At 53.7% G+C, this 68521-nt stretch overlaps 3 protein-coding genes across 6 annotated transcripts; all 3 read left to right on the top strand.

The window, feature by feature from the left end:
* Positions 1-14451: 14451 nt before the first annotated feature.
* On the top strand, positions 14452-35917 carry LOC111157949 (integrin subunit alpha 5). 2 transcript variants are annotated; one of them, XM_022519698.1, is made up of 30 exons: positions 14452-14735; positions 20946-21076; positions 22624-22736; positions 22854-22974; positions 23176-23237; positions 23326-23371; positions 23627-23752; positions 23976-24020; positions 24150-24193; positions 26585-26641; positions 26834-26886; positions 27187-27395; positions 27679-27870; positions 28132-28177; positions 28355-28456; positions 28641-28696; positions 28831-28985; positions 29301-29438; positions 29571-29638; positions 30242-30392; positions 30476-30568; positions 30715-30794; positions 30899-30979; positions 31085-31190; positions 31404-31556; positions 32309-32395; positions 32475-32588; positions 33153-33254; positions 34054-34176; positions 34827-35917. In XM_022519698.1, exons 1-30 carry the CDS (start codon positions 14506-14508, stop codon positions 34908-34910), a joined length of 3168 nt encoding a protein of 1055 aa, XP_022375406.1. In that variant the 5' UTR covers positions 14452-14505; the 3' UTR covers positions 34911-35917. The 2 variants fall into 2 exon arrangements, with proteins under 2 accessions (XP_022375406.1, XP_022375407.1); XM_022519699.1 differs by lacking the exons at positions 14452-14735; positions 20946-21076 and adding an exon at positions 21162-21522.
* A 3928-nt stretch (positions 35918-39845) lies between these two features.
* Positions 39846-60361, top strand: LOC111157974 (zinc finger protein 385A). Of its 2 annotated transcripts, XM_022519744.1 has the most exons (8): positions 39846-39903; positions 46500-46636; positions 53801-53911; positions 55740-55902; positions 57794-58036; positions 58393-58562; positions 58764-58859; positions 59023-60361. In XM_022519744.1, the coding sequence occupies exons 1-8, from the start codon at positions 39894-39896 to the stop codon at positions 59251-59253; spliced, it is 1161 nt and encodes a 386-aa protein (XP_022375452.1). In that variant the 5' UTR covers positions 39846-39893; the 3' UTR covers positions 59254-60361. The 2 variants fall into 2 exon arrangements, with proteins under 2 accessions (XP_022375452.1, XP_022375453.1); XM_022519745.1 differs by lacking the exon at positions 57794-58036 and having other exon boundaries at positions 39862-39903.
* A 3395-nt stretch (positions 60362-63756) lies between these two features.
* LOC111158007 (G protein-coupled receptor 84) lies at positions 63757-65752 on the top strand. Of its 2 annotated transcripts, none has more exons than XM_022519782.1 (2): positions 63757-63830; positions 64346-65737. In XM_022519782.1, the coding sequence occupies exon 2, from the start codon at positions 64354-64356 to the stop codon at positions 65572-65574; it is 1221 nt and encodes a 406-aa protein (XP_022375490.1). In that variant the 5' UTR covers positions 63757-63830; positions 64346-64353; the 3' UTR covers positions 65575-65737. The 2 variants fall into 2 exon arrangements, with proteins under 2 accessions (XP_022375490.1, XP_022375488.1); XM_022519780.1 differs by having other exon boundaries at positions 63768-63846; positions 64346-65752.
* The last annotated feature ends 2769 nt before the right edge of the window (positions 65753-68521 follow it).

Genomic DNA, 68521 nt, shown 5'->3' with positions numbered 1-68521 from the left:
AACTCTATCTCCCTCCCCCTTGTGGGACTCAAACTCACACCTCTGAGATCAAAGTCACATGCTCTACCTAGCCAAGGGCCCGGACCATTGCTTTTTTTAAAAAGGCTTAATTTAGGGGCGCCTGGGTGGCTCAGTCATTAACATCTGCCTTCCGCTCGGGTCATGATCTCAGGGTCCTGGGATCCAGCCCTGCATTGGGCTCCCTGCTCCGAGGGAAGCCTGCTTCTCCCTCTCCCACTCCCCCTGCTTGTGTTCCCTCTCTCGCTGTGTGTCTCTCTGTCATAAATAAATAAATCTTTTAAAAAAATAAAAGGCTTAATTTATTCAAATACTATTTACTGATCTAAACAACGTGCTAGGCAATGGAAAAACTGAAGTTAAGGAGACCCTGATCTCACAGAACTGAGTGTAGTGGGGGAGATAAACAAGAAAATAAGTGCAGTGACTAGAAACCTGAGGAACTGGGTGGGGTATTAAGGAAAGCTTCTTGGAAGAAGTAACATCTGTGCTGAGAACTGACCAATAAAATACATTCCACTTCATTCAAAGAGCTTATCAGACTTTGAAAAGATTTCAGATTCATCAGCTGGATTGAATGAGGTTTTACTATTTGCAGTCAAGCACTGTGGCAGGTAATTGTGCAAACACTATATTCATTTAATTCTCCCAACAAATCAAGGAAGGTATGAGCTCTGCTTTACAGATGAAAGTACTGGGACCCAGGGACGTCAAGAAACTTGCCAAGGTCACATATCTGTTAAGTGAAGGAGGCAGCATCCAAACCCAGATCATCTTTCCAGTATAACATATGCCTTTCTTGTGCAGATTAGAAGCACGTTAACAAAAAGCAAACATTAGCATTAAAAATTCTATGGAATATGCTTTCGTAAGATATTTACAGTTGCTTCTATCATATATACATCCAAATGTCTTCACTTGCTAAACTGCACAAGGGCTTTAGAAATACCCTGCATGATTAAGTGCTAGATTGTGTAGTCCGGACTGTGAGTGCAAGGACTCAGAAGAGTGGGGTGTTACTGAGAGTTAGAATAAGCTGGGGAAACATGCGCTGGCCTTGACGAATGATACAGAGCCCAGTGCATCCCAGACCCTAAAATCACAGGAGATAACTAAAGATAAATTGGGCTCACAGTGAAACAATACTGAAGCATTGAGCCTCCGGTGACTGACAGAGGTTTTACTAGGAAGAGGCTTTTTCTGCTCCTCATTGGTGGGGGAGGAAGGAGGCTTTAATGTCAATTTATGCCTCATTTAAGAGGCCCTGGGAACTGTGGCCCCACCCCCTCCCCTTTACTAGGAAAAAATACATTCCAGGGGCACCTGGGTGGCTCAGTCCATTGAGCGTCTGCTGTCGGCTCAGGTCACCAACCCAGGGTCCTGGGATCAAGCCCCATGGCAGGCTCTCTGCTCAGCAAGGAGTCTGCTTCTCCCTCTCCCTCTGCCTGCTGCTCCCCCTGCTTGCTCGCTCTCTCTCTCTCTCTCTCTCTGACAAATACATGAATAAAAAGTCTTAAAAAAAAAAAATGTTGCATGCTCTGCTGACTGAGCCAGCTATGCACCCCATAGTCATTCCCCCAGCTGTATGTTATACCATAGAAGGGTAATGGCAAACTCCTCTACACGGAAGAGAACACCAGGCCTGGATGGGATGGTCCCAGGCTGGACAAGGTTATTTATGCCCCCAAATCCCTGATCTATCCACAACAGTCACCTGGAAAAGAGCTGACAGAAAGGAAAAGGCCCTTCCTCCCATGGAACTCTGCCTCTCCTATCCCCCCACAAATGAGCACTGAGTGGGAAGCTGACCAAAGGAAGAGGTAGGAGGTGCTGTTGGGGTCAGACAGAACCCAGCAACCCGGCCCCCAGCCAGCGGAAAACGCCATTGTCTGAGTTGCTCTCTCAACTTCCTGCCCTCAAACATCTACCTCGCCCAAGAGGCCTACTCCATGTGGTGCCTCCTGCGCCACCTCCTGGTTAGCAGGCACGGCATACCAAGCGGACAGGAGACCCCTGGGTCCTCCGTGAGAGGGAAGAGCAGCCAGACCTGTCCCCTGTGGGGAAGGGCCAAAGAGACAAGAAGCACAGGTCTTTGGATCGCTATAGGAGGATGTTTCCAGATCTTAAGATCCAGGATACTCTTATCTCTCGCACCCCCTACTTCTTTGTCCTAGTGGAGGTCACAGGAAGATCTGGAGTGTTCTGACAAAAGTGAGCAACAGCGGATGGGAAAAGAGAGGGGATGTGTCTACGTAGGTGTCTGTGCCTTGAGGCAGGTCACCGTGGTTTGGTAGTGGGAGAGGAGAAAACTTCAGAAGACTGAATGTGACTGTGGGTGTGTCTTGAGTCGCAGGAGGGATCTACAACCCAGTTCTGTCAAAGTACCCAGGCTCCCTGCCCTACCAGCCCTCACCCTACGCCCATTTCAAGACTCTGATGAGACCAAATGCTCATTGCCAGCTGATTCCCATTCCCAACCACCGACTCCCAGCTTCTTGGTCCCTCCCCCATCCCCACACTCACTCCTCCGCTGGCAGGATCTCTGGGCTTTTGGCTGGGAACCCAGCTCAAAGCGGAAACGGGCAGCTGGGAGGTGTGATTTATGTCTCTGACTTCACCCCAGGCTGGAGCCCAACACAAGGACCCTCCCCTCAAAGTGCCCTTTCGGCAAATTTCCTCCTCCTCCTCCTCTTCCTCAGAAATCTCAGACTCTTCTAACTGGTCAGAGGCCATCTAGGGGAAACACTCCATCTCTGCTATCATCCCCCCTCCCCACCACCACTACCACTCATACCGCCACCTCCTGCTGACTGGGGATGGAAGAATCTATTAACTTTACAATCACCCACAGGAGGCAAGATTCCCCTATCAAGCCAAACAATAGGGAATTCCCTCCGTATATCTAATGTCCTTCTGTCCTGCTCTTGAGCCAGTACCTGGTGAAACAAAGGGCAGCTACTTCACTCCGAATTCAGCCTCTGGCGTCTCAAGCTCCTTTGGCAGATTTAAAGAACTTCTCCAACTCTCTGATTGTTTCTCTCTCTAAAGACTTCTCAGAAACAAATCCAAGGTATCAGGGTGCCATTTTCTCATTTCTAACCAGTAACATGTCAGGCAACATCGTGCATAACTCTATCTCCTGTCTGTCAAGGGCTGGAAAGCGCACTCCGCCTTTCTTCAGTTTAAGCCAATCCTGAAATCCAGAGTGGAAAAGATCTTCACAGGAGGTGATAATTCCCATAACTCCTTCCAGAGTGTCCCACCTTTACCAATTAGTAAAGTCCTATTAGAAATCTCTTTTCGCCTTTTCCTGCTTTTTCAGAGTCCTCGTCAGTCAAATGGTTTTGTTAACTTTAGAGGGTTATTGGGAAGATGAAATAGGGAAAGGGATTTGGAAGATATAAAGGGCTGCCTTTTCAGATTATTTTGAGGTCAAATGAGATAATGCAGACTTAAGGCTTAGATCTGTACCTGGTACTTGGTAACTTAGCTGATTTTCCCCATGATAACCTCAAAAATTGGAGAGGGACCTGAAAGTTTGCCCTTCCTAGACATTTAGAGCTCGTAGTGTCATTACAGCCTCCTTGGATGGGAAGCTCAGATTCCTAGGTTTTAATTTCTGAAAGTACATGATCGAATGAATGAGTGAGTCTGTCCTCCATTCACTCTTCTGGGATCTGGCCTTGCCTGGCCAGGCTTCCTTCCCACCACCCCCTGCAGAGCCTCTCCCTCAGAGCCCTGAGCTCATCCTAGTTACCAAGTGTTTGTTTAGTCCTGTCCCCCTCGGCCCCCCCCACACACAAGGACTCCAGCCCCCATGCTGGTTTTCCCCAGTGAGTTCTTTTCTTTCCCCCACTGATTCTTACATAGGAATCTGAATGTGTTGGAGATGGAAACTCAGGGGCCATCTCATTCAATTCCTTCGGTTCAGGAAAGACAAAACTGACAACCAGAGAAGGTCAGAGTCGTACTGGAGGCAGAACTACCAAGTCAAATACCTGCATCCATCCCAGGGGGTCCCTGTCTGCTGTCAGGGATAGGAGAATTCTCAGCCTCCTCTTCTTTTCTCCACCTCAGTAGGTAGAATAAATCACTATTTTTAAACGCCTGGAACACAAGCAAAGGCTGGAAAAGGGCTCACGAAAGCCCCTCCACACAGACCCTGGGTTTTTTTTTCCTTTATTCCTCTATCTTACCCCCAGTTCTTATTTCGGCCCCTTTTGGCATCCCCACCCCACCCCCAACCCTCCAGTCACACTTGTTTGGCTTCTGTGCTAACCTGCCTATCATTTGCGTGTCCCTCAACAAATACATTTTCTGTTTTTTGTTTTTTTAAAAAACGGACCAGTGGCTCTCTGGATGTGTTTAGTCTGAATCCATGCAAATACCCAAGGCTCCACAACGGGTCATATCTGACTGGCAGCTCCTGAGGGCTGGAGCTCCCTGGCCATTCCTTCTGCCCCTGCCAGTGAGGCTCAAGTATACTCCAGACAAAGCCAGTGGGTTGGTTTCTCCTAAAGTAAGCCAGATTGCTTGGGTTTAAATCCCGGCTCTTCCACAGACACTGGAACAAGTGACTTAAACTCTCTGTGCCTCAGTTCCCTCATCTTAACAGAGAGATCTGCGGTAGCTCTCTCATACGGCGGCATCAAGGAAATGAGTTCATACACCTAAAGCTCTCAGAACACATAGTGTGTATTATAATATGTATAATCGTAGATACTGTGTAGTATGTATAATAATACCATAGGCCATTATTATAGGAAAAGACAGGGACTCAAGAAAGCTCTGTCTCTACCCTCACTCCCATATATAGTGGGTCATGAGGTCTGGGATGCCATTACCCTTCTCCAAACCTGTTCCTCTGGCCCCTAAGCAGTCATTACCCTTCCCTAGCCCCCTTCTCTCCCCTGGGGCCCAAACCTGGATGTGGGGGAGGGAAGGAGGAAAGGAGGGAAAAACATGGCCATTTTAGGGCAGAGGAGCTGTTAGAGGGGAGAGGGAGTGGGGGCAGCAAGGGAGTAGACCCAGAGTTGGGAGGCTCCTTATTGGGAAAGGCCCCTGTCTGATTCTGGAAGACAGAGGCCAGGCCTGGGCACTCGGCCAAGTCCAAAGAGCAGGCCCCAGGCCCTGTCCTGGCCCCGAAGCCAACACCGGTGAAGAGAAGACTAGATGGTCATTTGCTTTGGGCCCTTCTCCACATGGTTACAGCACACAGTCCCCTACCCCAGTCCTACCCCTTTCTGCCTAAACCCCCGTGGCCGTTACAGTGATCAGAGCCAGGAGGAGGACCCCCCCCTGCACAAGTGTGTTGGGGAGGGGGCGGGGCTCCTGCTTTGGCTGTCTCTAGGACCCTGCCCACCACCTGCAATCCCCACTACCTCCATTCCTTGTCCAACACTGTGAGCTCCTCCTACAGGAACTCAGCCAGTTCTGGGGAGACCACTGCCAGTGAGGGGGGGGCCCAAGGGTGAGTAACGGTTCCCGTGGGGATCGGGGTGCCCATGACTAATCAATGAGAGAGTGAGAGAGGAAACTTACATTCCTTGACTTGTAGGGCAGTGGATGGAGGTGGGAGGTGGGGCAGGGCAGACTGAGGCAAGGACAGCCAAGTAGGGACACAGAGAAGGAAGCGCGGCTGCAGTGGGGGTGGGGTGTCTCATCAGCCCTGCTCTCTCCACATCTCAGGCTGCAGGAGGGGCAGGCCTTAGGTAACCAAATACCTGGGTCCCTGCTCTGTTCAGAGGCTCCCCATCTTCTGGCCAATGAGGCCCTCCCACAGTTCATTCAAGTGGGGCTACTGATCTTGAACGTGTTGAGAGGGACAGACTGGCATCTCATTTGCATTCCTTAGCCCCTATTCCATTCATCTAGGGGTCCCCATTCCCCGAAGACTCAGCTTGGAAAACCTCCCCTGTTCCAGGCTGAGGGCATACGAGAGGAAGCGAGCTGGGAGCCAAGGTGCCCTGGAAAGGAAGGAAGCCAGTCTGCCGCCACAAAGGAGTCAGGAAAAAGAGGGAACAAACAGCCAAGTGCTTCCTGCCCACTCTCTTTCCTACCTCCCCACCTAACACTCCCCACCAGCCTCCTCCAGACGGTCCCCACATCTCAGGGCGTGGGGGAGAGGGAAGAAAGGGATAGGGAGACCCACGCTGGATATCACCTACAGCTTCCAGCTGAGAAGGCTTCCTGGCAGGGGGCCCAGGGCTACTCTCACAGCACCCCCTGCTTCCCCTGCCTAGTGATCACCTCCACCTCAGCCAGTCCCTGAAGACCCTCGCCCCAGTTTTCTCCACTTGGGGAAGAAAGTGACCCATTCCTCTTTCTGTTTTATGGTTTGCTTTCTCTGGCCCTCCAGAGAGGTTGAAAGAGAAGGCCATGAGCTAGAGAAGAGATGGGATGGTGGGGAAAGCAGGCAGCCCTCATCACTCAGGCCACTAGCTCACCGCCCCCCTCAACCCTGCACTGGCAAGAGATCATGCCCCAGGGGCGCCTGGGTGGCTCAGTCAGTTAAGTGGCTGCCTTCCCCTCAGATCATGATTCCAGGGTCCTAGGATCGAGCCCTACATCAGGCTCCCTGCTCAGCAGAGAGCCTGCTTCTCTCTCTCTCCCTCTGCCTCCTGCCCTGCATACTTGTGCTCTCTCTGTCAAATAAAGAAATAAATAAATTAAGTCTTTAAAGAGATCACGCCCCAGCTGTGGCCTGTTGACCACTCAGGACACAGATAACCCCACCTGTGCACATGTGCACACCGACACAAGCCTGTTCAGGTGTTCAGACCACACACACACACGTCTTCACCTCAGATCAACATTCACCGCACACAGGATCTTCTCCCCGCCCAACCGGCACAAACAGTGAACATCCGTGCAGGGATACAAAAACCTGGATCAACTTGGGCCCAAAATCTATCCCACCTTTGACTCTTCCCCAGGCCTCTTTCTCCTCTTCTTTGGCCCCAGGGCTTTCCCTACAGAGCACAGCAGGGGAGGGGTGAAGGCACCTGAGGGTGCTCCTTCCCCAAGCCTGCCGGTTGTGAAACTCAGCTCTGTCTGGGTTTCTGGAACCCAGCCCCCATCCCTGAGGTGATCACATGGAAAATGTCCAGCTGTGGTTGCTTGGAGAGATGAGCTCAGCCCGTCTGAGTGGGGCTGGGGGCCTGGACTCAGCGTCAGACTTTCCATCTCGGACCTTACCCCTCCTCCTACCCCCAAATACCACCCCAGGGATTCAGGAGCAGGAAGGGGGCCAAAGGGACTTCTGACACAAACATCTCAGGCCGAGACGGGTTTGGCATAGGAGTGGGGACACTGAGTGGAGAGCAGGCCAGAGCTGGAAGCACCTCCAGGTCTGCTTCACCCCTGCCCACCCACTTCAGGGAAAGAAACCCAGAGAAGAGGGACACGGGAGACACAGCGTGATGAGTGTGGAGGAAGTTGACTTCAGAAATCAGTACCCAAGAGGTGGAGGTGAGGAGGACAGGGAACCAGCGAAAGAATTGTCACTTCAAGGACCCCAAAATGGCGAGGGACAGAGAAAGCTGGGTCCTAAGTGGGAAGCAGGCAGGGCGCAGACCAGAATGCCTACAGGCTCCCACCCACTCCAAAGCACCTCTTGGTGACCAGCAGAGTTCCCGACCCAGCCAGAAGAAAGGATGGTCCCCCAATTCTAGCATCTTCCACTCACCATGCCTCCACACACCTCCCTCCACATCCTCCCTCTTCCCCCTACTTCTTTTCTTCCTTTCCCCTTCCTTTCCCCTTCCCTCCTTTCATCCATCTTTCCAGGACCCTCCCTCCTGCTGCCTCCACCCCTTCCCTTTCATCCTCTGGGCTCTACCTCTGCCTTATCTCTCTTTCTGTAGCCTCTCCCTGTCCACCCCTTTGCTCCTTTCTATCCCCGTCATAGCCCGATTCCCCCTCCTCCTTCTTCTCCCACATTATCTCCCACCCACCCCCACCCCCTCCTCCCACCGACCCAGCATGGCCCACTGAACTTCATATATAGTTAGCATTCAAAATGTGTACTGACTTGGGCCAACCACCCTTCCTATGTGTCTTGCATGGTTCTCAGCATTTTCAAGTAGACAGAGCTCTACTGCTTAAAAGTCTGGAGCTGTGGAAGGTTTTGAGCTGCGAAGTAGCATCTTCAAGAGCCTTGGTTTAAGGAGATTAATTTGCCTGCAGTGAGTAGAGCAAATTGCAGGGGGGGATGAGCCCCTCTTTTCTCCTTTTCCCTCTCCCTCTCCAGCTGTTTCCTTCTGACTCTTCCTCATCTTCACAGGCTCCCCACATGACCACAATGTCTCCCTCTCTCCCTTCCATGAATCTTCCCTCCTTTCTTCAGCTTCCCTTCCCTGCACCCCCAACCACACAAGCTCCTTCCACCACCACCCCCCTTCATGGCACATCTGTAAGCCATCGGCTTATGGAGGGCGGTAGGGTTGTGATCTCTTCCCAGCCAGCTGTGGGGGTGTGGCCAGCCACAGCAGGCTGGGTGTGAGGGTGTGAGGATGTGAGGGTGTGGTCTGAAGGGAGGACTGATCTCCCCAAGGTGAAAGCTTAGAGCTCCATCCCACCTTTCCCTCCCCCAGCCACTCAGTGATCTACCAAACCCCATTTCCCTTCTTCCCAGGTCAATCTCTATCACACATCCTTCTATCTTAGGGACCTGAGGGCCTTAGCCCTACCCCCACCCCATAGTTCTGTCCTCTGGGACCCCCTAGGCAAGCCTAGATAGAGATGGAGACAGGGAGGTCTCCGTCCCCAGCCTCTGAGCAGCTGGATAAGCTATTAAAAGGGATCTGAGCCAACAGGTCGGGGAACAGGGACCACCTCCCCTTGGCTCTCCCCTGGAACTTTGAAGTCCAATCAAGGGTTGAGGCCAGAGGTGAGAAGGGGCAGAGGCTCAAAGGGCAAAGCCCATTCAACCTTTGCTGCAGGTAAGGCAGGAAGCCCCCATATATATTTGCACTCATAAATTGTATACAACACTTCGTTCTATTATATTATTATCTCAACTCAGGAAGCCACAACCTTGGAGTCCAGAGGTTGTTTAAGAATCTTTCAAGGTTTGGTTCCCCATCGAGCTGTAGCTGCAGGAGAAACGGAGAGGGCTGTAGTCCCCAGGAGTGCTCTATATCACTGAACCCCTTAGTCTCGGCCCCACAGACTGTCCATTCTACCCTTAGGGGCTGGCTGCTGGCCATACCTGGACCCCTTGTTGGGGTCACTGTACACCCCACTTACCCCCAAATTCAGGACCCCAATGGTTAGATCTCCTAAGGGGAAGGGCAAGGCGACAGACCTATCTTAGCCCTTGTACATGATCCCTGGAAAACAAATGTGCTCATTACAAGGTGATGATGGACAGGGAGGAATTTGCAGCCAAGGAAGGAGTGTGTGTTTGTTTGGGGGTGGAGACGTGAGGAGTGCAAAAGGTCCAGAGACTCATGGGTAGGACTTCTGTACTTTCCTGAGAAGCAAGCAGGAAGGACATGCAGTCCCCCATCCCCAATCTCTCACCAGGGCAAATTTATTATTTTGTTAAGGACAAATGGCATACCTATGCTATACACACAGGCACACAGACATACACGCACACACGCCTGCAGACACACACACAAACCCTGATTCCTTCCAGATCAAAGAAGTTGTCATCTCTGTATAGCCAGAAGGAGCTAAAGCTAATGAAACCGTCTGTCTGGGTTTGGGTGTAATTCCTGCTCCCAGCCCCTTCCGTTGCCCTAACTTCCCGTCTGGGATTGGTAATCCTTCCCAGGAGAGGGCTAGAAATGGCAGGCAAACTTATGGGGGTGGGAGGGAATGCCTGGCTCATCTTCAGCCCCTCACAGCCCCAGTCGGATGTGTATTGGGAATCCTGGTGTTCCAGGTCCCTCCCTGATGGGCTCCAGATGTGCTTACATCTGGGAAGGCCATCCCAGGAAACTGATGCTCCCGCCCACAGCTCCCACCCCGGATGGATCTCTTCTCCAGCCTCCAGGTTTTGGAGCACAGAAGCTTCAGGCACTCCTTTCCTCTCCAGAGGTAGGTACAGGGCAGCAAGGGGGAGAAAAAGGATGGAAAGTAATGGGGGTGGGGTGGGTGAGCGAATAAAATGAGGTCAACATTTAGAACACCCCAGAGAATCATATTTCCCTTTTAACTTCCTATCTGGGGTTGTTATATTTTGCTGTAGGATTCTGTTCCAGAGAAAAAGAACAGAAAAACTGAAGAGGGTTTGGAAGCAAAGACTCTAGCTGTAATGGAGGAAATTCCTTCTCATTGATTTGCTTGTTTTGCACCCCTGGGTCTTTTTTTTTTTTTAACCCCAGTGTCTCCTTAGCCCTGCCCCTCTCCCATCAGTGTCCTTCCCCTAATTCCTGTCCTTTTGTCGCTCCCCAACCTGGCCAGCTTGGGAAATTTCCCAGTTTGGTTCCTACAGAGATATCTAGTCATAGTCTCAATCCCTAGGTTCTGAGCCCCGGAGCACCCAGAGAACTTGGGCATCCTGCCTTCCAGGACTGGTCTTGTCACCCCAGCAAATGTCATCCACCCCTCCTGTGCTCTGAGCAAAGTGGGGGTGGAAGGGAGAGAGTAGTCTGGGTTTACTTTAGGTCTAGGACATGGGGGAGGGGGTTCTCCCCACCAGACAGGGAGTGGGGGTGGGGGGTGGTGACTCACAGATGATGGAGCCATCAGTTCCTCTAGGCTGAGACCTGAGTCAGGGCAGTGACAAAACCCAGTGGTTCCCATGGCTTGCTCCTGGACTTTCCAATTACCCTCTCTTAGACACACATGCTGAGAGCAATGTCTCACTGTTAGCCAGCTCTGGACCCAGACTCCGGGGATAACTGGGCTCCTACTCTACTTCCAGAGATCCCCCTGCAGCTCCATAAGTTTCCTAAGTATCCCTTCTTTCTTCCCTCTCTGAAAATGACTCCCACTTGCCACCCCACCATAGGGCAGAAGGAGTGGGAACCCCTCCCCCCGGCCAAAGCCAGGAGCCACAGACCACCTAACCCCTCGGGCCCCTTTGTCCAGCAAACTCTTCCCCATCTTACTTGTATGAAGTGACACTGAGAACATGGTATTTGCACAGTCCCCCCCAAGAGTAAGTGAGAGCCGCCAGCCCAGGGTTTCCAGCTGTCCCAGGTCTCTCTAGGCTACAAGGGGTGAGGGAAACGGGATCTGTCTCAGCACACCTACAACCCACTTCTGTGTGCTACCACATGCCAGTGAGGAAGTTTTGTTTCATGAAGACCTCACTCAGCCCAAACCACCCAACCAGGCTTCTTACAGACCTGACAAGCCTTGAGTCTATTCCTTGAAATCAGGACATCCAGCCTCAGTGTTCTTAGAATTTCCAGGCATTTGAGAATTGGAAAGAAAACAACCGGGTCTCACTCCAGAGAAATCACATGCATACACACAAAAACTTCCACCCAGTTTCAGAGCACTAATGGATTGGGCACGCAGTGTTTCCCCCAACTCCAGCCTGGGGACAGTGGACCTAAGTTAAAGATCCCCGCTCTAGAACCTTCCCCCTAAAGAAACCCAGCCCAGTTTAGAGGGCTAAACCGACAGTACAGTGGAAAAGTAATGACTTTGGAATCAGTTGGGATTGAATCTGGATTCTACCTTGGCCCCTTTCTTTCTGTCAATCTTGGCATTGTCACTTCACTCCGTGGGCCTCTGATTCTCGACAGTAAAATGACGATCCTGATACATTCAATGCGGGACGGCTGGGAAGATTAAATTGGATAAAGGTAGGTTAAAGGTCAAGCGCAGGACCAGACACACAGCACATGCAAAATAAACCACCAATACTCCGCATCCCACCCTAGTGAAACTAAGCATGGCCTCTGGCTTTAGAATGTGCACCTCTATCCTGACCATCTCTGGAAATTTCTTCCTCTTTTTTTAAGGCTCCAGCCTTCAGGACAGGCAGGCTGGTGACAGCAGGAGCCTGGTGAGTGTCCTGCCCTTGCCCTTCACTCCTTCTGCCCCTCCATCAAGCAGACTGTGATTAATAATAGCCAATCATCACAACAAATCATTCCTACTGAGCCATGAAGGGACAGAGGGCACCAGAGAGGTCAGATCTGAGAGACAAAACAGAGACACTTGGAGACATACAGGCTGGACCAGAGACAAGCTGAGAGATACACAGAAGAGAGAAAGCTGAGAGGAGATGGAGTATTTAGAGATCAGCTGGCTAAGAAGAAAGGGCATTGGGTTTAGAGAGTCAAAACACTTGAGTTCTAGAGTCACCACTGACTGGCTAGCCGCGTGTGACCTTGGATAAGTCACTTCAGCTGTCTACACCCATTTCCTCTTCTGAAAGAGAGGGTTGGGCTGATAACCTCTAGGTTAACCTCCTCCTGGCTGACCTTTTTAGGCCAGCTTCCAGACCTGGAGGGCTGTGCCAAAGCAGCTCCAAGTAGGAGGGAACCCCAAGCCAGGCCTGACCCAGAAGCAGAGGAAAGCAGAGCTGGGCAAAGGCAGCCGTGGTGAAAGGAAAGGCAGGAGGTGTTGGGGCCACTGGGAGAGGACTTATAAGGGCAGAGAGAGCCAAGAGAGGAGGGATATTGGGGAGAGTAGAAAAGCCAGCCAGAGAATGACTAAGGGGCTCCCGGTATAAACAGGAGCCGGGAATGGACAGGGAGGGGGCCCGTTTGAGTTGGCCAAGGCTGGGGGTGTGGAGTGAGGAGGAGGACTGGGGCAGGACACTATGTCCCCTGTCCCCCACCAAGGCTCCTGGGAGGAGCTGAGTCACACACCTCCCTCCCTCTGCCCCCCCCCCCCCCCCCCCCCAGCCCCCCAATCCTGGGAAAATCTAAAGTGTTTGTGCCTGGGCTGAAAGAAAACGAGAGAGCTGGTTCGTACACTCGTGCTTTGCCGGGCTATACAGTGGTCAAGCCACAGGCCCTCTGCCCCCAAAAGGGGTTCTCAGCCCTTGGCTTGAGCAGTATCCCCTAGAGGTTACCTTTGCGGCAGGGGCGCACTTAGATTCTGACCCAGAGATTACTTGGTTTCCTCCCCTAAGAAAGCCTCAGGACCTACAGATGTGAGAGTGGGATGGGCGCCCACGTCACCCCACAGTCTGACCAGCTGACCTCTCCCTTGGGCCACAGCTGGCTCTGGAGAGGGGCTTTTAAAAAAACAGCTGGATGATTTGGGACAGGAAGTAGATTAGCAGAATGAGGAGGAGACTGTGTGGAAAGAAAAAGCACTGATTTGGGGCACTTCATTCTGAGACCCCCGGCAGAGTGGGGCAGGGGCCTGGGGAAGAGAAGGGGCAGGGTTTGATTTGCGGGATTATTATTCTGGAAGGGGAGAAGTCCTGGAGGAAAAAGGCCGGAAGGGGGCAGGGAAAGAAAGGTTAGGAGAGAATCTAGGCCCCTTGGTCCCCCTCCCCCAGACTAAGATAAAGACTAGAATCCTGAAAGGTGATCTCATCCCACAGAAGCAGGGCTGGCGGAAGGGGTGGGCTGGGGGTCACTGCCTTCCCCTGCTGAAGAGTCCTTTCCTCTACATCCACAGGGGATCAGGGGATAGTGGGATCCTGGGCTCCAGCTCCCAGAACCTAAAGTTTGGGCCCCTCTGCAAGACACCACCACCAGTCCCACCACCCTAGCCGACTTTACAATTCTTCAAGTTTGTAGGAATCAAGCCAATTTGATCAAGAAGACACTGAGGGTCCCAAGTATCTCCCCCTCCCAAGCACTCCTAGGCTCTTAGAGGTCAACTGCAAGATTCTAGGGAGGGTCTCAACAGAGGTTTCCATACCCTTCCACCAAGAAAGGGGTGACCTGGAGCAGAATTCACCTGGTGACCACCCAGGGGCAGGTCCTCCATCAGATCAGGCTGCCTGGGAGTGCCCCATACCTCAACTCCTGAGTCCCAAATCCAGCTGGCCAGATCCCAAGCACCCAGTGGCCGCAGAAGGCAAGGGGGAATCCCAGTTGGCTAGATGCCAGGGGTGTCTCCTATCTCTTTAGACCCCAAAGTCTCCTTTCTGAAGGAATGAGGGAGACCCCCACACACATATACGGGCTGCGTCCTCCCTCCAGAGGTGATTCCTTTCCTCATTAGGAAATTCTCCGCTCCCTTTTTCCGACTCCTTTTCCGAGCGTTTACGTTGTACATCTGGAAAGGAGGGGGAGGAAGGAGGGGAAAGCAGAGAGGAGGAGGGGGAAGAGCCCAAACCCGCCCAGTCTGACCCAGTCCAGACAACCAGCCTCCAGCTGGGGCTAGGGAGAGGGGAGTGGAGAGGTGCGGCCCCCCCACGCCCCTTCGGGGTGGGGGGCGCAGGCTCAGCGTTCCAAGGACCCAGGAATGCCCCCCCACCCGCCCCCCCGGCAGGCGGGGCGAGGGCTCAGCCGGGAGTTTGGCAAACTCCTCCCCGCGTTGAGTCATTCGCCTCTGGGAGGTTTAGGAAGCGGCTCCGGGTCGGTGGCCCCAGGACAGGGAAGAGCGGGCGCTATGGGGAGCCGTGCACCAGGGTTCCCTCTCCACGCCGGGCAGCTGCGCTGGGGGCCCCGGCGCCGACCCCCACTGCTGCTGCTGTTGCTGCCGCCGCTGCTGCTGCTGCTGCAGCCACCACCCAGGGTCGGGGGCTTCAATTTAGACGCGGAGGCCCCAGCAGTGCTCACTGGGCCCCCAGGCTCCTTCTTCGGCTTCTCGGTGGAGTTTTACCGGCCGGGAACAGACGGGTGAGTGAGGAGGGCTGGCGGCGGGATGGGGGGTGGGGGGTGGGGGGTGGAGGGCTGGAGACTGGGGGCGCGGCTGGAGTATAGAGGGGACCAAGGCTGGAGTTTGAGAGGCGGAGTTTGGAAGGACTAGGGCTGGAGTTGGGGGCCCACGCTAGAGTTGGGGGCCCACGCGGGAGTAGGGAGGGGACAGTGGCCGGCGCGGAGCTGGGCGCCTAGGTTTTGAGATCAGTGGGGAGACCTTTGTGGGGTGGGGAGAGGACACGAAGCTGGAAGCTGTTGAGGTCTGGGCACGGGTCTTGGGGCCAAGGGAAAGGAGGACGCGCGAACCAAGAGCAGCGGGTCTCTGGCTGAGATCTGTGAGCTGCCGGGACCCAGGCGGATGCTGGCGGAGAGGGGGCGCGGAGCCGGGAAGGGCTTTTTGGAGCCCTGGGGGACCTCGGGACCCCTGAGGGCCATTGTGCGGAGGGAAGACAGGCTAAAGCAGAATGAGCTGTGTGTAGCAAGAGGGGAGTCGGGAAGTGAGGGGGTCCGGAGGTTAAATGGGGACCAGCCTCATCCTCCCCTCCCCCGCTCCGCTCAGACTGGGAAAGACCCGGGAGGGGGATGGCGGCTCCCTCCCCTTTCTCCTCGGGCTTCTACTCCGCCTTCCACCTCCAATCTCCGTTCGGACGAGGGGACCCGGGAACTTGGGGAGAGTCCCGGGACCCTGGCCCTGGGGGCGCCGGCGCTGGGGCGGGCTTGGCCAAGGGCGGGTGCTCGGATGTGTCGGGAGGGGTGTGTGTGCGCGCGTGAAGGGGGGTGGGCGGTTTCCCTCTTCCTCTAGCTCTTGGGAGGAAGAGAAATGCCGATTTCCTGTAGCTTGTCGGCTGGAGCTGAGCTAAGACCGGACTCCAGGGCTGGGGTCGGAAGCTGAGGAGACATGGGCTCGCTGGGCCCAAGGGCGTCATAACATAGGACATCAAGGACTGGGGAAGTCTCAAAGGAGGGTCCTCACTCCCAGCTCAGCAGGGTGACAAGCAGACTGGACCCTGAGTGCCTGGATAATGGGGAGCCCACAGACTTGGGAAAGCTGGAGTTAGAGCTGAGGCAACATTGGAACAAGGGTGTTTGTTTAAATGTGGGGGGTTGGGAAGCAAGAGGAGAAGGTAGCTGCTCCTGGGCCAAGGCAGGGAGTCCCAGCTGCCAGATTCCGGATCCTCCACAGTAACTGGGAAATCCTCCTTCTCTTCTGTCTCTGGGCTCTGAGCTTTCCACGGGTCCTGACTACCACCACCACCCCAACCGCTAGTGTCTCCAGGTTTGATAGGACCTCTGTCAGGGGTGAGCTAGTTTTATACACGATACAGTTAACTTAGCTCTATTCATTTTCTTTAGTTTTTGGAGAAAAGGAGTTAATCTAGCTAATTCGGGGGGGGGCAAATTTCTCCTTTGTCTGGAATGGGAAAAAAGAAAGATAGTTAGGCCCCAGCTGTTGGTTCTGCGCTATTCAAGGTCCCCACCCAACCCCCACCCCACCCCCCTGGCCTCCTGCCCAAACCCCATTGCATCACCCTGGCCTGGAGCCTCTGCCAGGCCTGGCCTCCCCTAGGCCCCCTCAAACTGCTTACCACAACCCTAATGGAGTAGAGAAGAGGGAGGCAGGGAGGTTATGGGATCTTGCCCCCATCAGGGTAAATCCAGTGGTCTGGCTCCTAACCTTCCTCATTAGGCCACCCCCACCCCACCCCCACCTAGCAAAGTGTCATCTCCGTTTTAAAAGTCTCCTTTAAAACATCTGGGCTCTCACACCCTCCCGTTCCCTAGGTGTCTGACCCCTGGGCTAATCCTACAGTCCCTAAAGCTGTCCTCTAAACCAGGACCCAGCAGCCTCTCATCCCTTCTCCTCCCCCTCTGCTCATCTCTCCTCCCCAGAGAACCCAGGTGTCCAGCTTGCACTCCTCCCCTCTCATTTTCTCTTACAATACACCCTTAGAGTAGGACTCTGAACATTCCACCTCCCCAGTGACCTCCCTCCCACCGCAGCTGGGCCTTCAACCCCCTCCTGCCCACAGGGGACAGACACGCTTCCCAGACATGGGGCCATCACTGAAGAGGGCAGGCCTCAGTGTTCTTGTCACTGCAGTGGCTTTCACAGGGACACTGAGACAGCCTCAGAGGGCAGGGTGAGCTCAAGAGAGGTTACGTGGTAAGAAAGGGGCAAACTTTGAGTCAGACAGCGCTGGGGGTGCATCCTGGCCCCAACACTTGCTCTTTGTGTGACCCGGAGAGAGTTAGTTTTGCTTTGTGTTTCATGAAAATCAGACACCTAATGATTGAGGCTGCTCTGAGGACTGAGACAAGAGATAGAAAAAGCACGTGGTCCATAGAGGGGCACCAGACATGGGAGGCATGATTTTTCTAGGGTAGCTGTTTTCTATTTCTGGTTTTCTCCTCTCTGGATAGCACCTGGTTCTTTGTCTAACTTTTCCCCCATTTCTTACTTGCTTCTAGTATTTGTTTATAGTAGTGATAGTAATAATGGTCCTTCACATTCCTTAGCACTGTCCTATCAATTTTTCCATTGGATTGTTAACAAGAATCCTTGCATTAGATATAGGAAACACTATTGTGCTGTTTTATATACATATAAACGGAAACTTCAGGAATCATAGAAATTGGCTTAGGGACCATTCAAGGGCAACCCATCATTTTAGGTGGGGAGGGAATCCAGAGCTTGGAGAGAACGGACTTGGCCCAGGTCACAAGCTGGAAAGGCGCCCAGACTTCTTAGCCCAGCTCCCTCTTCTCTTCTGGTACCAGCACTGCCACAAGGAGAGGCAACTCTTCCTTACCAGCCAGTCCAGCATATCTCTTGGGAATTTGGGATCTAGAAGTCCTCCTCTGGCCTGGCCCTTTTGGTTGTGGGACCTGCCGGAGCTGGGCCCTGGCCACTCGCTACTCCCCACCCCCTGCCTTGCCAGGCCAACAGAGTCAAACAGTAACCATGTATTGAACAGGAACTTGGTTAATCAGAAGCCTGGCTGGGGAGATAGTAGAGGGGAGAGAAGGGGATTGATTTGTTGGCAACAGGGTAGACGAGAATGCTGGCCTAGGAAGTTGGATTCCTAGCTTCTGGTCCTCTTGTCAGGAAGGATTCTGATTGGCCTTGCACATCTTACTTAACCTCTCTGGGACTTAGTTTTCCCATCTGTAAAATGAGAACATGGGACTAGGTCAGCAATTTAATTAAAGCTTTTTCTTTATTTCCTTTATTTCTGTTTAAACACAAACAGTATCTTACCAGGGGACTCTATATAAAACAGAGAAAAGAGGTTGCTCTCTAAAAGAAGGTGGGAGGACTGTCAGGACCAAACTAGCCTCCCCAGACTCCATGTGGCCGGCGTGAGGCACCTATGGGACAGTCTTCAAACCAGTGGTTGCTATCTGTGGCTCCTCACAGCTGTGGTAGCCTGTGTCTCCACAAGCCAACTGTCGAATTTTGGGGAGCTGAGGCTTCAGAAGAAATCATGGCAATTATTTCTTCCGTGAACTCTACATTTTAGCAGAGTTTATCTGCCACAGTGCATTTAGTAAGGCATAATTAATTCCCTTTTCCCTGTTTTTTATCAACTAGAAGTTAGAACAAGCAGACAGCTCTAGCTGCCAGTCAGAGCTTCTGACCAATACGTGATAACCAGCTTCCCCAAATGTTGATAGAATTTTGGCCAAAAGCAAATACGCTTGCGGTTTTTATTAGTCCAGCCACCTTATCAGGTGAATGCATGATTTCCACTAGGCTTTCTGAAATATTGAAAATAGCCCAAGGACCCTTCTTTGTTACCTTCATGGACCCCTAAGAGGGTGCAACTGCTGCAGGATTTAGGAAGCAAGAACTAGGAGTGGGGCCTCCAGGATTAGCTATGTGACAGGGCTGCCCTGATACCGGGCACTTTGCTTGGCACATGGGGAAGGGAGCTATTTATTGGGATGCAAGGGCTGCTGGCCCCGCAGGTGTAAGTCTCGGGTTGGGGTCTGCGTCTGTATCCCTTGCCTGCATGCCAGATCTCCTGAACTCTCCAACAGCCACAACATAGACGCCCCCCGGCCCATGAGCCTGTGGGCTTCACAGGCTTGCCTCTCTCACCTTCCATCCCTGCCAGACTCCAGGCATCCTAGGAGCACTCAGGCTCAGTTCCTCCTCAAGAGCAGGGGGTCTTGGAAAACTGGGAGCGGGAACAGGTCTCTTGGCTGCCACCCTGTGCTCTCCTGGGAATGGAATAGCAGAGCTCCAGGAGACTCAGGTAAACTGCTCAACCTCTTCACCAGGAGGGGGAGAGAGAGAGAGAGAGAGAAAGGGAAGTGCCCAAGTCCGCACTGAGCTGGTGCTAGACCCGGAGCTCATGACTCCTAGTCCAGTGCTCTTTTCACTGCCTCCTGTACCACAGCTATTCTTTGGGGCTGCGCCTGCTAAGGGAAGCTTGTACCCCTCTCTCCTCACCCAGGCCCGGGGCAGTGCAACCTCTGCGCACCACCCCCAGCCCCACCGCCAGTCTCACATACTGGGTCCCTGTGCCTTCCAAGAGGCCAGCTCCCACCCCCCACCCCCCCCTGCTGAATGTAATGCCTGAGTGAGAGGGGTGGGGCCTGGCGGGTGGGAGACAAACGGAGAAGTGAGAGGTTGGAAACAGACAGGAAGCCACAGGCAGTAAACATTTCCTGTCCCCAGGGTAACCAGGGCTCGCACCCCACCCCCCTTCACTCCAGGAACTCTCCCTCCCTGGCCCCCCTTCTATTCTTCTGGACCCTGCCTTCTCCCTCCTCTGTTCTCATCCTCAGCACCCCCGCTGCCTACTCCACACTCCCCACTTCAGTCCCATGGCCCCGCTGCCTTGGTATACCCACCCCTATTCCCCTTGAACCCCACCCCTATTCCCCTTGAACCCCACCCCTGTCACCCTCGCCCCACCTGGTCCTCTTGGAAGACACCCCTAGCTTTTGGGGCATCTACCATACTTACCCACTTGGGCTCTCCCGGCTAAGGAGGACTAGGGAACATAGCCAAACAGCAGGGAAGAGATGGTGCTGTGAACTGAAAGGGGCCAGAAACCAGGAGAGATGGAGAAGATCCGAGAGAGATCCAAGAGTGAGAGATGTGAGAGAGACAGAGGAATTAAAAAAAAAAAAACGAAACAAAGAAGGCAATAGTCACAGGGGCGAAGGGACAGAGACAGAGAAGCAATAGCCAGAGCAGATAGGGAAGGAGAAGAGAGGCTAAGCTGACAGGGACACTGGCCCAGGTCCTGGGTCCCGTTGCCCAAGGCTGTCAGATGCAGTCATTGTGGGAGACCCTGGAGGAGAAAACCAACGAGGCTGATGGCTACACAGAGGACTTGGAGCCAAGGGCCCTCAAAGACTGTGGTAGAGGCAGAGCCAAAGACAGGAAAGATTGCCCGGGACCTTAACCATGACCACACCATTACATAGGACCCCCCAGCAAGAGCAGTTTCTCCTCATTGTCTCGAAGCACCATGTTCAGAAGCAAGACCCAGCAGAGCAAGATCTGAATTCAGACTCCTAGGGATGGTGTGTGGGAAGGGTGTTCAGGGGCTGAGCGGAAACCTAGCCAAGATGGGGAGGTCTACCCCAGAGTCTAGGGGAAGGCAGGCCCAGACCCAAGGGAATCTGTCTTCACCATCCTCCAAGATCCTCTCTCCAATTCTACTGACCAATTTCCAAGACTCACATTTTCCTCCTACACACCCCAAGGCTAGGCAGCTCCGATGCCTGGGTCTCAATGCCTGGATCTCAGCCCAGAGAAGGGCTTTGGCCTGGGCCTTAGCTTGGGACGAGAGGGTAGAGGCTAGGTGAGAGGACCCTCCAAGGTCGTCTCCAGGGGGCTCCAGGGACTACGTGTCCCATCCTGGCAGATCTACAGGGAAGCTGGGGTCCAGGCCCTCTGGGCCCTGTTCTCTTCCCAGAACTGACTCTTGGTTCCTCCTCTCTCTAATAACAAGGGAAGGTGGTGGAGGAGGGTGGTTGTGTTAGTGACAGCGGCACATGGGGACCACCTGACTCCAGCCTGTGCCTCTGGCATCTGTGGCATCTTCTGAGATATAAATACAACGCAGGGGGCATCTACCCCACCCCCAGCCAGCCCCTGGCCCAGAGGCCTGGGGAGACTGGAGGAGAGCGAGGAGTCCCTCTGAACCGCCTCTCCTTTCCCCTCCGCAGGGTCAGCGTGCTGGTGGGAGCGCCCAAGGCTAACACCAGCCAGCCGGGAGTGCTGCAGGGCGGTGCTGTCTACCTCTGTCCCTGGGGTGCGGGCTCCGTACACTGCTCGCCCATTGAATTTGACAGTAAAGGTAACCCCTTTGGGTAGGCGGGAAGCTCGGAGAGGGCCCGGGGGTGGGGCTGCGGCTGGGGGGCGGGTCGAGCGGCGCCGGGAGCAAGGGGGCGGAGCCTGTCCTGGTCTGTGGCCACGTGCCGTCCCCGCGCGCGGGCGCTCCAGCTCCGGGGAGCGGCGGTTCCCCGTGGCACTCATACCACGTTCCCAGTCTAGCCCAGCCCTAGGAGGGCGGGTGTGATTCAGAAACATGTGGCTCTCATTTCCCCTGAATCACCCACAACTCTGGGAGGCCGGGGCAGCAACACAGACAAAGACAGGGAGAGCCACACAGACTTTTCAGTCCATCCGACTAAGCACTGACTAAGTGACAGTGCATGCCGGGCACTGTGCCGGGGCTGCGGGGACCGGAACGCGATGAGACTACCGCCCTCAAGGAGCTCCGGATCTGGAGTAGATGCAGAGGTGGGTGGGAGCGAGACCGAGGGAGACTGCGGGGAGAAGGGCAGGAATAACAGCTGACACTTTGAGAGCACTTGCTCGCTGCTGCCTGCAAGCGGCATACCTCAACTTGCTTGATCCTTTCAACCTGGGGGGTGAGGTATTATCCCCACTTCATAGATGAGGAAACGGAGGTTAAGTAACTTGTCCAAGATCACGCAGCTAGTACAGGGTGGAACAGGGGCGGGAACTTGAGTAGTCTGGCTCCACAGATAAAGACTGGGGTGAGGGACAAAAAGAGGAGAGATAAAAAGATGGAGACAATGGCGAGGGCAGGGAGAAAATCATGAAACAAACTTTTTTTTTTTTTTAATCTGAAAGACAGATGAGAATCAGAAGAAAGAAAAAAACTGTCCTCTAAAGGCCAGAGATAACACTTGGAGAGACAGACAGGTGAAGGGAGCGAGAAAGAGACGTAAGGGGGCAGAGACCCAGTTAAGAAAGGGGATGGAACAAGGTGTCATTAGAGACTCAGATCCAGCCACAGAGAAGTGGAGCCAGAGGACTACTCTCAAGGGAAATAGCCTTTCTTCCCCACCACCCTCCTGCCTTCACCTTCCCGCAGGCATCCCTGTCCCAGCCCAGTGAGGAGGCACGGGGACAAGGGGAAGTCAACTCTAGAAAGCCTAGGTTCTGGGTGCATGCACATGTGTGTGCACTTGTGTCTGGGGAAGGGGTGAGTGAGGCTGCACAAAGCAGACTCTAAAGACCCTTCCCAGGATGCCTGGGTGGCTCAGTCATTAAGCGGCTGCCTTCGGCTCTTGTCATGATCCCAGGGTCTTGGGATCCAGCCCGGATGGGCTCCCTGCTCTGCGGGAAGTCTGCTAATCCCTCTCCCACTCCCCCTGCTTGTGTTCCCTCTCTCACTGTGTCTCTCTGTGTCAAATAAATAAATAAAATCTTTAAAAATTTTTTTTAAAAAATAAAGACCCTTCCCCACTCCTCCCAGGGAGTCATGGGCTTGGGGTTTGCAAGCACCTGGGTGCTCCCAGACTGAGGGTGGAGGCCACTCAAGGTCTCAGCCATCCACAGTCCAGCCTGACTGCCTTTTCTCACTTCTCCAAGGCTCTCGGATCCTGGAGTCATTGGTGTCCAGCCCAGAGGTAGAGGAGCCTGTGGAGTACAAGTCCTTGCAGTGGTTCGGAGCGACAGTTCGAGCTCATGGCTCCTCCATCTTGGTGAGAGCCCCCAGCAGTGTGGTGATAGGAGATGGGTGGCTGTTGACTATAGTGGAGCACAGGCCTGAGGGAGAGAGGAGAGCCCCTTCGGACTAACCTGCTCCTGGGCCCTGTCAGGCCTGTGCCCCCCTATATAGCTGGCGCACAGAGAAAGAGCCGCTGAGTGATCCCGTAGGCACCTGCTACCTCTCCACAGACAATTTCACCCGCATTCTGGAGTATGCACCTTGCCGCTCAGGTAGGGCAAGAGAGGGCATGAATCCCATGTCTGTCTTCTCCCCATGAGTCCCCACATCACCCCAGTTAGCCTTTCCGACCACGGTCAAGTTCAGGGAGGGCCTTTCTCTGGTGCCCCCACCTCCATCCCTCCCCAAGCTCTCTCTTTCCTGCGAGACCCGTCTGTGCTGGGCTCCTTCCCACTGCCTTCTCCCCCTCGCAGATTTCAGCTGGGTCGCGGGACAGGGTTACTGCCAAGGCGGCTTCAGTGCTGAGTTCACCAAGGTGAGAGGGTGGCCTGGGAGGGAAGTGGCTGTGCGTGGTGTCACCCAGGAGTCAGGACTAGATGTGGACTCCTCTTCTTCTCCTACAGACTGGACGTGTGGTCCTGGGTGGACCAGGGAGCTATTTCTGGCAAGGTAAGTCCTTCCTCTGCTGTCCCTTCGTCCCCAGCACACGGCCTCTCATCTCTCCTCCCGCCTGAGGTCACCATCCCTCCCTCTTCTCTGCCCCGTCCTCTTTCTCTTCTTTCTTAAGATGTGTATATCCTTTTCCACCACCCTCCATAAGCTTTCCTTCCCTGAACCAGACTTCTGCAATGCTACCCCGCCGTCTCCCACTGCCCCCCCCACACCTCCTCCTCTGTGCATCCAACCTTTTGTCCCCTTCCCCAGGCCAGATCCTGTCTGCCACCCAGGAACAGATTGCAGAATCCTATTACCCTGAGTACCTGATCAACCTGGTGCAGGGGCAACTGCAGACCCGCCAGGCCAGTTCCATCTACGATGATAGCTACCTGGGTGAGCGAGCAGCTGGGGAAGGAACTAGAGGGGGAGAACCTCAGGCGCTTTTGCCCCAACTCCCCCGCTTCCTCTTCTCCCAATCAGGCATCGGCAGCCCGCTGTCATACTTGTGGGCAGGCTGTGTATGAAGGCCCAATAGGGGAGGGGGAGGAGCTGGAGGGTGGGCCACAGCAGAGGGGTCCCCACAGGAGTACTAATACCCACTCTCCCTGTCCCCCAGGATACTCTGTGGCTGTGGGCGAATTCAGTGGTGACAACACAGAAGGTGAGTGTGTCCCCAGGTTGGGGGACAGATGGAGGAGACCCAGGACGAGGGGCCACAGGAATGAGACCCCATTCTGGTCTGATTCCCCTTTCCCCACCCTTAGCGCACAACTTTCTCATCTCTTTGCAGACTTTGTTGCTGGCGTGCCCAAAGGGAACCTCACCTATGGTTATGTAAGACGCAGCTTGACCCTCCCTCCTTCCCTCAGTCCCTTCCCTTCCCCTCCCCTGGCTAATCACAAAAAACCATGCACCACAGTTTGTGAGGGTTCAAAAAGTGGATCAGAACTGGGGCTCTGGAGGCAGCCCTGGGTTCAGAGACTGATGCTTACTCTGGATGAATCATGTTATTTATTCATACCCCACTTCATTCCATAAAATCCTTAAACCTACTTAGCCTCTCTGAGCCTCATTCTTCTCTGTATAATGGGATAATAATAGTTCTGACCTCACAAGGCTCTTGTAAGGACGAAATGAGATAATGCCAGTGAAAGGACTTAGTGAACTCTTAGGCAGTGTACAACTGGTAGCTGTTATTATTAGACCGTGACAAGTGCTTTAAAAAGGACATAGATAAGAATGCCACAGGAGTTCATCCAATTAACAATGTTTATTAAGGCAAGGGAAGAGATGAGAAGATGAATAAGACACTGTACCCCATCTCATAAGATGCTTCTAGTTGAGAATGTGAGATAGGACCCGGGTCCAGGGACAGAAACTATTCCTGAGCACGTTGGTGCCGCAGGCTCTGCCCACTCCTCACAGCAAGCTAATGGGACTAGATGATACCGGGCACATTTTCCACATGAGAAAGCTGAGGCTCTGAGACTAGGCAAGTGATTTAAGATCACCCAGTTAGTAGGTGGTCGGAGAGAGATTTAAAACCAGATCTGTCTTATTCCAAGTCAGCCTGCTTTTTTTTTTTTTTTAAAGATTTTATTTATTTATTTGACAGAGAGAGATCACAAGTAGACAGAGAGGCAGGCAGAGAGAGGAGGAAGCAGGCTCTCCGCAGAGCAGAGAGCCCGATGCGGGCGGGGCTCGATCCCAGGACCCTGAGATCATGACCTGAGCCGAAGGCAGCGGCTTAACCCACTGAGCCACCCAGGCGCCCCAGCCTGCTTTTTTTCTTTTTTTTTTTTTAAGGTTACTTTTTAAATTTTTTTTTTATATATTTTTTTTTAAGATTTTTTATTTATTTATTTATTTGACAGAGAGAGATCACAAGTAGACAGAGAGGCAGGCAGAGAGAGAGAGAGAGAGGGAAGCAGGCTCCCTGCTGAGCAGAGAGCCCGATGCGGGACTCGATCCCAGGACCCTGAGATCATGACCAGAGCCGAAGGCAGCGGCTCAACCCACTGAGCCACCCAGGCGCCCCAACTTTTTAAATTTTTTTAAAAAGATTTTATTTATTTATTTGAGAGCGAGCGAGAGAGAGCACAAGCAGGGTTATTATAAGAGGGAGAGGGAGAAGCAGACTTTCCACTGAGCAGGGCGCCCGATGTGGGGCTCGATGCCAGGACCCTGGGATCATGACCTGAGCCAAAGACAGACGCTTAACCAACTGAACCACCCAGGTGCCCCAAAGTCAGCCTTCTTTCTGCACTGTGATAAATTTCAGAAAAGCGGTTAAGAGGATATAGCAGTTTAGGGGAAGGAGTAACCTTTTTTAGGGCAGGAGCAGATCAGAGAAGGTTCTATAAAGGATCCGTGGAGATGAGGCTAGAGGGCATCTGGGACAGGAGCATGAAAAGCATGGAAGAAAAGGAAAAGAAAGGCCATTGTAGCATTCGTGGGCTGATTGAGGATAAGGAGAATAAAGAAAGGTTGAGGGAAAACAGATAGTTTGGGGCCAGATTCCCCAGAGCCTCAGAGGACCAGCCAAGAAGCTGAGAACTGGGGCAGTGGCTGCAGGGAATCACTGTGGATTTCCAAGCATACGTGTCCCTCCTGGATCCGCTCCAGGACTGTCAGTCCCTCTGCTGTGATGGAGGCAGGGTACAGAGAGGCAGGGACAGAGCCAGGGACCATCCAGCAGTCCTGGGAGAGGACTCACTCCAGAGTAACAGCAGCAAGAGTGGGGAAGAGGGCGAGGAGTCAAGGGCCAGTCGCGAAGGGGGGACAGAGAGGAGCCAGGAGTGTTGTGGTTTGGGAGGGCTGGGGGATGAAGAATGACTAGGTCTCAGCATGCATTCAGCATTCAACTGATGATTGTTGTCTGCTGCTCACCAAGCACTACTTCAGGCTCTGGGGAGAAAGCAAAGACCAAACCGGAACTCCCGCCCTCGCTGATCATACATTCTAGTGGGTATAGATGGACACGGACAAATATGAAATCCATCAGTTGTTAACCAGTGATACGGAGAAAACTAGTGAAGTTGCCATGTAATGCAGCTACTTGGCATAGAGATGGGAACATGAAAGCAAAGTCTGGGGGGAGTTAGGAGATGAGTGGTCTGTGTCTCCCACAAATGCCTCTCCCCAGGGAATCCCGTGCCCGTTTGTCCTCCACCCAGGGGATGGTCTGGGAGTCCAAGACCAATGGGTGTATCTCGTCCTCTCCAGGTCACCATCCTTAATGGCTCAGACATCCGATCCTTCTACAACTTCTCAGGGGAACAGGTGAGGACACCCCCCACTCACAACCCATCTTGGCCTTCTTCCAGCGAAGTCCCAGCCCCAACCTAATAAGCTCAGCCCAACTTCTCAGGCTCCCTGGAGTCTCTGACCTACCCCTCCACAGTCCCTGTTGATCCTGTGGAGTGACCCTCTAGTTCTGACCCAAAGCTGCCCCTTTGTCAACCCCCACCTCAGATGGCCTCCTATTTCGGCTATGCAGTGGCAGCCACAGACATCAACGGGGATGGGTAAGTGGTGGGAAAGGGGCACAGTGCCATGCCCTCCCCAGATCCATGATTGAAGAGTGGGAGTGAGACAGAAAAACACAAGGAGGGTTTTTCTCTGGATCTCCCCCCGCCCCCAACCCAGTGCCTGCCTTCCCCATGCCTGGGAGCCAGGAGAGAGCAGAGGGCTAAAGACCTCAAGTCTTCTTGCTTTGGGAAGAGGGAGCCTGGGATCCAGGATGCCTGGGATTTCCTGGCAGTGGGGCTGGAGGGATGGTGGCAGGCGGGGTCTCAGGACACCTCGGTTTCCCCCCCTGTCCTCAGGCTGGATGACTTGTTGGTGGGGGCGCCTTTGCTCATGGAGCGGACTGCTGACGGGAGGCCTCAGGAGGTGGGCAGGGTCTACGTCTACCTGCAGCACCCAGCTGGCATGGAGCCCACACCCTCCCTCACCCTCACGGGTCATGATGAGTTTGGCCGGTTTGGCAGCTCCTTGACCCCCCTGGGGGACCTGGACCAGGATGGCTACAATGGTAAGTGCCATGGGCCCCAGGAGCTGAGGAGGAGTCTGGGGCCTGAGTCAGAAGGAATCTGGGGAGACTGTGGCTGTCAGCTAAGATACCCAGATCCCCCGGTGACTCCTCAGGGAGGTTGTGTAAACTTTAATCCCCATGTCTGGGTTTTGAAACTTGAAGAGATTCAAGATCTGGGAATAACGGATGGGGAAGAATGATCCTGGGTTCTGGGCTCCAGTGGTAGAGATTCAGACTCCTGGATTCCCAGCCTCCTGACTTGTGTGTGTTGTGTGTCTTGCAGATGTAGCCATTGGAGCTCCCTTTGGTGGAGAGACCCAGCAGGGAGTGGTGTTCATATTCCCTGGGGGAGCAGGAGGGTTGGGCTCTAAGCCATCCCAGGTTCTGCTTCCCCTGTGGCCAGGTGGCCACACGCCAGACTTCTTTGGCTCTGCGCTTCGAGGAGGCCGAGACCTGGATGGCAACGGATACCCTGGTGAGCAGTGGCTGAGGCCTTGTTCACATTAGAATTCTCCAGATCACAGACCCCCTCCCTCCTTCTCTGCACATTCCTGGGGTCCTGGGTACAGTTCTAGAATAATGCCACCAGGTGCCGCTGTCCCCTCCTTTGGGCCTCCTTTGAGCAATGACCTAGAAGAGGGTTAGGAAGGAAAGATGTTGATTTGGGGCCTGCTGTAAGGGGTCCTTTCTTGACTTTGGGGCCTGCTGTAAGGGGTCCTTTCTTGACTTCTTGCAGATCTGATTGTGGGGTCCTTTGGTGTGGACAAGGCTGTGGTGTACAGGTATGAATTCTAGGGTGGGGCAGCATGGGAAAAGTGGGAACTAGGGAATTTCTTGGTAGGGCTGAGGTTGGAAAAGTGCACAAAGGACACTGGCTTCCTGGGGCTTGTGCATCAGCTTCCTGCACCTGGATTCCAGAGAAGTCTTAGTTCTATCGACCCCATATCCACTCTTGGCAGGGGCCGCCCCATTGTCTCTACTAGTGCCTCCCTCACCATCTTCCCTGCCATGTTCAACCCAGAGGAGCGCAGCTGCAGCTTGGAGGGGAACCCTGTGGCTTGGTGAGCTGGGGCCCAGGAGATGACAGGGAATGGGTCTGAAATACCTCAGTCTGTGCCTGGGAGTGCGCAGAGAAACCAGGTCTGGGGAAGGGGACAAATGCGGGTGTCTGTCCGGGTCTGGGAGGTAGGTGAATAGGATGCCTGTTCCTTGGATACACCAGCTTTCCTCTTGGTCTTCTTCCAGCATCAACCTTAGCTTCTGCCTCAATGCTTCTGGGAAACACGTTCCTGACTCCATTGGTGAGGGAGACTGCCTGAATCTCTTAGGCCTTGGGATGGGGGATGGAGGGACCGGGGACTTTGGCACCTCCCTTCTCTCTGAATAGGTTAAGGGGGAGAGACAGATTCTCCTGAACATATGTTCCTGGCTGCAGGCTTCACAGTGGAGCTCCAGCTGGACTGGCAGAAGCAGAAGGGGGGAGTACGGCGGGCACTCTTCTTGGCCTCCAGACAGGCAACCCTGAGCCAGACCCTGCTCATCCAGAATGGGGCTCGGGAAGACTGCAGAGAGATGAAGATCTACCTCAGGGTATGGCCCCAAGGGCAGAGAACAGACTGGCATGGTTGGAGGGGGTGTCCCATAGAACTGGGGTCCCTCTTGAAATAAAAGAGATTGGGAAATTTCAGTGAGAGGCTTGGGACTTTGGGGACTGAGGAAGGGGCCCTTCTGTCTGAGGAACTGGGAACCAGGCTGTTGGGGCCTCGGAAGGAAAGAGAATGGTCAGATTTGGACACCTGGATTCTTGAGGGCCCTGAGTGGAAAAGAGATGTGAGAGGCTGAGGAGCAGGGCCATCAAGTCCCCAGTGTTCCCTGACACAGTGAATTCTCTCCCCCACCCCACAGAATGAGTCAGAGTTCCGAGACAAGCTCTCCCCAATTCATATTGCTCTCAACTTCTCCCTGGACCCCCAAGCCCCTGTGGACAGCCATGGCCTCCGGCCAGTCTTACATTACCAGAGCAAGAGCCGCATAGAGGACAAGGTGAGGAGAGAGGGGAGAGAAGAGACCCGGGAAGAGATTGCCCTGGGCATCCGGGGCAGGGCCGTGGCGGCGGGAGCCTTCAGTTCAGGAGGAAGTCTCAACTCCCCCTCTCAAGGCTATCCTGGTCCTCAGGCTCAAATCTTGCTGGACTGTGGAGAAGACAACATCTGTGTGCCGGACCTACAGCTGGAAGTGTTTGGGTAAGTGAAGGACAACATCAGGCTGGGGGATTCCAGATGCCAAGATCTCATAGTAGGACATGTTGGAGTTTGGAATCACCTGGCACCTGAAAATACAGAATAGGGACATACTAGCAAGCTGTGCGACCTTAAGAAGTTACTCAACTTCTGTGCGCTTCAGCTTCTTTGTCTGTGGAGTGGGAATGATAGCATCCATTTCTCTACCTTTTTGGAAGGACTGTGTGAAATAATCTACATAAAACATCTGGCTAGGGGACGCCTGGGTGGCTCAGTCAGTTAAGCGTCTGCCTTCGGCTCAGGTCATGATCCCAGGGTCCTGGGATTGAGTCCTCCCTCGGGCTCCCTGCTCGGCAGGGAGTCTGCTTCCCCACTGCCTGCTGCTCCCCCTGCTTGTGTGCACACTTGCTCTCCTTCTCTGACAAGTAAACAAATAAAATATTTAAAAATTAAAAATTTTTAAAAAATCAAGCATCTGGACTAGTGCTGGCCATAGAGTTGGAACTCAGGAAATGGCACCTATTATTATTACATTATTATTATGGTTCATTGTCCTGGTTTGGGGATTCATTTCTCAGTGTCCTTTACCCTGTGTTTCCCCTCCAGGGAGCAGAACCATGTGTACCTGGGTGACAAGAACTCCCTGAACCTGACTTTCCATGCCCAGAACGTGGGTGAGGGCGGTGCCTATGAGGCCGAGCTTCGGGTTATAGCCCCTCCAGAGGCTGAGTACTCTGGACTCGTCAGAAACCCAGGGGTGAGAGGGGCCTCTCAGGTTCGGCTTGGGAGGGGACCTGCCAGAGGGGCACCAGAACCTTACCCATACCCACCCACCTCCAGAACTTCTCCAGCCTGAGCTGTGACTATTCTGCTGTGAACCAGAGCCGCCTGCTGGTGTGTGACCTGGGCAACCCCATGAAGGCAGGAGCCAGCGTAAGTCTGGCAGAGGAGGAAGGATCTGAGAGGGCAGTGACCAGCCTGTCCAGAGCACAGCTGTGGAATAGGGAAAGGGGCTGGAATTGGGGTGAGACAAATGCCCACTCTAACAGGCTCCCTTGTCCTCCTTCCTTGCCCCACAGATCTGGGGGGGCCTTCGGTTCACAGTCCCTCACCTCCGGGACACCAAAAAAACCATCCAGTTTGACTTCCAGATTCTCAGGTAGGGAGTAGGGGGTGAGGGGCTGGGTGGAGTGGAGCCTGGTGCAGGGGGGCATCCCCCTGGCTGGGCTCCAGCACCGCCTCGGTCTCTCCTCCATCCCGCAGCAAGAATCTCAACAACTCACAGAGCGAAGTGGTTTCCTTCCCACTCTCAGTAGAGGCTCATGCCCAGGTCTCCCTTAATGGGTAAGCGCCCAGGCAAAATGTGGCCTTTCTGGAAGGGGAGATGCTTCTAGGAAAGGATGCATCTAGGATTCCTTCCGCGGTCCTCTGAACCACCCTCCTCCTTAGTGTCTCCAAACCTGAGGCAGTGCTGTTCCCGGTGAGTGACTGGCATCCCCGAGACCAGCCTCAGGTGGAAGGAGATGTGGGCCCTGCTGTCCACCACGTCTATGAGGTGAGGAATGGTAGGGGCCAGAGGCTGGGTTCAGGGCAGGCTGCTGGGAGTGGAGGGACTAGAGAGAATTTCATCTTTGCCTACTGACTGCCTCCTTCACTTCTAAGATAGGAGACATGCAGCAGGGGACAGTGGGCCATGATGACCCGGGGGTCTCAGGAGGACAGGAGCCCTCACCTCCTTCTTAGGGTGGTTGTGTTCCCCTCTCCTCAGCTCATCAACCACGGCCCCAGCTCCATTAGCCGGGGCATGCTGGAGCTCAGCTGTCCCTGGACTCTGGAAGGTCAGCAGCTTCTCTACATGACCCGGGTGACAGGACTTGCCAACTGCACCACCAGTCACTCCCCCAACCCACAGAACCTGGAGGTGAGAGGCCTGGAGACTGGCATGGGAGGAGGGACTAGGGCTGGGGAGGTTGGGGAAGGTCACTGGAGGCCAGGAAAAGCCAAAAGATTGTCCCTAAAGCTAGGACTGTAAGAGGGGCAAAATAGCACAGACACCTCAAGGCTGTGGAAGGGGGAAAAGACTCTTTTTCATACACTGCCTGAAATATCCTTCCCTTAATTCTTGCCCTTCCATACTTCTAGGGTCCATCTCTGTCCCACCTTCTCTGGGAAGCTGTCTTCAGACCTGTTCCCCTGGGCCCTTATGCCTGGTTTAAAGTTTATTTACTCATTGGCAACATTTAAGTAAATGAGTATCTATGCTAACACTGTTATAGGCTCAGGAAATATCTCACTGAACAAAACTAACAAGGTCCCCTCTCTCATGGAGCTTACATTTTAGTAGAGAATAAGAGACAATTAAAATTGAAAGGGGAGGGGCACCTGGGTGGTTCTTGGTTAAGCATTTGCTTTCAGCTTAGGTCATGATCCCTGGCTCCTAGGATCGAGCCCCAGAGCCCCACATCAGGCTGCCTGCATAGCAGGGAGCCTGCTTCTCCCTGTCCCTCTGAGTCAGTCCCCCTGCTTGTGCTCTCTCTGTGTCAAATAAATCAATAAAATCTTTAGAAAAAAGAGAGAGAGAACAGGTTGAAACTGCTCTGGAACCCAGTGCTGGCTGACTTGGATGCTGTGATGAGGTGGGAAAGGCCGCTAACAGTCTCTTCCTTTTTCCAGTTGGATCCAGAAGGTTCAGAGCACCACCGCTTACAAAGACGGGAAGCTTCAGGACGGAGCCCAGCCTCCCCAGGACCTCAGATCCTGGTAAGTCATACTGGGACTTGGGTTCTCAGAGCCACCAGAAGGGCAGAATTCAGGGTTCAAGTCTCTCCTTTCTTCCCAGAAATGCCCCGAGGTGGAGTGTTTCAGGCTGCATTGTGAGCTTGGGCCACTGCACCGGCAAGAGAGCCGAAGTCTGCAACTGCATTTCCGAGTCTGGGCCAAGACCTTCCTGCAAGTGAGGGAGCCTTACCTCCACCCTGACCTTCAGGCCAGCCTGATCATACCCTCCCTTTCCCTACGGCCCCAGCCACCTCCTTGGGTGAATGTGACCCAGACAGTCCAGCTCCCCTTCCTCACCCTTGTTTAGGCCAGGCTGTGTCCTTTGTGCCACCTAGTGGCCATTCTGGGAATGACAGCCTCCCTCTCCAGGCCCTTTGGGAGGAGGGAGAACTGGAGGGAGACCAGCAACAGAGAGATGGAAGTTGAATTCACAGTGGAGAGGCGAGCAGATATAGGAATAGTAAAGAGCAGTCATTTATTGAGCAAACGCTGCTGGCCAGGCAGTGTCCTAGATGCTTGACCCACATTAATGACTCAAAAAAAAATTGTATTAAACATGTAGCTATCTAATTATACATTATTTAGTTACACATTTGTTATCTTATATAAGGAACACAGATATTCAGGAGAGAGTAAGTCCAGAACAGGGAAAGATCACGACCTGAGCCAGATTGCGGGGAGCCCTCTGTCCTCTAGATCCCAGGAGGGGCGGCCCTGAGCACCTCTTCCCCACCCACAGCGGGAACACCAGCCTTTTAGCCTGCAGTGTGATGCTGTGTATGAAGCCCTGAAGATGCCCTACCGGATCCTGCCTCAGCAGCTTCCCCGAAAGGAACTTCAGGTGAACCTGGGCCAGAGGTCTGAGCCAAGGAAGGCTCAGAGTATGGGACCCGGCACTAGGACTGGGACACGGGTGGGGGCTGGCCTTGTTATTTGTAAAAAATACGTATTGAGCATTCCTATGTACCAGGGTCTGTGCTGGGTCCTGGGGATATAACAATAAGCAAGATGAACAGTCTCTTCACTCTCGGAGTTCACAGGCTAGCGGGCAATGAGAACACAGTGTGACAAGCACCAGGATATTTATGGGAACACATCAGAGGGACACTTTTTTTTTAAGATTTTATTTATTAATTTGACAGAGACAGCGAGAGAGGGAGCACAAGCAGGGGGAGTGGGAGAGGGAGAAGGAGGCTTCCCAGTGAGCAGGGAGCCTGACCTGGGGCTCGATCCTGGGATCATGACTTGAGCTAAAGGCAGACAGACGCCTAATGCCTGAGCCATCCAGGTGCCCCTTAAGGGACACTTAAACTCAGTCTTGGCAGGGTCAGGAAAGGCTGCCTGGAAGAAGTGATGTTTCAGCTGAGACCTGAAAAATAACTAGGAACTACCAGGCTGATTGGTTAGGAAATGTATATTCTCTAGGGAAAGGAAATTAGCAGGTGTGAAGACCCAAAAGTAAGAGACAATAATGCACACCTTGGGAATTTAAATTTTGAAGTTCAGAATTCTGTTAGCCCAACCTGGGTAGCCCAACCCGGGAGGTGAGAGGTGAGCTGGATCTGATCGCAAGTGGGAGCCAAGTGTAGGTTGGGGAGAACTAATGGCTTTCTAGTGACTTCTCCTGACTTGCTCCCTAGGTGGCCACGGCCGTGCAGTGGACCAAGGCAGAAGGCAGCCATGGCGTCCCACTGTGGATCATTATCCTAGCCATTCTCGTTGGCCTCCTGCTCCTGGGGCTGCTCATCTATATCCTCTATAAGGTCAGCCATGTCCTACCTATGACTTGGCCACTCCCTCATCAGGTTCTGCCCTGAACCCAACATAGTCCCAAGCATCTATCTCCAGATCAGTTCTCCAGCCACGTACCCCCCACAACCCCATCCCCGCCCTAGCCACACTCGCACTATCCTTATCCTGTCCCTAGGATCCTTCCACAGCCTCCAGCTTAGAAGGAGTCTCTTGACTCGAGCTGTTAAGTTTGCCTAGACTTGCAAAATCAATGCCATGGCAAATTGTGGCATTTGTGCCATCCCTTCCCCCAAAAGCTAATGGCAGCCATTACTAATTGGCCAGACCCTGTAAGTGGCCTCAGAATCCTTCTCAAGAGGCAGCCACTACTAAGCATTCAAACGTAGAATTTGAATCAAACCTGTTTGCTATCCCTAGCCTAACTGGGGGCAGTTTTACAGCGCTGATGAAAGAACCCCTTATACCAAAAGCAATCCTGGCTTTAGCCCTCCTGGCCCATTGGACCTATTGTAGAGGTAGCCTTAGCAGCCAGGATTTAGGCCAGTTTTGCAAAATGGGGAGACTGGAAGTGCTAGAATCCTCTTCATTTCCTCTTGGGATTAGCTCTGGGGAGAAATGGAAGCTTGAATATCTAAACTCTCCCTCCTTACTCCCTCACTAGCTCGGATTCTTCAAACGCTCCCTCCCATATGGCACCGCCATGGAAAAAGCTCAACTCAAGCCACCGGCCACCTCTGATGCCTGACTCCTCCCAGTCCCAGACTCCCAATCCTCAAGGCCCAGTCCCCCCCACCCTCAGTCTACTGACTGGGAGGGGGCTGGGCACTTCCTGAAGGTGCTGAGGGCCAGGGAGAACCTCCTCTCCCCAGCCTAGAGACATACTTGAAGGGCCAGAGCCGGGAGGTGAGGAGCTGGGGATCCCCTCCCCCCATGCACTGTGAAGGACCCTCGTTTACACATGCCCTCCTCATGGATGGGGGAACTCAGATCCAGGGATAGAGGCCCCAGCCTCCCTGTAGCCTTTGCATTTTGGAGAACGTTTCCTGAAAACAACTTGGAACCAGCCCTGGGGAATCCGATCCCAGTTCTCTGGGCCAGATGTGCCACCAGGACTTCCTGTCCAGCTCCAGACTGCAAAGATCTATCCTCAGTCTTGCCAGAGATCACAGGAAACCCCCAGCTAAGAACCTGGAATCTGGGGAGTGAGACTTGGAAGCTCTGGACAGTCCCCACCCTGGTGGGCCAGCAAGAACACTAACTGTGGATGGTGCCCCAGGCCCAGCTCAGGACAGATCCCAAACAAGGATCATGCTGGCTCAGAACCAGCTCCAAGAGAACTCAGAACTCTAATGGGGCCAGATCGAACCTGGGGCCTGGGGTTGATCTGGGACCCAGACTCAGACGTTGGTAACCTAACCAGGCAGATCCAGGATTACATTTGAGCCTGTTCCAGACCTGGGCCTGGAGGCCCAATCCACCTCTGACTTGGGAAAAGTCAGGAATCGCCCAGAACCCTGAAGGGGCCATGATGGTAACAGATCTGGAACCTCAGCCTGGCCAGGCACAGGCTCTCGCAGTCCCCCAGGAAAAGGGGAGCCCACTGTCCTGGGCCTGCAGGATTTGGGTTCTGCCCACTAGCTGCACTGACGCTGCCCCTTTCTCCCTGCCCAACCCGCCCCCGTTCAGCTCCGGACATCCGGGACTTATTTAAACTATGTTGCAAGTGCAATAAACCCGGCCCGGTGCCCCCACTGACCAGAGCTGGAATTTGTGTCCTTCCCTACTCTTTCCAAACCCAACCTGGAACCAGGTGGCTTGATGCGTAGGAAATGTCTATTTTTCACAGTTTCTTTCCTTGGGAGGCAGAAGTATGACCCCCAGGAACTATGGAACTACCTTCTGGGTTCCCTTCTCTTAAGTGAAAGAGATGATGGAAAGGGTGAAAGGAGGGCTTGACTCCTGCCCATCACCAGCCCCACAAGATCTGGTTCCCAGCACCTCCCAGAGAGAAGAAAAAGAATCCTTTCTCCTTGGGTTTAAGCACTAAGGGAAGAATACAGAACGGGAGGTCCAAGTTGAAGATGGGGGAAGATGGTGCAGAAGACTCACTGGGTTTCTCTAAATCAAAATAATGAAATGGCTTGAGAGAAAAAGCCACAAAATGCAATCAGAAGAAAGCCAGTTAGGGTTTTGTTTTGTTTTGTTTTGTTTTGATTGCTCAGTATATGCTGGTAGGTAGAGAGGGTGTTAAATTGTTAACATACTTTAGTTTCTCTAGCAATAATCCTGTCAAGTAGATACCATTAACCCCATTTACACCAGGGAAAATTGAGGTCCCTGGAGGTTATATAACTTGCCCAAGGTCACGAAGTGAGTGCCAGAGCAGAGTCGAATTCAGCCTTGTCTGACTGAGAAAGCCCTCATTCATAACCAACATCCCCTAAGGTTTAGGTCCTAGAAGAGAAATCGAAATGAGGGAGCCCCTCGCGGCCCTCTGTCTTTTCAAGGCCAGTTCTAATGTGCCGCAGGAGGAAGGGGAGGGGTGCTGAAATTCTAATGGATTGTTGGAGGCAAAGATGGCCATGGGATGCTGGAGCAGAATTCAGCCGCTAGAGGGCAGCATACCCACAAATTTATGGGAATTTTGGGCAGGGAGTGCCTGAAGTCCAATTCCTCTTTCCCCCATCACCTTATTCTTGTTAACTTAGGCTTCTGCCTAGCAGTGCCTACGTCACCTTAAACGTATCTGTCCTGGGAGGTCAAGGCTGCTGCATACTCCCATCTGTGACTTCTTGATAACTGTACCTCAGAACTTCTTTCCAGAACCTATAAATGAAGAGGGACTGATAAGGAGGAAGAGACCTAGTAAGGCCAAGAGCCACCCAGTATTTCCCAGGATGGCAGCTGATGCATTAACAAGGCACTGGGAATTCTCAAGGAAGGAAATCTTGTATTCCCCTGTTTGGGGGAGGCATGAAATTGGCTTCAGTCCAACTCCAGTGGCCAGATTTGAGATTTCTTACAGTATGGACAGGAGGAAATGAGGAAAGGAAGTGAGCTGTGTGGGGTATTGGGCTGGTGTCACGGGTGTGTCTGTGTAGTGCCTGTACCTCTGATTCTCAGAGAGTGACAAGGTCTCTCCCAAGGGTACACAATATGAGAAAGGAATTTCATGGGTTCAGAAAGGCCACAGTTGCATCTAGCACCTGCCTTCCCGCCCCTGAACTATACTTCTCAGGCTCTGGTCTGTTTCCCCTTCCACATCTCCCTGCCCCTCCAGAGGATGTCTGCCTCTCATCCTGAGACTTGAGCCATCCAGGAGACAGGAGGGGAGGCTAGGAGGCCTGAGCCCTCTCCCTCTCTTTGTGCAGAGATGGGAAAGAGGCCCTGGGTAGGGAACAGAGCAGCTGGGGGTGCAGAGAGGGGGAGGGGGCTCAGGAGAGGCAGCTGGCAGGCGGGAAGCTGATCTGGGGGTCTCAAGTTTCTTGACATCAATTAGAGCAACCGGCCTGGGCTCATTAGTAGCCCTGGGTGCGGGGCTCATCAATAATGAATTAGCCCCCCACACTGCCCGCCACCCCCCCCCCCCCCCCCCCCCCCCCCCCCCCCCCGCCCATGGCTGCCTGCAAGGTCACCCCGCCCTCCAGCCAGCTGCCTTACCTTGGTAAGTTAAGCAACTCCTCTTCTTTTTTTTTTTTTAAGATATTATTTATTTATTTGACAGACAGATCACAAGTAGGCAGAGAGGAAGGCAGAGAGAGAGAGGAGGAAGCAGGCTCCCTGCTGAGCAGAGAGCCTGATGCGGGGCTCCATCCCAGCACCCTGGGATCATGACCTGAGCTGAAGGCAGCAGCTCAACCGACTGAGCCACCCAGGCGCCCCGAGCAACCCCTCTTCTGAGACCTTGCTAACTCAGAGTCCCTGGGGGCAGTGTGGGAGGGCTGACAAGGCAGAGGGCTAAGGGGTCTCTATTAACAATCAACCACACCTACTTTTGACTCCTGTTTGTTCTGATGCTACCAAGGAGGTGAGAAAATGGCAAGAGGCAAGAAATTGGGGCAGGGGAGCAGGAAGTAGGATGAATCACAGGGCCTGGGGAGAAGCAGTCTTTGTGATACTAGAGTTGAACAACATGGTGGCAGGTTGGAGCTAGAGTAAGAGGACCTCCTCTGATTGGCTAGGAGACCCTACATTCTCCCCCAAGGTCAGATTTGGGCAGCAAGACCTGAGTCCCCTGAGATCTCTGGGCCTCTCGATCAGAACAAGACCAAGGCATTGAAACCCCCAGCATTCTCTTGTCCTTGAGCTGGAACAACTTTTCTTGAAACCAGATCAGTGGGGGTTAAGGTAAGAGACTGCTGAAGTCCAGAACCAGGAACTTGAACTTCTCATCTAGTCTCACTTTCATGCTGAACCCAGGAATGCCAGTCCCCAATCCCCCTTCCCCTTCCTCCACTGTTCCAAGACTCCAGTCCTGCCACCCTTCCAGCAACCTCTTCCTCCCTGCCTCCACCCTTCTTAAATCCCAAGCGTTCTAATTCCCAGTCACACCTCCTTTCCCTCTGGCTGGGACTGGCCTGAAGCTGGCCGCATGGCATTCTGGGAAGTCCTCCTACTTTCCTCCTCTGGGGGCAGGTATAGACAGGTCCAGGCCGTAGCAGCTGCATCTTCCACAGACAATGCACAGACTCCCAGACCCAGACTCCCGCCTCATGCTGGGGTCCCAGTTGCTCATCTCTAATCAAATCCCCCCGTTAGTCCTTAAAATACATCCCATGTCCTGCACAGCCCCCTGACACTCTCCCCAGCCTGTACATTCTGTCCTATTCCCCATCCTCCCCTCCACCTCACCAAACACCCCCACTAGTCCTCTTCAACTGGAGCTCACCTTAATGGGGAAGGCCCTGGGTTTGGGTCCGGATGCCTGATGGATGCTCCTATCCCCACCCCAATTCAGGTCATCTGTACAGAACCTCAGTTCTGGGCTTTGTATCATCTTCTGGGAATCCTAGTGATCACCGTTGCAAGCTTCTTTTTCCACCTCTTTTTGAGTCCATTGATTGCAATTTCTTCACTCAGACCTTCCCTAAGGACCTGGGCATTTGAACCCCAGCCAGAAATCAACCTGGGATCCGTCTTCAGCTCCACATTTCACCTCTGAAACCCAGCCTAAACATCCTGCTCAGAGAAACAAAGTCAAAGAAACAAAGGACCTTAGCATACCCTGCCTTCCTCCACACGGACCCTGCCCAGCCTATCACTCTGAAGAGGACCCAGGTGTCCCACCCAACCCAGGCTCCATCCCTCCCCGGAGTACTCGGGCATTCCCTCACCCCATATCAGCTCATGACCAGACTTCCTGCCCTCCGACTCAGCCCTTCTCAGGAACCCAGGCATCTTAGTTCCCAGCTTCCTCCATCACCTCACACCGCCTTGTAGATGTCGTGTTCCCCCAGTCCTGGCCGCAGTGACACAGTAAATCCAGGAGACCGGGGGCAGCAAGTGGGAGAGAAAGCGGGAGGGGCAAGGAGCGGCCGAGACGCCCCCTCCTGGAGCCCAGGGTGTCCGGGTTCCCCCTCCTCCCGTCTTCACCTGCTGCGGGCTCCGCCCCCGCTCCGCCTGGGCCGGCCTCTGCTCCTCCCCCGACTCCTCCCCCCGTACCCCCAGCCTGGCCAGAACGGCCCCCGGGACAGAGCGACGCGGAACCCCGGGCGCCCGGGTCGCCAACATGATCCTCGGTGAGTGGGCTCTGCGGCTCTGGGCTCCGGGGCTCCTGGGTCCCTCTCAGTAGGTCACCCCCCCCCACCTCCCGGCACCGCGGTGACTGCGGTCGCCCGTCAGCAACCGGTTCCCCCTCCCCCTTCATCTGGCTCCACATCTGGGGGTCCCCTCTTCCCCTTTTCCCCAAGCTGCCGCTTCTCTGGGTGATTTAGGGAGTGGTGAAGGGGAAAGACGAGCCGAGTGAGACCCCCGCCCCATAATGAGGACATTGCGTATTCATGAGGCTCATGAATATTATATGACAGTCTATATGACGGTCTACGAGAGGCTGGGGGAGAGGGCTGGTCTTGGCCTGGTGGAGTTGAGGGAAAGGTTCTGACCCGTCCCCCCCCACCCCCACCCCCGCCACACACACACGCCCTCCCCCACCCTTTGCTCAGACACTCCGACATCCTTCTGGGCCCAGGATAAGAGGGAAAGGAGGAAGTGGGGGGCGGGCGGGGAAAAGATGGTGGGTGTAGCTTCGAGGTGTGTGTGGTGGGAGGTGGGAACCTGAGGGTCGGAGATAAGGGGGCTGGGGAGAAGCAGGGGTGGGAAACTGTCCATCCCAGGGCCCCTGCGGCTCCAATCCTGCCTCCGCAGCCATCCTGCCCCAACACGCCAGGACCTGCCCCTCTCTCTCCTTGCTCTGGCTGCCTGGGCCCTTCCTTCCCGGCTTCCTTCTTCTTCCTTCATCCCCCACCCCCACCCCTGCCTTGGGCCGGGGGCACCAGGGAACAAGGAGCAACGGAGAGAGTAAGGATGGGGGAGGGGAGCCCCTGCGGGGCTCTGACAACCCTTCAGCCACAGCCACCCCATCCTCATGACCTACATCGGAAGGGAGCCCCGGGGTGGGGGAGGAGAGGGACTAGCTGTGGGGCTGGACTCCTCCTCAGCTTCCCCGGTCTCCAGGCCCCTGCCTCCACAATAGTCACTGGCCTGTTATGTCCTCTGACCTCTGACCTCTGCCCTGGTTAGGCCAGTTCCTGGGCCCTGTTTATGGTGGGAGACACCCCTCCCTCACATCAGGCCCACACACTCCCTGCCTCCCAATGGGGACACCTGGCTCCATGCTGGTGCCCCAGGGCTTCCTGGCTCCTGCCTCAACCCTCTGCTGGGTCCCTCTGCTGTTTGCCTCCCTGGCTCTTTTGCTTCCCTTCTTTCTTTCCACCTCTGTTGACTTCCCACTTGTGGGCTTTCTCCCCTTCTGCCCTCCTTCCTCCACCTCTTTCTCTCCCTGTCCTGTGTCTCTTCCCTCTCTCACCATGTTATGCACTCCATCATACCTACTCAACGAACGAGGGAACGAAGGCATGAATGACTGGCTGCCTGCCTTTCTCCCGAAAATATCTCCAGCAAAGAAGAGATTCCTCACCCAACTCTGGAGACTGTCCCCGCCCTAAAGTGACCCTCATCTTGAACTCAGGTCCCCAGAACGCAGACTCCACATTCCTCCAACCTCTGCAATCCCTGCAGAGCGTGTGGGCCCCACCCTGGGCAGGGGCCCCAGAGGCAGCCTCGTGCCTATCCAGAACAGGCCAGTGACAGCAGCACTTCCCTTGGTCAGTGGGCTCCAAAGACGAACTCAGGAACCTGCTCAGACCTGACCAAGACTCCATACCTGGGTCCACCAGTTGGACCCCCATCACATGTCCTAGAGGACCCTGTAGTTAATTCCCTCCTTCTTCCTGCCTACGGAAGGGTGGGAAGCCTGTCCACTGGGCTCAGGCCCCACCCCCAGGGCCCATAGTAAGGTTTTCTGTTCCAAATGCTGAGGTCTACTGAGTCCATGTGCGTGGTGGCCCTGACCAAATGGTGGGGCCCGGCCTACCTGCTCAAGATCTAGACCATGGGCCTAAGTTTAAGCAGATGGTGGTTCTGGGCTCAATTCCCTGTTCTGGGCCTTTCTTACTGTCCTCTCCAACTAGGCCTTTGGGGGGAGGGGGCATTGAAGGAGGCCCTTTCCTGTCAGATTGTGAAGATTTCCCAGGGATCATCTCTATCTCTCCTCTTCCTGGCCACCTCCTCCCTTTAGCCCTGCCCTGCCTACAATCACCCTAGGGTTATTAAGGATGATATTTTAAGTAGTTGTTCATAATCATCCCCTTGTTGCTTTAATCTTTGACTTCAAAGCTTTTCCAGCCCTCAGCCTGCCTCCTGTCCAGATCGGGGAAGTTGAGGCAGAAAGGAACAGATACATGGGATTTGGTCAAGATGTCAAGATGCAGGGATTCGAGGCTCTCCCCCCAGTCCCCAATTTTAGGCATTGCTGGGGAGGCAGAAGAGGCCCAAAGTCCTGAAGAAAAAGAAGGGTTAGAGATGAGAGCCCAGTCCAGACCCCAATCCAGTTCCTCCCTTGGCCCCAGAGTTCAATTCCCATCTTAACCCAGTGCTGACCCCATGCTTCTCACCACCTTAGGTTGGGGCCCTAATACTACTTGCAGCCCTAATCCCAATACCTCTCTCTCATCCCACTCTCACCTGGCGCAACCTTCAAGACCAGCACTAACTCACACGCTACCCTTACACCTTTCCTGACTCCTGTGCCTTCCAGACAGGACCACTCCCTGAGCCAGCTCATGGCAGACACTCCCATTCTTTACCACAAGGGCTTGAGGCCCCAGGCCTGACCTAAGACAGCCAAGGGTCTGGGACTCTGACCTGGCCAAAATTTCTGGGGAAGGGAGGAAGGAAAAGACCAGACATCAGTGGGATGGAAGAAGTTAGATGTGGCTTGGTTGTGGCTCGGTGCTAGAGGGGAAACCTGAGCAGGATCAAAGTGCCTAGGGCTAGGATGGACAAAGAAAGGGACGGATGGACATGCAGCCAAGGGTCTGAGAGTTCACCCCCTCTAAAGTGCATTGGGAACTGTCTTTAATAAAGCATTTGGCAATTCCCCACAGAGCTGGGTGGGGCTCTATCTGTTGGAGGTAATTACTCTAATGAGCTTCCCTCTGGAGAGGCTTGCCCCAGCCAGGCCCCAGCCAGGTCCCAGCTCCTCCCTGCCCTGCCTGACTGCATTTCGATCTCCTACCCGCTCCAAACCCACCTGAAGCCCTCACCTAGCCAGATGTCAGAAGCCCTACCTCATTTCCTGCTTCCCCAGCCCTCACTATGTTTCTGCCCTTTCCCCCATACCCCATCTCTAGTCTACCTACAAAAGTGTAGTGCTTGAAAACCCTGTCTCTGGAGCCAGATAGACAGGTTCAAGTCCCTCACTAGCTGTGTGACCTTGGTCAAGTAACTCCCCTTCTCAGAGCTGATTGTTGTCATCGATAAGATGAGGACTCATTTATCTAGCAAACATTTATTGAGCTCCCTTTGTAACATGCCAGCAATTTCCATGGACTCGTTCAATCCTCTCAACAACTCCTTGTGGCAGTGCTATTGTTCTCTTTTGCCAAATGAACTCATCACCTAGCTCCTGAGCCTTGGGGCCATCCTCAGGGAGACCGTGTATGTCCAGTGCCTGGCATATAGGAAGCCCTCAAAAAGGGGCAACTGTTATTCTCAGGGAAGGGGAGAGCCCACCTGAAACGGGAGCCCTGCTTCTGCCCACTCTGCCCATGAGCTGCCATCAGCCCCTCTTCCCATCTCATAGCACAGTAGACCCAAAAATCAGGAGGGAGACAGGTGAATCTCTGCTTGCCCACCTTGCTTCCTTGCCTCACTCCATCCACATTTCAGCCCCGCCCCCACCTCCCTCCCCTTCCTCCTTCCCTCCAGGGCTCCTGTCAGTGGAAAAGATGAGGTGCTGGCCATAGGGAACTGAATCGCTGCTATTTATTTTCCTCCAACCCCAGGAAGTGCAGGGACCTTGCTCTCCCCTTTCTCTCCTTGAACAAGATGGAATCCTGTGCTTGGATCTCATCTCCATACCTTCCAAGTGAGATTAGAGTCCTTCGGGGGTTATGTAGCCGCGAAAGAATTTGCTACAGAGCGTGACAATCTTGATTTAAATCCCAGTCCTGATACTTATAGGCTATGTAACATCAGCCAAGGTTTTTAAGTTCCCTGAGCCTCAGTTTCCTCATATGTCTGATGGGGAAAATAGTATCAGCTATCTCCATAGAATCATAGCTGCCTCAGAGATTAAATGTGATAATACTCAGAACTCATTGCCTGGCACATAGCGGCTCCACAATACTTTTTTTTTTTTTCTGCCTTTTCTAGAACTCATCTCTGTCTTCTTTTTTTTTTCTTTCGTTCTTTCTTTTTTTCGTAAAGATTTTATTTATCTATTTGAGAGAGAAAGAGAACACAAGCTGGGCGAGAGGGAGAGGGAGAGGGAGAAGCAGACTCCTTGCTGAGCAGGGAGCCCCATGCAGGGCTCAATCCCAGGACCCTAAGATCATGACCCACGCTAAAGGCAGATGTTCCACCGACTGAGCCATCCAGGCGCCCTCATCTCATCTTCTGAGATGGGTGTGTGAGTGTTGGGGCTTCAGAGAGTCTGGAGTTGGGGAAAGGGGTCAAGGAGCTGAGCTGTTCTGGGGCGGGGCAAGTGCCAGCCCAAACCAGCTGCTAGGGGTGGGTGCTGTGTGCCTGGGACTCTGGGAGCGCTCAGGTTTCTCTCACCATTCCTGTTGCTGCCCAGGGCTCGTTAAGGCTGCCCTGGTCTGGTGTGGGGGGTGGTGGGGGGGGTGGGGGGGGTGGTGCACGCAGAGGGGAGAAGCCCTGAGGGGACAGACCAGGAAGGAGAGGTGGTCAGACTGTCCCTCAGACTGTCGGTCCCTCTCTTCTCTCTCCCTTTCTTGCTCTCTTTCTATCTTTCTTCCCTGGTCTCTAGCTCTGTGTCCAGCTTTTCAGCAGAGTCTCTTTTTTTCTCTCTCATTTCACTCTCTTCCATCTCTCTGTTGTTCACTATCCTTTTCTTTCTCAGTATCTATGTCTTTTTTCTCAATCACTTACTCCTGCTTCTGTCATTCTTTTCTGTTCTCTCTCATTCACTTTTGTCTGTCTGTCTGTCTGTCTCTCCTCTCCCCCTATCTCATCCCAACTCTGAGGTAGCAGAGGAGGGGACCCACACAGGGTTTACAGACCCCCAGCTGCCCAAGGGCTAAAGCCAAGCATCCTGCCATTTCCTCCGACCCTTAGCCGTCTAAACCCCAAGCTCCCTGCAGCCTTGACCTCAAGTACCCTGGCCACCCACCCTGGCAGAAGGGACAGACCCCTCCAGACCTTTCTGGACCAGCTCCCTGCCCCCAGCTGTGCCTGAGCCACCCTACCCCCTCCCTCTCGCCTCTGATTCCCTAATCCCTGCTCCCCCGCCCTCCCCTCTGCCCCACTTTTCCAGGACTCTGATTGGCTGATTCTACTGACTAGACTGGGGGGAGGGGGCTGGCAAGAGAGGGGGCAGGGGGCAGAACCAAGGGAAGGGGACGCTCTCAGGCCCAGGCCCCTGGGGGGCCAGGGCCAGGCCACTGCCTGGGGGCAGGAGTCACCAGAAACTGAAGGTATGCAAAGGGGCAGTCTCTATGGAGGGAGCAAGAAAGGATCCCGGGGTACCCTCTGCCCCAGTAAGGTCAAGGGAGGACGGGGCCAAGCTTGCAGCCTCCTAGCTTTGCCTTTGTTCCTGGGAACCCCTGTTGTTGGCAGGGGGTTGCTAGAGCAGTAAAGGGCAGCCAGAATTCCCTGACTGGTGGACTGCGAGGTCACAGAAGGGAGCTGGGCTAGTGGAAGCCCAGAGGGGTCCTGAGGGCCTTTGGCCCACCCCCTTTGGAGCCTGGCAAGTGTCCTCCCATGGCTCTGGGGGGAGGAGAAAAAGGTTTCCAGGGTGGGTGGGTAGTGGAGTGGCTAGCCTGGACTTTCATTTCCCCTTGGGGTCAGACCCAGGCATTCCCCTCCCAGAGGCCAAGCTGGCAGTTCCTCCTGCCAAAAGCTGGAGCTGAACACTCACAGTAAGACAAAGGGGCCTGGGGGAAGACAGGAAGGTTGGGGGAGTGGTGCTCTGAGAATGGGCCCAGGCAGTCCACCTTCCAGAGCAAATACCACCCACCTATGACCGACCCCCAGAGATGTCCCCAATTAACCAGGATTTCTGACCTGCACAAATCACAGCTCTTTGGGCAGCCTGACTCAGTAGCCCTCCTCCAAATCTATGCCTCAGTATTCCCCTCTGGGCAGTGGGATGAATCACCCACCTGACTCTGTCCTCCCTGGGGTGAGACTTAGCCTTTGGGATTCCTTGGGGGAAAACCAAACCAGAAGAAGGGAGGGACCAGAGCCATGGAGCTCCCAAGTCCTGCTGATCTAGCAGAGAAGGTCCACAGAGAAGGTCTGTGCTCTTCCTGGGTCTGTAAGATGCCTAAAGGTCTTGGGGGAGGGAGGTAGGCTGGAGAAGGGGGAAGTGAAAACCACCCAGAAGGGAAGGACTGGTCTGCACCCTCCCCTGGGCCCACAGGGCACTGTGCTCCATTGCTCCGGACACAGCAAGCAGGGGAAGTGTGTGTGCACCACGGGGGTCACACTTCTGAGTGTGGAGGCCCCAGCTGGGGAGTGGGACGGACGGGTTTGGGCGGGGCTCCCAAGCTTCAATGTTCCTGCCCCACGTAATGCTTTCTCTGCCCTTCAGGCAGCCTGAGCCGAGCAGGGCCCCTCCCTCTGCTTCGGCAGCCCCCCATCATGCAGCCCCCACTGGACCTCAAGCAGATTCTGCCCTTTCCACTGGAGCCGGCCCCCACCCTGGGCCTCTTCAGCAACTACAACACTGTGAGTAGCAGCCTGCCTGCTTGCCTGCCCTCCCCTCCCCCTGGCTCCTTCTTTCCCTCCAACTCACCCCTGCCCTCTTCTCTTGTATCTAATTCCTTATCTCCTCTTAGGACCCCGTCTCCCTGACTTCTACAAGCATTGTTGGCTATTTGGTACACTACTAACAACAATAACAACGATAGCTAATATTTGCTGAGGCCTCACTCTGAGCCAGATCCTGTGCTACGTGTTTTATATGAATCCTCTCATTAAGTCCAACATCTAGAGGAGAAATGAGACCTAGAGAGGTGACTGTGACTCCAGAGAGGTGGAAGTGGGGACAGGTGCTAAACCCAGAAGGAGGGAACAAGCCTGCCTGTTTGTAAATTCTAGCTCTCTCGCATACACAGCTGGATGGGGAGGGTCAATGGGTTAGGGCTTAGAGGACTAGCAGAGTTATCTAGATTGAATACAGTATGAAATAGGGAGCCATCATCCATTCCTGAGCAGGAAAGTGACTTGATAAGAGCAGCATTTGGGCAAGGTGGGTGGGACAGCTGGTTGAAAAGGAGCAGAGGATAGAGGAGCAAAGCCGGGCCTGTGGGGAAGCCTGGAAGTCCAGACTGGGCCAGTGGTAGGGGCATGTGAGTGTATAGGAAGGGGAGCGGCAAGGTGTTTCCAAGGAAATATTCCTAGGCCATGGTGACCAACTGGTATTTGGGGGTTCGGGGAGAAGGGAGAGGAGTAAAGACTGACTCCAGGACTCAAACCTCTGTGACTGGAAGTCACCTTGACAGGGGCAGGGGTTTGGAGGAGGAAGCTGGTGCAGGGTGGGCTACTGAGCTCACTTTAGGACATGGTGAGCTGGTGTACAAGTGGGATGTTGAGCCGGAAATGTCCAGCAGACAGTTGGAATTTGGGTCCTGGCGAGTTGGTTCGAGCTAAAGGTTTGGGGGAAGTCAGTTTTATTCAGCTCAGATAACCCATCATCAAACCATATTCAGCTACAAACGTTGACTGAGTTTCAACGACGCACCAGGCACTGTAGTAGGTGTTTCTATACCTGATCACACTTCATCTTCACCACAACTCAACAAAGTAGACATTAGGATTCCTGTTTCAACATACAACAAGGCAGAAACTAAAGCTCAGAAGGGTTTAGTAATTTACCGCAGTTGACATGGTATGTGCCAAAGGTATGATTCAACTCCATAGGGAAGCTGTTGTTTTATCGCTGTTTCACAGATGAGGAAATTGAGTTCTAACTATAAGCAAGGCACTGTTCTAGATACAATGGAGACATGAGGGGGAAAATGACAAGGTCCAATCTTGAAAGACCTTATATTCAGGGGAGAAATATCGACATCTATGCAGTGATCTGTAACACAAAACAGAGCAAGAGTTCCAAATATTGTGACAGAGACACTGACAATGATTCAAGTGAACAAAAAAATTTTTGAGTACCTACTAGGTGCTGGGCACCGTACCAGGTGTCATGGGTACAGACTGTCTGTGCCCTTGGGGAGCTCATGCTCAGTAGGAATGATAACAAGTGAACAGCTACCCTATAGTGTGAAAAGAGCTGTGTCAGAGGAATTTAGCTTGTATGGGAGCCCAAGCAGGGTGTCAGGAAAGACTTGCTGAATGAGGCAGTGCCTAAGGGACCAACCAGAGCTGAACAGGAGAAAGAGAACAGAGGAAAAGAGATTGAACCCGGAGGTGACATATGATTTGGGCTTTGAAGAATTATTAGCAGGCTTTTAAAAGGGACCTTAGAGAACATTCCAGACTGAAGCAAACAGCATGAACAAGGACTAGAAAAGAGCACTTGAAGAAGGGCAATTGATTCAGTTTGGCTGGACCAGAAGGGGCTGAGAACATTTCCTTCCACCCCCTACCCTCCCACTCTCACCCTGTCCCCCACCCCCCACCCCCTGGTCTGCACACCTTATTTACATTTACCTTTAGGTCTCCAATGTCATTTCCCCCATTTTATTAGATGAGGAAACACAGACCAGAGAGGTTAAGTGACTTGCCCAAGGTCACAAAGCTAGTCAATTCGCATGGATAGTTCAGGCTTTCTGACTCCCACAGAGCTCAGGCCCCACTGCCTCTAGCAGGGACTAGCTATTTAAAGCCATGAGTGCTGATAAGCTCGGAGAGTGCAGCAGAGCGTTGAGCAGCACCAACTTTGGCATCTGGCCGGCAGGATTTGAATTGACATTCCAAAAGTACTGGCTGTGTTACCTTAGGCAAATTGCTTCACCACTCTGAACCTGAATTTTACCAGCTGTAAAAACTAGATAGTAATAGTATCAACACACAAGGCTGTTGGGAGAATTGTATCACATAATTGTAATGCCTGGCCCAAAGTAAGTGTTCCGTTTTAGCCACTAGGATTAGTATGTTATTGCTATTATTTTCATTTAAAAGAGGATCAGAGAGAGAAAGGTAGTATGGCCAAGGCCTCAGCCTTTTGGAACAAGTAGAATTAGGCAGCGGGAACAGGAGGAGGCTCCAGCAAAGGAAATGGAAGAGCCACTGGAGGGGGTGGGGATGCAACCTGGTTCCTGTAGAGTTGGAGAAGCCAAGGGAGAGAGTGTGGCGGGCTGCATCAATAGTGTCAAATTCTGCAGGGGAATGAGGACTGCAGAAAAGCTGCAGACAGCCCATTGGCAATACTGTGCAGCAGTTAAGTACATGGCTTTGGAGTCAGGCAGCCCAGCTTTAAATTCAAATCCCAGTTCAGCCACTTACTAGCTTATGACCTTGGGCAAATTATTTAACCTCTCTAAACCTCAGTTCCCTCATCTATAAAATGAAGATAATGATAGTACTTATTCTGAATAGTGGTTGTGAAGATTAAATTAGATAATCCATGCAAAGAGCTCAGTACAGAGGCTGGTACATTGCAAGGGCTCAATCAACATTAGCTAGTGATGGTGGTGGGGTGGCCGTGGTTTTATTATTCATCGCAGAGTCTCCCCCTCCCTGGACTAAGACCTCCAGATCTCTCTCCTACTGGGGCAGTTCCTACCTCTTAGACCCCTTGCCACATTATGCTTTCCTCTGCCCTTGGATGTCCCTCATTGTCTCCCAAAGACAACCTCTCTCTACCTCCAGCCCCCCCGCTTCACTCTTCTCTCTGTCCTAGGTGGAATGGGAGAGGGTGAGATCCAGAGATGAGAGAGGGGGAAACCTAGGACTTGTCCAGAGAGGATGAGCAGGTGTCTGGGGAAGTGGGTTGCTCTGCCCTCCTGTCCCTCAGCCGCCAGTGCTGCCCCTACTCGACCACCAGAGGGCGGCAAGTGCACGAAACATAAGTTCTTTGGGAACCTGGTTGTCCAGCAGGTGGCGGGCGACGGGACGAGGTGGGAAGAGGTTAGGGACGATGTCCCCAGTCTGAGGTCGCTTCTGCTCTGGACGCCCCCGAGCTCGACCGTTCAGAGGAGTCGCTGAGAGGCAGTGCCTGACACCTAGGTACCTGGGCTCAATTTTCCCTCCTTAGTAGAAGCGACGTGTAAAAAAGACAAAGGAGTAGTGCTTAGAGGGAAGAGGAGAAGCGTCGTTTGGGGACCTGGAAGAGAGGTTGTTAGCAAAGGAGCGAAGGCCAGAGCAGAAGGGATGGAAGAAAGGAGAAACGTCCGAGCTAGAGAAACAGAGTCGTCCAAAGGATTGGTGGGTCCAGTGGGGACACTGGACCCAGGAAGAGTCCTCAGTGGAGGAAGCCGAGGTCACCTGGTCAATACACGGTCACCGGGCCGAGCGGCCCCTCTCCAGCGCAAGGTTTACCCTGGAACGTGTATCTGGATACGGACACCCCCTCCTCTCCTCTTCTCACCCCAGCCCCGCTTCATCCCTCGCTGGCTCCTTAGCCCCACCCCCGTCCGTGGCCCGCCCTCGGCCCCGCCTCTGGGGCGGGCTCCGGTCCCGGCCCGCACCGCCTCCCCTTCTCCGGCCCGGCCGGCCGCACAGCCCCGAGCCACCCGGGCAACGAGCGCCGCGTCGCCGGCCTGCCAGGCCCGGCCAGGCTCGGGTGCCCCGCCCGGGTCCGCCGCCCCGGGCCATGGAGTCGCGGCCCCCGGGGTCCCGCAGGGTAAGCTACCCGGCCCCTCCTCTCTCCCTGACTCCCGACGCTGCCGCAGCGCCCCCCCCCCCCATCCCAGCCCGCCCCTGGCGGGCGGGCTACCTCTCCTTTCGCTTGGTCCTCTGGTTATTTGGCCCATCCCCCATAGCTGGCGCGGTCCCAACCAATCTCTGGATCCCAGCTGGCACCCCCAGACTGTTGCCACCGTACTGGATACCCCCACCTCTGCTTCTCAGATCCTTGGAGTCCCCCAAATCTTCAGACTTCCCATCAGGTCTTACATGTACCTTCAAATTACCACGCCGCTTAGGGCCCTCTTATCCCATCCCGGCATCTCTCCCCTTCCCAACATCCCTCCCCCACCAGCTTCCACCTGCTCTTTAGACACCCCCTAGCTCTCTCTCTTTCTTATTTCAATTCTTCCAATCCCTCAATTCTTCCCATCCCTGAGATTCCACCCTCATTCCCTTTTCACCTTTATGGGGGGGAGGGGAGAGGATGGGGAAGTGGGGTGGTCAAACAAGGGGCAGCGGTTTACATCAGATAAAGGGCAATGGAAGGAAATATAATCGTGCCCCCCTCCCCCGCCTCGTGTTCCTGATCTGGTTTCCTCCCTTCCCTCCCCCTTGCCCTTCCTGATTCATTTTGCCCCAGCTTCAGGGAGCCATTCCCCTTCATGTGTGCTGTTGGAGGGCAGGTGGGAAAGGAATGTTTTTGTGGACCTTTCCAGGCAGTGTCTAGGCCAAAATCCCAAGGAAGGGGCTCTGGAGGGGAATGGGCTGTGGGAGATGCTGGCCTCCACCCCTCCCCAGAGAGCCGTCATCTAGGTCACCAGGGCCTCTTGACCTTGGCCTGGAGCCGCATTTCAGTGGCTCACATTCCACCTGCGCAGGGATTGGGCCCAGAAGCCCTCACCTTCAGCCTGGTGTCTCCTCAGTTCCTGGAGGAGAGGATAGGAAGGACCCACCGCCCTGGGTTGGTGCCCTCTTCCCCACCCACCCCCATCCCTGGCTGTTGTTTATGGACTTAAACCTGAGGAAGGGTGTGTGCAAAAGAAAAGGCTCTCAGCCTGGGAGGAAGGACCCAAGTGGGGCAGAGACCATTCTTCCAGGATGGTTGTTGGGACAGTCAGCCCACAGGTCAGCCTCAGGGCACTCTGGGGAGCAGTCTGGGGCAGAGACAGAACTGGGGCCTCTGCTGTCCCCTCTCCATCCCACCTCTCTCCCTACGGCTGTCATCGACTTAGGTTTCCTGGCCCAGATTGGGTTTCTGTTTGGGCTGAATTCCATTCCCCACCCAGCTTGTGAGGAAGCCCAGGGGCTGAGGAGAACCCTGGGGCAGGGGGCTGGTGGGGGGCTGGGGGTGTCTCTGGGTAGGGAGGACTGACGCCTGGGGACTGGGAGCTGAGAGCAGTTGTCTGTCTCCCCTTTCTGATTAAAGCCTGTCTCCAACTTGGTCTGTCTTTCTTTCTGCCAAACACATCATACATTCTCACAGATAAACACACAGCTGAAGATTACACAACCTGACCATTCATGGCGTCGGCAAAGCCCCCAACACAGAAATGTTGATACATAAATGATGTACACACAGCACATGACACTCCTTCACACTCCACCCATGCACAGATTGATCACAGCCTGCCTAGACACACACAGTCACACCCATTCTTCCCTTGTTTGGCTTTTCTTTGAATAGGACCTGGGTTTCCAGGAGGTGAGAAGTGAGCTACTGCAAGGGGCTGCTTCCAGCCAAGGACAGACCCAGTGATGGGACACTTATCAGTCAGACCAGTCATCTGAACTTGGTCATGGCTCCTGCCTCTACTACTACTAAATCAGGCAGCCCATTTCACAGGGATCTAAAGCGCCCTTCCTGACATTACCCCCAACCAGCCAGTGAGGCTACTGGGGAGAGTCAGGATATAGGGACTTTTCAGATTCCAACCACCTTCTTCCCCCTGCCTCATGTTTCTGTTTCTCAGCAGTGTCTTATGGGAACCATGAAGACCTGGGAACAGGGAAGGGGCTCAGCTGAGGAGCTAAGGAACCCCAAGTCCCAGCCACTATTTTTCACTAGATTCTTCCACCTAGAAGACAAAACTTCAACTCTAATTTCATTCCGTCCTTAGGAGAGGTCCCAGCCATCACTCAATCCTCAGTCTCGGCTACATTCCAGTCTCGCCTCTCCCTGGCTGCCTAGGGGCCAGAAGGGAGGAGGACTGTGCAGGGAGGCAGTTTTCATGCCTCTAGGCCCCTGGCTTCATCCCCTGATAGCTGAAGGCCTCAGAGAGAAACTCCCATCCTCTCCCTCCTCCTGTGAACTCTTGGCAGGAGACTGTGAAGACATCTGCTGACCCAGGGTGGGGGCAAAGACGGTTCCCAATCACGCCCAGTCCCACAGCCCTGCCCCAGAGAAAGAGTTCAGAAGATCTCTCGGCTGCCTCAGACCAGCCCAGCTTCTTAGTCCCCCCCCCCACTAATTCCCCTTTATTCGCTACAGCCACGTGTTCTCACCGGAGTTCTTTTACTCCCTTTAGACCTGCTGCCTTAAAGATGTCTAGGAAGTGTGTTAGGGCAACCCGGGACTCGATGGGAAGCTGGGAATATCTGTCTCCTGGGATGAGAAGCTTGCCTTGGGAGACATCTCGCACCAGAGTGGGGCCAAAAGAGTTCCAAGGCCTCAGCTGAAGGCCCTAGGATCTGGGGTGCTTTGGGACTTCCCATCAGTTGAGCTTCTGGTGGATTCGCCTAGCTAGAGGCCAAAAAGAGTTGGATCATCATGGTGTGATGAACTGAGACAGCAGTCCATGTTCGAGTACCAGCTCTGCTGTTAACGCGTCATAGGACCTTGGGCAAACCACTTCTACTTTCTGTCGGATGGGAGCAAGGGGCCAGTTGATCCTTCAGGTCCCTTCCGGTGTGGTGAAGATTGGGCTAGGAGGGAATCAGGGGACTGAGGCTCAGAGCCCTCAGGCCAACTGAGAGCTAGAGAAGGGGTTCTGGGGATTTTGGTTCAACCCAGCTGCTACAAATGTGGGGGATGATGGACATAAGCTTGTGCTGGGGTTCCTGGCTCACCCCAGCCTGCCTCCACAGATGGACCCTGTGCAGAAGGCTGTACTCTCCCATACTTTTGGGGGACCCTTACTCAAGACCAAGCGGCCCATCATTTCCTGTAACGTCTGTCAGATCCGCTTCAATTCTCAGGTAAGAAGCGTAACTGCTCAAGGGGGTGGGGCAGCGAAAGCCAGGGGATGTCAGGGGAGGAACAAAGAATGGGGATACTGCAGGAGGGGCAGGGGTGGATGGAAGGCACTTGAGAGGGACAAGAGGTGGCCGTCTATTTCAACATGAAGTAGGCCAGTCCTCTATGGCTGACCTCTCCCTCCCTTGGCGACTGAGGCTTCCCTGGTTCAGAACTTCTTACAACACAGGTAGCCATCATGTCTGCATGGGAGAGTGGCCTCTGGCGTGCTAGTCCTTGGGCACTGGGCTGAGTTAGGACACTGAGTCCCCTGCAGAACCTGTGCCTCCATGACCTCTGCTAAACTCCTCCCCTCACCCACCCACTTCACTCTAACCTCCCAGCTTCCTCCTCTCTCTACCCTTTCCCGTGACAGACTTTCCCATGGAGAGAAGCCGCCCAAAATGCAGAACCTAGGTGTCAGGCCTTCCAGCCATCCTCCGTCTGAGGCTCCCCTGGGACTTCTGTGTGGGTCTAGAGGGGACTTTGTGGGGTACAAGTTCTCAGAGCTTTTGGAGAAAAACAGCAGAGCCTCATTCTGCTGAGTAGGGGGAAATAAAGCACATTCTGTTTCTCTACCCAGTCCACACACACGCACACACACACACACACACCGTGATGCCAGGCTCCACACATCACTGCCCCACCCCTGGGCTGTCAATCTTCTTGATTCATCCACACTTTTTTTGTTTGTTTGTTTGTTTGTTTGTTTGTTTTTTAAAGATTTTATTTATTTATTTGACAGAGAGAGAGAGATCACAAGTAGACAGAGAGGCAGGCAGAGAGAAAGAGAGAGAGAGGGAAGCAGGCTCCCTGCTGAGCAGAGAGCCCGATGCGGGACTCGATCCCAGGACCCTGAGATCATGACCTGAGCCGAAGGCAGCGGCTTAACCCACTGAGCCACCCAGGCGCCCCGATTCATCCACACTTTTTATTTCTACTCTGTCCCTGTCTGGGTGACCTTGGGGCTCCAGGACTGTATGTTCTTAGCAGGAGGTGCACATAGGAGTCAGGGTAGAGCCAGGACCAACCCCACTTTAGGTCTTTCCTTTACCTTAATCCCAGGCATCCCCTCTCCCAACCCTGGCTCCACTCACTGGTGGAGGGCAGAGAACTAGAGGGGCAGGGGGCCAATACTAGGCAGCCTTCCCCTCTTTTGCCCTCCCTTTCCCTTCCCCACCAAGTGGTTCTGTTTTGACAGCTGTCTCTACTGCTGTCTCTATCTCTAGATCTGGGCTTGGGGCCAGGGTCCTCCAGGGTGTCCACAGAGGCTTCAGGAAAAATGAGAACCAGGGGGAAGTAGTCAGGAGAGAGCCCAGACCTCAGGGCTCTTTGGGACTCCCAGCCTGAGTATAGAAGCAGTGAAGGCTGCCTCCCAGGACCAGGAGACATAGGCAAAGAGGGCCAGGGGGCCAAGAGATTGCTGGCTGGCTGGCTGGCTGGCTGGGTTGCTAGGACCATCCCATTTAGTATTCTATTATAGGTTGGGGTAACCCTCCCTCACCCAGAACTAGGTGAGAAGCTGGAGTCAGCAGCCAGGCCCTGGGTGTGGTGGTAGGGTGGAGCCTGGGCTAGGTAAGGATCCAGGTTTCCACCTACTCAAGCTTGAGAAGCTAGTCTGAACCCCAGGAATAATCAGCCCTCCTTGGCATGGGGCTTTACATCTCACTGGTACAGTGAGAGAGTCACTGCAGCCTGCTGAGACCACCCCAGCACCTGAAGGAGCTCTGTGGGGAGAATGGTCAGATTAAAGGTGGTCTCAGATTCCATTTTCTTCCTTCATCCCTAAAGAGCCAGGCAGAGGCACACTACAAAGGTAATCGCCACGCCCGAAGAGTCAAAGGCATCGAGGCTGCCAAGACCCGAGGCAGGGAGCCTGGTGTCCGGGAACCTGGAGACCCAGCTCCCCCTGGCAGCACCCCCCCAAACGGGGATGGTGTAGCCCCCCGTCCAGGTGTGTCTGAATCCTGCTCACCCTACCTTCCCCCCCCACCGCATTGTTCAACCGATCTTGTCTCTGTTCTTTCCCCACTTCCTAGAATTCTCTGCTTTCATCTCCCTCTTCCTCAGCCCCTACCCCACCCTGACCCAAGGTGAGTCCTAGAGCCAAGCACAGTGATACAGAATTTCCATCCTGTCACCCTCACTCCCGCCCCAGCTCCTCTCGACAGTCCCCACTGTCTGTCCTCCCCACCACCCAGTGACTCAGACAGGGGCTAGGGTGAGGCCACCTGGCAAACTTCCTCAAGAAAAAAGGAGCCATCAAATCCAGGGAGAGCCTCCTTCATCTTGGGGAGAGGGGCAGGGAGGAATTAGGACACCTCAGGGCCTGCCTGGGGGTACTGAGAGCTCAGGAAACTCAGGCCACTCCCTAGATGATCTTGGTTGATCTATAGACCTCACTGGGCCAGAGTTTTCTTTCCTGGGAGTGAGACTTTAAGATGTTTGAGGTCTTTTCCAGGTTTACAAAAAGCAGCTCTGAGATTCTTTCTCCCTCATGGCTGGTGGCCATTTTCAATCATACTCCCAGCCAAGAAATTGGAAAGAAGGAATATCAAGACAGGAACATACGAGCCACCCGCATCCTGGGATTACCACATCAGATATCAGTCATGACCAACTCCAGAGAGACTGAAGAGCCCCATTTCCTCTTATCCTTGCCTGTCCTTTCTGCCCCACCCTAAGCAGAATGAAAACCAGGCATCTGCTTCACCAGCTTGGGAACCAGGACCCCGCTCTCAACACACACACATGCACACACAGACACACACACACATCCTGCAGAGAAGCACAGACAGGGTGGGCAGGTGAGCTGAGTTCTAACTGTGCTCTGGCTGCTTAGTCTGACCATTTTTTAAGTTGGCAGCATCTGCAAAATGGGAATGATGATGATCGTGGTAGTGGTAGCTGACATTTCCTGAACATCACTGTTCTAGGTGCTTTATGTATACTACCTCAGTGAATTAGTTCTGATGGTGCATCTCGAAGGAGATCATGATACCTGCCCTACTTGTGTAAACCGTGAAGCCCTGTCCAGATTGAGATGTGGGTGTGCTATCTGGATTGACGTGGGGTAATGGATGACAGAAATGAGCAAGAGAAATAAAGGGAAAGCTCGCAGGATGGACAAGCAAATGCACACCTACGGGGGTCAGGAGGTCCCTTCCCACAGGTGCCCCACTCCCACTGCCAGCCTCCCCATGACCCGGAAACTGGATCGGCCGCTGGAGCAAGAATGGGAGTGCTAGAGTTTCCCCTGTACAGAGGCCAGAACCCAGCGCTGAGGGCTGGGGCCTGTGCATCTTTAATCAAGCCATGAATTATAGAGCAGCCTGCATCCCTGTTCCCTCTCCGGTTCTGCTGTTTCTATTTCCCTTTTGCCATGTCTGTAACTGTTTCTCCTGACCTCTCCTCATGCTGCCTCTGCCCCTTCCTAGAGCTCTTTGGCATGCCTCCCTGGGGACTGGGCAGGACTCTGGGAAGGGGCTGGTCGGGCAGGAAGCCCAGGCCGGCTGGTAGGCCATCGAGGCCGGAATCCTTGTTCCATGCCTCTCCCCATGGCTAGGCCAGGTGCCAGCTTCACCCTGAAGAGGGGGCCAGTGGGGCCAAACCCCTCAACCATTCTCAGCTTCTGGAGAATGAGCCAGGCCTTGGAGCCTCACACCCAGCCTGCAGCAGCTAGACCACATTTGGCTCTGGCCCAGGGCATGAGAGCATGCATGTTGTCACAGGGTGGGGACTCCTGGGCCCTTGCCCTTCAGGAAATGGGGGTGGGTTTCCTCCACATAAAGAATCTTCTCCAAAAACCATCTGGGGTTACCCCTATGTTTCTCCCCTAACAACAGTTTCCATGGAGAATGGACTGGGTCCAGCTCCAGGATCCCCAGAGAAACAGCCTGGCTCCCCATCCCCTCCCAGCATTCCGGAGACTGGTCAGGGTACAACCAAGGGTGAAGGGGGGACTCCAGCCCCAGCTTCCCTGCCTGGGGGCAGCAAGGAAGAAGAGGAAAAGGCCAAGCGGCTGCTCTACTGTGCTCTGTGCAAGGTGGCAGTGAACTCCCTGTCCCAGCTTGAGGCTCATAACAAAGGTATGGACTCTCCTTCCACCCCTACTCCCCTGTCCTCAGCCCCCTCCTGCTCCCTACCTCCTAATTCATTCCCCTGGTTTCCAACATCCTGGACCCTCTAAGACTTCCCAGTATATCTCCCTCCCAAATAATCTCCCCACCTCCTTAGTCACCGACTTTCTCGGTTCCCCCTCCACCTGACTTCTTTACCTGTGACTCTCCCCTGATCCACCTTGTGTTTGGGGGGCATCCCAAGGGGCTGGGGAAAACCCCACAGTTGATGCTCTCCTATCTTTTAATTGGGAATGTGTTTGTCATCTAGTAGGCGTGGAAACTTTTTCCTCCACCCCTTATCTTCTGCCCTCTCTGGGCTCCAGGTACTAAGCACAAGACAATTCTGGAGGCCCGAAGTGGCCTGGGTCCCATCAAAGCTTACCCTCGTCTGGGGCCTCCCACTCCTGGGGAACCAGAGGCCCCTGCCCAGGACCGAACCTTCCACTGTGAGATCTGCAATGTCAAGGTCAACTCGGAGGTCCAACTGAAACAGGTGGGTCCAAGGCCTTTCCCAGGAACTCTAGGGAGCTCTACTCACTAAGTGGGGAAGAGAACAGGGAGCTTGGGTGAGGGCGCTTCTCTCAGGGTATGTCCTTGGTGCCACAGAAAGGGCGGAGCCAGGTGTTTGGGGTGTGCCAACCAGTGTTGCTCCTTTCCCAGTGGCTCACAGCCCCCTATCCTCTCAATCCTACAGCACATTTCCAGCCGGCGGCACCGAGATGGCGTGGCCGGGAAGCCCAACCCGTTACTGAGCCGTCACAAGAAGCCTAGGGGCGCCGGGGAGCTGGCGGTGAGGCCTGGGCGCCGGAGAATTCGGCCTTGAGCGCGGGGCGGGGGGGGGGGGGGGGGGGGGGAACGGGGGGGAGAAGGCGATGCGGGCGGGCCCGGGGAGAGGTGGGGTTTGCGAGCCGCGGCGCGACTTCTCTCTTTCCCCGCCCCTCTCCCCCCTGCAGGGCACGCTGACTTTCTCCAAGGAGCTGCCCAAGTCCCTGGCCGGTGGCCTGCTCCCCAGCCCCCTGGCGGTGGCTGCGGTGATGGCAGCGGCAGCAGGCTCCCCGCTGTCCCTGCGTCCGGCCCCAGCCGCACCTCTTCTCCAGGGACCGCCCATCACCCACCCCTTGCTCCACCCGGCCCCCGGGCCCATCCGAACTGCGCACGGACCCATCCTTTTCTCCCCCTACTGACCTGAACCACAACCCCCCTCCCATTCAAACCCCCCCACCTCCAGCCGGGACCCAGGCTTCCAGGCTCCAAGCCTGCCCCTACTCTCGGCACTCCCTGAATGATCTCTCTCCTTCCCCCCCACCCCGAGGTACGGGGTTCCAGGAAAGGGGAGGGGTAGCGGGGGAGGGGGGCTTCAGAAGGGGGGGGAACACCCCAGATCTCAGGGAACCCCGCCCCCTGCCCTTCCCTCTCCCCTAGAAAAGGGGGGGCCGTCTCACCCCCGAGCCCCCTTGGAGACACCCCCCCAAAAGCCATGTCCATTCAGCCCTTCCCCCCCCAAACCTAGCACAAAACGGGGTTCACAAGCCATGGTCGGAGTCCGGGGGGGCAGAAATGGATTTTCCTGGCAATAAGCGGACTCTGGGACTCCGGCCCCCTGCCCCCAAACCGAAGCGCTTCCGTGAACACCCCCATCCTCCGCAGGGGGAGGGGAGCGGGCGGGATCCTGGGTCCCTCAAAAGCACTTTGGTTTTACCGCCTGCAACCTCACTGTGCCCGCCCCGCACCATGCCCCAGCCCCAGGTCTACCTGGGCCCATCGCAGGGGGCAGCACTTGGGGGCATCTCTGGCACTTGGGTGGGACCAAGTAGATGCTCCTACAGACCCTTCCCTCACCTTCTTCCTCCCCAGTCTGGATTCCATTCTTTTCACCAGCACCCATCGCCCAAGGGGTACCGAGGGGGGCAAGGGGTGTCCAGTCCAAGCCCACCCCCGCCTCGCCTTCCGCAAAACTGTGAGCAAAAAGCAATAGAAGCCTCGCCCCCGCCCCTCCCCTTTCCGCAGGATTCGCTGAGTCTGTAGCCTCCCCCGTCCTCGCTCCTAGACCTCATGGCTGTCCCTACCACCAAACACCTCCAACTGCACAACTCGGGCGGGGGCGTGACCTCCCTCCCCTCTCTGTGGTTTCCGTGTCGTCAGCCCTTACAGCAGCCGACCGGGAGGGGGACGGGCCCCCACTGGCCTTCCCGTCCCCATCAACTCTTTATGCTTGACGATGTAGCAACCCCGGCCCCCCACCCACGTCTTTCCTTTTCCCTCTCCCCGACAATAAAGTCTGGATTCGTTGCCCTCCGTCCCCCAGACTCAGACTCTCAATCTTGGCTCCCTGGTATGGGAGCTATTCCAACGGGAGATGGATCTGTATGGTGAAAAGGGGGCCAGGAGGATGGAGACAGAGAGACGGCGGTGGGAGAAGGCAAGATCCGAGGCTTGTGGAAAGCGAGCAGAGGATCCTAGTCCCATTCACCCCTGCTCCTGCCAGCCCAAATGTAAACTTGGCCCTGGGGAATCATTCTGAGTCCTAGGCTCGGATTGTAGCCGCGGCTGTTGAGAATTCTCCACAACTCCACCAGGCGGCGCCAACGACGTGGAAAAAGAGTCCCCCTCTAAGACGCTCCCGTGGTGTGTCTCGCGATTCTGGGAAACAGGTCTAGATCCAGTCTCAGACAAAGGAAAGAATCCAGGCTTTTGAGCCTCTCTCTGCTGGGACACCCACGCCAGCAACACGCAAGGAATGGGAAAAAGTCGGGGCAGGGACTAGGAATCTGAACTCTAGGCACTGCTGGGCCTCATAAATAGTGACCTTGAGTTAGTCCTTCCCCTCTTTAGATCTCAGTTTCCCCACATGCAAAATGAGCAGATTTGGGTCTCTTAAAAGTTCATTGAGACTTCATGTTTCAAGACTAAAGAACTGGGATTGTGCCATTTACAGATATGCAGATATGCTAGAATACCTCCTCTTTTGGTCCCCTAAATGGTCTGTGGGACAGAGAAGCACGCTGTTCAGCTGCCTCCCACATGATGTGGGGAAAGGGGCTCCTCATTATCTACAGAATTCAGTTCAACCATACGCTCCCAAGAGCAGTATGGACTCTGTGACCCCTTCTCTCTAGCCCTGCTGGGTGGCAAGTCAAACAAAAAAGGCCAGACCAGAACTCAGCATCTCCCCCAAGGGTCCCCCTGAATTACATCCCCTTTGCTCACTTCCCCCTCTCCACCCACTTCCCAGTTTTTCAGAGGAAGGAGGGGAGGGAAGGTGAGATGATGATTGTTAAAGAGGAAGGGGAGGGAAATAGAGGCCTCCTGGGTTTGTCAATTACGAAGTTGGGGGTAGGAGTTCACTGCGGGCTTAGAAATGGAACCCAACAAGGAGTTTGGGAGCGTTTGGATTTTGTTTTTTGTTTTTTCAGATCTAGCTAAAAAAAAAAATAAATAAAATTTTAAAAAAATGCAGAGACTAGAGATCCAGAATTCTGAGGGGCAAGAGAAGGTAGTGAAAAGCGGGGGCTGGGTCACATGTAGGGACAGAGACAGCAGCTGGAAGAAACTGAAGTGAGAGGGGCTGGGCTACATACCTCCAACCTTAAAAATGAATTCGTGATTTACTCCATTCCTTAAGCCTGCTGCTCTGACCATTCCCTCCCTATCTTACTGATGGAGAACACCACCATCCACCAGGAAAACTGGGAGTCATCCTCGTCTTCCCTCTCCCTAACTCTTCATCCAGTGCATCAGTAGATAAATCCTATTTGACCTCTTAATGACCCATGCATCCTGATCATTGCTCTCTATTCCCACAACCACCGCCCTAACCAGGACTGGCTACATAGTTTGGGGGCCCAGTGCAAATGAAAAAAGCAGGGTCACTTGTTCAAAATGGATCTTAAGACAATGTGGAGTGTTAAACCAATCCCAGCCCCATGTAAGTGTAGGGCTCTGTGTGATTACACATATGGCACAAAGCTAGTCCTGGCCCCAGCTCAGGCCTGGCCTCACTCTCATCTGGACTGGTGCCTCTTTACTGGTCTCTCTCACTACTACTACTACTACTACTACTACTACTTCTGGTTCTTCTTTTAAGATTTTATTTATTTGTCAGGGAGAGAGAGAGAGAGAGAGAGAGAAAGAGAGCATGAGCAGGAGGAGTGGCAGGCAGAGGAAGAAGCAGGTTTCCCGCTGAGCAAGAAGCCAGATGCAGGACCAACCTTGGGACCCTGGGATCATGACCCAAGAGGAAAGCATACGCTTAACCAACTGAGCCACCGGAGTGTCCCAGGTCTCTCTCACTTCGAGCCTGCATACTTTCACTTCTTGAGTGCACTTGCTACTTGAGTGCAAATCTTCCCGTGACCTTCAGGATAAAACCCCAGCTCCTTAGCATGATGCACAAGGACTTCCTCCATCACTGCCCTCCTCATTTCTCCAGAATCTTCTCTGTTGCTCCCTATCTCCCAGTCTTTGTTCACCTCTATCTACCTCTGTGACTCCATGCATTCTGTTTCCTTTGCCTAGAATGTCCTTCTTACTTCCTCCCAAAAGAATCCTGTTCATCACTCAAAACCCAGCTCAGATATCTCCCTGTAAACTCTTTCCTGACCTCTTCTTTAGCAGTCTCATTCCTTTTCTCCAAGCCCCTGTTACACTGTAGAGTAAGGGTGGGCAAACTTTTTCTTAAATGGCCAGATGGTAACTATTTGAGATTGTGTTGGCCAAGAGGCAAAACTAAGGGATGGCACTATGTAGGTACTTATATAACCATTTAAAAATGGAAAAAAACCTTCTTGGCTCATGGCCCATACAAAAACAGATGGGCAAGGGGTGGGGGTGCCTGGCAACTCTTGATCTGAGGGGTTGTTAGCTGAAGCCCCATGTTGGGTATAGAGCTTACTTTAAAAAACAAAACAAAACAAAACTGATGGCAGCCCCAGATTTGGTCCATAAGCCGAAGTTTGCTAACCCTTACTTTAGAGAATCAATTAAACATTTACATATTTACATATCTTTTATTTATATATCTGTGTCCCCTGCTAGACTATATGCATATCTTCTTGTATCCCCAGTGTCTAGCTTAGAGTCCAGTGCATAGTAGGAACGAAACATGTGTTAGTTGAGTGAAGAGATGAATGAATGAATGAATGAACGAACGAACAGACAAACAGTGGGCTGTGCCCCTGTGTGGAGGGAAGCCAGAATCCTGGATGCTTCTTTTCCCACCTTTCTTCATCTGGCTCCTTTTATCAGATGTGCTAGGGTACCACATGGGACCCTGCCCACCATCCTCCTCCCCAGTATGAACCACCTCTGAGTCCCAGAGAGCAGAAAGGCAGTGCTCCCTCCTAACAAACTCAAGGCCGCTAGGGTGTCCAGAGCTGTTCCTGAAACTTGGTTTTCCCTTAGAGAAGTGGCCCAGATATTCTGATGGTCTGTCTCCATGTCTGGACAATTCTTGGCAATGAACTTAGAGGTGTCCTGCTATGCAAAGAGGGGAGGGAAACAGAACTTATGTCTTTAGGAAGGAGTGAAACAGCTTTGGTGTAAGTAGCAGGGAATTTTCAACAGAGAGGCCCAAATTGCGCTAGCCAAAGCCAAGGGAGGTAAGGAAGGAAGTGGCTGAGGTTGGGTAACTGGGGAATTTCTTATTCATTCAGTCTGGTATAAGACCATGTCTTGAAGCCTGACTGCCCACCAGAAAAAACTGCCCTTCGAGTGAGTTGGACTTCTTTCCACTGGAGTGAGAATTGAAGGCAGGGAGACTCAGGTGAGTACTTTCTGTGGTGGGTGTCCTTTTACTTTCTCTGTCTCCTCATCTCCCAGGTGAGAAAAATAGAAAAACAAAACACCTGAGGCTTGTGTGTGTGTAGCAGACAAGGGCAGGGGAAACTGTAGTAGCACCTTGAATATAGAGAGGGACTCCTGGGTGGTCTTAGGGGAAAGGAAAAAGATTAGAAAGTCAGAGGGTGTTAGGGTTACTGAGAATATCTGGATAGATATTGAAGAGACCTGGAGTTTGGTGTGGACAGATACAGAGAGATATTTAGATAAGAATTTGGGGAAATTAGAGAGAATCTTTGAGAATGGGAAAGGACTAAGAGAGCCTAAGGAGAAGGTTGGGAATCTCAGGAGAGCTGAGGATACAGAGGCCTGGCAATGGCTCAAGAGGCTGGTGAGTTTCCAAAACAGTTTAGGTGTCCAGTGGCCCATAGCTGTTCAAGAGCTCTAAGTCCAAAGCAAGGTGCTGACTCCTTCTTCCCCTTACTCCTTCCGCCTCTTTAGCCTCCATCATGCTGAACAGCTCCGTCACCAAGTTCTCCTGCTACCATGCATCTGTACTGGGCTATCGTTATGTTGCAGTTAGCTGGGGGGTGGTGGTAGCTGTGACGGGCACCGTGGGCAACGTGCTCACCCTACTGGCCTTGGCCATCCAGCCCAAGCTCCGGACCCGCTTCAACCTGCTCATCGCCAACCTCACGGTGGCCGATTTGTTGTACTGCACCCTTCTCCAGCCCTTCTCTGTGGACACCTACCTCCACCTGCAGTGGCGCACTGGCGACACCTTCTGCAGGGTCTTTGGGTTTCTCCTCTTTGCATCCAATGCCGTCTCCATCCTCACCCTCTGCCTTATTGCCCTGGCACGCTACCTCCTTATTGCCCACCCTATGCTCTTTCCCCAAGTTTTCAGTGCCAAGCGGATGCTGCTAGCGCTGGTGAGCACCTGGGTAGTGGGCATGGCCAGCTTTGCCCCTCTCTGGTCCATCTATACCTTGGTGCCTGTAGTCTGCACCTGCAGTTTTGACCGCATAAAAGGCCGGCCCTACACCACCATCCTCATGGGCATCTACTTCGTGCTGGGGCTCAGCAGTGTTGGCATCTTCTACTGCCTCATCCACCGCCAGGTGAAGCGAGCAGCACAGGCACTGGACCAGTACAAGCGGTCAAGTGTTCACTCCAGCCATGTGGCTGGGATGGAGGCTATATCCGGTCGTTACCAGGAGCTGGACAGCAGGCTGGCATCAGAAAAGCCCAGTGAGGGGATTTCATCTGAGCCACTCAGTTCCACCACCACTCAGACCGTGGAATGGGACTCATCAGAAGTGGGGAACCAGCACAGCAGGGAGGTAGCTAAGCAGATGGCAGAGAAAAGCCATCCAGAAGCACCAGCCAAGACCAGGCCAACTAAAAGGGCCCAAAGAACTCAGGACTCTCCATCAGAATTTGGGAAGGTTACTCGGATGTGTTTTGCTGTGTTCCTCTGCTTTGCCCTGAGCTACATCCCCTTCTTGCTGCTCAACATCCTGGATGCCAAAGCCCACGCTCCTCCGGTTGTCCACATGCTCACTGCCAATCTCACCTGGCTCAATGGTTGCATCAACCCCGTGCTCTATGCAGCCATGAACCGTCAGTTCCGCCAAGCCTATGGCTCCCTCCTAAAACGAGGGCCCCAGAGCTTCCGTAGGCTCTGCTCCATTAGAACCTTGTCCCCAGTCACCAGAATCCAAGACTGACTGCTCCAGAACTAAAGTGGCCAGCTGGTAGGGAGTGGATGAAAGTAAGACCTGTGGGCATTTTCACAGACAGTTTTCCTCGCACCCCCAAACCAGCCTTCTCCATCCCTTGATGAATGCTTCATCTCTAGGCTACACAAGGTGCATTATAATTAATAAATGAATTCTATTCTTTTAATGCTCGGTTGTGGTCTTTGAGGGGAATAGGCCAGGATTGGTTGCAGCTGGAACCTAATCGTTGAGAGTTTGGGGGGACCTAGGTCCCATTAGGGTTAGAAAGCAGTAGGCCTAGGACACAGCCCTCAACAGAGGGATTTCCAGGTATAAAACATGAGTTGGTTTAAGAGGACACATCCCTGTGTTTTTGTTTAACTTGCCAGAAATGGCCCCTGCCCCTAACTACTGCTGCCAAGACCCACCACCCCCATCCCTGCAAACAGGTTTATTCAGCTCAAAATAGTCTTGTAATCCAGCTTTAATAGCCACTCCAGTGAGTTGAGCCCCCTGGCCCTTGCCCTATCCAAAGAGAATGGTTGTGGAAGAGGACTCCTTGCTCTGTGGAAATGAACTGAGCTAAGCTGAAGCAATGGGCAGATAGGAAGGGGTCCTGGCTACCCTAGTAGTTACAGTGGTCAGAGCTAAATCAGCTGATGACCTGACCCCTCACTTCCCCAGACTTGCTCTTGCCATCCTGGGTTATGAGAACAGAACAGAGACTCTAGTTAAGAGAGTTCGGGGGTCCACCTGAGGGGAGACCATACCATGCCCTTCCTCTAGCATGACCAACATCCTGTCACCCCTGCCAGGCACACGTGTGAACTTAAAAGAGAGTACCTGTGGCCACTAGGTGACGCTGGTTCTCTGCATTTCCTTTTTGGCGTCCCTGTTGAGGACGGAAGGTGTCAGAGGGACTGTGAGCCCACAAACCACCTCCCACCCAGCCAGCAACAGTGATGACCCCGAGATCTGCACCTTCTCTCTTTTCCCCAAAGCTTAGGGCGTTAAGTAACGAATTAGACATTTCTTATTCATGGGATATTTATTGTCTATTTAGTTGCGGTGAGGGGGAGCAGGGTGGGCACTGTACAGGCACTGGAATGTGACAGTCATGTTGACAGTGATGCTGCTCTGGCCACACGCTGTCCCCTCCCTCCTCCTGAGTCCATGGTTTGAGGGAAACAAAGTGAAGACCAGAGAGATTCAGACAAGAACTGAAACAACCAGTCGGGGTGGACAGATCAATGTCCTCACCTTCAACACACTTCCAAGCCCCAGGAATCCTGTGTCCTAATCCAAAACATGTATTTCTGAGAGTTCTTCTGTTTGGCCAATGGTAGAGTGACTCGTAAAAATTAGGCTGCTGTCTAAACTGAGTCAAGCTTGGACTGCTGAGGCAGGGGTGCAGACAGGAGGGGTGAACAGCAGGACCAATAAAGAACAATAGCCACAGTGTAGAGACAAGGGTTCCAATCAACGCTTTCCAATGATTAGCTCTGTGAATCTGAGCAGCATCCTGGACCATCTGGGCCTCAGGTTTTATCTTGTGTATAAAGTTCGGGGTGGGGAATCATCTTACCCTGTGCCCGGTACTGTCTGAAACCCTGCAAATATATCATTTCATGTAATTCTTATAAAATTTACCACGAAGTATTTATTATAATCTCATTCTTACCAATGAAAAAAATGGAAGCACAAAGAGGTTAAGCAATTTGTCCAAAGTAGAAGAACTATAAAGTGGTATGACCATGATTTGAGGGTGGTAGAGTCGCACTTCAGCCCACATGTCTAACCACTACAGGACAGCTGTCTTTCTAAAACTAGAATCAAGTTAACAGATAATCCCTTAAAAGTCCTTCCTGCTCAGCCCTTCTTACATTCTGAAAGTTGACAATTCTCTGAAGGGCTGTAAAAGGGTTCACTTTTCATGTTCCTTGAAGGCAATTCAAAAGTTTTGGCAAGTAGAGGGGTGCCTGGGTGGCTCAGTGGGTTAAAGCCTCTGCCTTCCGCTCAGGTCATGATCCCAGGGTCCTGGGATCGAGCCCCACGTCGGGCTCTCTGCTCAGCAGGGAGCCTGCTTCCCCTCTCTCTCTGCCTACTTGTGATCTCTGTCAAATAAATAAATAAATAAATAAAATCTTAAAAAAAAAGTTTTGGCACGGAGAAAGAAGCAGCAATAGAGATTGAAGTTAGACCTAAGGAGGGACTTCCCAAGTATCGGTCGCTGGAAAAAATGACTCACGGGACACAGGAGGAAACTCTGGAGCCTGAGACCAGAGGGGCCAGTTCTTAGCAAGAAAACAACCCTCTCCCCACTCACCCTCCACGGCCCACGCACACACACCTGCCTCTAATTTTGATTAAAAAAAGAAAAAAAAAAAAAAAACTAGGAAAAAGGGGCGGAAGAAAAGCAAGGTTTTCTCTCAGGCTTTCTCTCTCCTGTGGGTGTGCATGGCGCGTCTGTGTCCACGCACGAGATCCCTCACGGTGCGGCGCTCACGCGTGTCTCGGGGAAGTGTCTGTATTTGGGGGCCCTCGTGAGTGTGAGTGTGTCTCTTTGTCTCTTTATCTCTGTCAGTCTCCCGCGCGAGCCCCAAGCTCTATCGCTGACTTTCTGACGCTATCTCTCACAGCTTCTCTTTGTCTCTCTCCATCTGTCCGTCTCTCCTGTAGGCTGTCTTCATCTCTTGTACCTCTGTTATCGCCTTTTTTCTCCTAAACTCCACTCTCCCTCCTCCCTCCTTCCCACCCCGCTCTCCCCGCGCCTCCTCCCCAGTCCCCCGCCCCGGCCGTTCTTGCTCGCTCACACGCTCTCTCTCTTTCGCTGTCTCTCACAGGCAGATTTATGGTCAGCCCAGGGCTTCTCATTGGCCAAACGCTGACAGAACTTGATTTAACGCCTCCTCTCATTGGCTGAGCTTGACAGGCCGATTTACGAGTCACTCTACCA

Source organism: Enhydra lutris, unplaced genomic scaffold, assembly GCF_002288905.1.
Source record: "Enhydra lutris kenyoni isolate GAN:26980312 unplaced genomic scaffold, ASM228890v2 scaffoldscaffold56, whole genome shotgun sequence".
Classification (NCBI taxonomy): domain Eukaryota; kingdom Metazoa; phylum Chordata; class Mammalia; order Carnivora; family Mustelidae; genus Enhydra; species Enhydra lutris.
The sequence above is the reverse complement of the archived record's forward strand: the minus strand, read 5'-3'. Positions and strand labels throughout refer to the sequence as shown.

Excerpts from the sequence above, each read along its gene's own strand:
- LOC111157949 (XM_022519698.1), top strand. The coding sequence starts at position 14,506 with ATGGGGAGCCGTGCACCAGGGTTCCCTCTCCACGCCGGGCAGCTGCGC. Across the intron at positions 24,021-24,149 it reads CAGTGGTGACAACACAGAAG|ACTTTGTTGCTGGCGTGCCC; the intron begins GTGAGTGTGTCC and ends ATCTCTTTGCAG. Across the intron at positions 26,887-27,186 it reads ACAGACATCAACGGGGATGG|GCTGGATGACTTGTTGGTGG; the intron begins GTAAGTGGTGGG and ends CCCTGTCCTCAG.
- LOC111157974 (XM_022519744.1), top strand. Across the intron at positions 53,912-55,739 it reads AGATCCGCTTCAATTCTCAG|AGCCAGGCAGAGGCACACTA; the intron begins GTAAGAAGCGTA and ends TCATCCCTAAAG. Across the intron at positions 58,860-59,022 it reads GGGGCGCCGGGGAGCTGGCG|GGCACGCTGACTTTCTCCAA; the intron begins GTGAGGCCTGGG and ends TCCCCCCTGCAG.
- LOC111158007 (XM_022519780.1), top strand. The coding sequence starts at position 64,354 with ATGCTGAACAGCTCCGTCACCAAGTTCTCCTGCTACCATGCATCTGTA.